The 72,089-nt window shown below is 34.5% G+C and overlaps 2 protein-coding genes across 2 annotated transcripts; one reads left to right on the top strand and one right to left on the bottom strand.

Moving 5' to 3' along the window:
- Positions 1–27,433: 27,433 nt before the first annotated feature.
- Positions 27,434–30,925, top strand: LOC108484199 (probable inactive receptor kinase At5g58300). The gene is made up of 3 exons (XM_017787900.2): positions 27,434–27,961; positions 28,451–29,745; positions 30,031–30,925. The coding sequence occupies exons 1-3, from the start codon at positions 27,900–27,902 to the stop codon at positions 30,657–30,659; spliced, it is 1,986 nt and encodes a 661-aa protein (XP_017643389.1). The 5' UTR covers positions 27,434–27,899; the 3' UTR covers positions 30,660–30,925.
- A 2,911-nt stretch (positions 30,926–33,836) lies between these two features.
- Positions 33,837–37,124, bottom strand: LOC108486568 (receptor-like protein kinase FERONIA). The gene has a single exon (XM_017790688.2). It carries the CDS (start codon positions 36,693–36,695, stop codon positions 34,026–34,028), a length of 2,670 nt encoding a protein of 889 aa, XP_017646177.1. The 5' UTR covers positions 36,696–37,124; the 3' UTR covers positions 33,837–34,025.
- Between the last annotated feature and the right edge of the window lie 34,965 nt (positions 37,125–72,089).

Genomic DNA, 72,089 nt, shown 5'->3' with positions numbered 1-72,089 from the left:
TGCTTGGCCAGCATGACGAGTCAGGGAAAAAGGAGAAGGCAATTTATTATCTTAGTAAGAAATTCACTGACTGTGAGATGAGATATTCACCGATTGAAAAGTTGTGCTGTGCACTGATTTGGACAACTCAGAGATTAAGACAGTACATGCTATACCATACCACTTGGCTTATCTCAAAGCTTGATCCATTGAAATACATGATGGAGTCAACGGCTCTGAATGAAAGGATGGCGAGATGGCAAATTTTGCTTTCAGAGTTTGATATAGTCTACATAAGTCAGAAGGCTATAAAAGGAAGTGCGGTAGCAGATTTCTTGGCCAGTAGGGCTTTAGAGGATTATGAGCCATTGAACTTTGATTTTCCAAATGAAGAGTTGATGTGTATAGCAACGACTGAAGACTCTTATTGGAAGCTCAATTTTGATGGGGCTTCTAATGCAGTCGAAAATGGAATTGGGGCAGTCTTGGTATCCCTGAATGGCGATTATTACCCTTTCACGTGCAATTTGGACTTTGATTGCACAAACAATATGGCTGAGTATGAAGCATGCATTATGGGACTTCAAGCAGCTATAGAGCGAGGTATAAAAACTTTAAAAGTATATGGAGATTCTGCATTGGTAATTTATCAGCTTAGAGGTGAATGGGAGACAAGGGACCCTAAATTGATTAATTATCGAAAGGTGGTTTTGGGGTTACTTGAGGAGTTTAATGACATCACCTTCAATTATCTCCCACGAGATGAAAATCAAATGGCAGATGCTTTAGCTACCTTGGCCTCAATGATTAAGGCGAATAAAGAAGAAGAGATAAGACCAATTCAAATGAGTGTCTACGAGGCTCCCGCTCATTGTTGCAACATTGAAAAGGAAGAAAAGGATGATAACCCTTGGTACCAGGATATATTACGATATGTGAGGGATCGTAAATACCCTGAACAGACCAATGAAAATGACAAACAAACTTTAAGAAGGTTAACTTGCGACTATGTTTTGGACGGGGATATCCTGTACAAGAGAAGGAAAGACCAAGTACTTTTGAGATGTGTCGATGCTGTAGAAGCTAAGCTAATTTTAGAAGAAGTTCATGAAGGTGTATGTGGGACGCATGAAAATGGGTTTACAATGGCAAGACAAATCATGAGGTTTGGTTATTATTGGGCCACCATGGAAGGGGACTGTATCAACTATACCAAGAAATGCCATAAGTGTCAGATTTATGGAGACAAAATTCATGTACCACCTTCACCTTTACATGTTATGACTTCTTCATGGCCCTTCTCTATGTGGGGCATGGATGTTATTGGACCAATATCCCCGAAACCTTCGAATGGACATCAGTTTATCTTCGTGGTAATTGACTACTTTACAAAATAGGTAGAGGCTGCCTCTTATGCTAATGTTACTAAATCAGCAGTGAGTCGATTCTTAAAGAAAGAGATCATTTTTCAGTATGGAATGCCCGAGAAGATCATATCCGATAATGCATTGAACTTGAACAACAAAATGATAGCGGAGGTTTGCGACCAATTCAAATCAAGCATCATAATTCTTCCCCTTATCGTCCAAAAATGAATGGGGCAGTGGAGGCTGCCAATAAGAACATTAGGAAAATAGTGGGGAAGATGATTGAGACCTATAGAGATTGGCATGAGAAGTTACCTTTTGCACTTCTGGCCTATCGAACATCTATTAGAACCTCTACTGGGGCAACCCCATTCTTGTTAGTTTATGGGATGGAAGCAGTGTTACCTATTGAAGTAGAAATACCTTCTCTTCGAGTTTTGACAGAGATAAGGTTAGATGAAGCTGAATGGGTTCAGTCCCGATATGATCAGTTGAACTTGATTGAAGAAAAGAGGCTAAGAGCCATTCGACATGGTCAAATGTATCAGAAGCGAATGATGAGAGCTTACAATAAGAAAGTTCGACCCAGAGAGTTCCACGAGGGAGACCTTGTACTAAAAAAGATTCTTCCCATTCAAAAGGACTTTAAGGGGAAATGGATGCCGAATTGGGAGGGACCGTATGTTGTGAAGAAAGCTTTCTCTGGCGGTGCATTGATCTTAACAAAAATGGATGGGAAAAGTTTACCCAACCCAGTGAAGTCAGACTCAGTGAAAAAATACTTTGTTTAAAGGAGAAGAGAATCCAAGGTGAAAACCCGCAAAGGGCGCCTTGAGATTTTAAAAAAAATGATGGAGAGGCCAAGGTGAAACCCACAAAGGGCACCTTGTGACCAAAGAGGTTTTGAGTTGAAAACCCGAAAGGGCAGCTCAAATATTGAAGGGCATACGGTGATCTTGCTATATTAAATACAACAAGAATGCTGCAAACTGGGGCATCGTCAGAGTACTTTGGATTTTTAAAACACATGTTGAACTTGAGAAAGATTTCATGGAGCTAGTGTATAGGTGCTCAAGCGGCGATATTTAGAGCATCTAACTTTTATCCTGTTTGCTATCTTTAGATTCTATTTCTTCTCAAAGATATGCTATCAGATTTATTTCCTTTGTATTTTTTGACAATTCATTCAAATCCAATTATTCTTAAAGATTTATTTATTTTTTATTATTCTTTAAGTATGTTGCATTGAAATAATGATAGATGAACTAAAATATGTTCACAAATGAAGTTTGGCGTATTACTCTGGAAATTTCTAGATAATACAAGAAACTAAAACAGGACAATTGTTCGAGAAATTCACGTAAGTAAAGGACGAAGGAACTTGAGGAATTTCTTTCTTCCAGTCTAAAAGGAAAATGAACAAAACCAACGATTCAGTTTTAAGGAAAGATTGTTTTACAGACATCCTCAGTGGATCATAGCATTGGAGGAAGGGTACAGGCCTACAGGCTGAACAAGAATAATGCTTTAAAAAGACAAGTGAAGGAATAAGTGGTGACGTCTAGGATAGGGGTCATGTTCACAACATTCTGCATCATCACATGTTTAAATAGGAACGTTCAACTCACTTCGATCATAGCATCCTAATTATCAGGCATAATCATTCTACAGGTTATCAAAGATGGCGTGCCTTAATACCCTAAATAGTAGGGTAATAGGCCGCAGCATAACAGATCTGGCTGAAGCAGATCCAAGATGATTTGGCATTCTTGTGTTTACAAGGAACAAATCAAGGACATAGCAGATTTGACTCTCAGATGTTCTCAAACAAATCCAAGATGATTTAGTATCCTTGTGTTTACAAGGAACAAATCGAAACCATAGCTGATTTGGCTTTCACGTGTTTACGTTAAAGCAAGTCTAAGATGATTTGGCATCTCTGTATTGTCAGAGAACAAATCGAAGTTTGGCGTCTCCATATTCAACGGAGGGCAGACACATAGCAGATCTGGCCTTCAGATGTTTATACTGAAGCAAGATCCAAGATGGTTTGGCATCCTTGTGCTTACAAGGAACAAATCGAAGACATAGCTGATTTGGCTTTCGCGTGTTTACATTGAAGCAAGTCTAAGATGATTTGGCATCTCTATATTGTTAGAGAACAAATCGAAGTTTGGCGTCTCCATATTCGACGGAGGGCAGACACATAGCATATCTGGCCTTCAGATGTTTATGCTGAAGCAGATCCAAGATGATTTGGCATTCTTATGTTTACAAGGAACAAATCGAGAACATAGCAGATTTGACTCTCAGATGTTCTCAAACAGATCCAAGATGATTTGGTATCCTTGTGTTTACTAGGAACAAATTGAAACCATAGTTGATTTGGCTTTCACGTGTTTACGTTGAAGCAAGTCTAAGATGATTTGGCATCTCTGTATTGTTAGAGAACAAATCAAAGTTTGGCGTCTACATATTCGATGAAGGGCAGACACATAGCAAATATAACCTTCAGATGATTATACTGAAGTAAATCCAGGATGATTTGGCATCTCTGTATGGTCAGGGAACAAATCAAAAAAGTAGATTCGGTATTTCTGTGTTCGATGGAGAGTAGATCGAAGATATCAACATGATAGTCCTGAGTTTGCAAACGAGCAGATTAAGGACCATGATCTGATAAGGCCAGACAAATTTGGTCTTTCTATGAGTCTTTGCTCGATTCCTATTACACAGCAATAAGCAAAGAGGGGCAGCTGTAGTAGCCCAAATTTGACCGGGCTGAAAATAAAATAAAAGAATTGGATAAATAAATATTTATTTATTTAAAAGGGGTCCATTACAGTCCAGTTACAAAAAACCCAAATTAATTGACCCATTTAACCAAAACCCAGCACCCGGTTACAACCCAATTAGCCTAAACCTTTAGCCCAAAATCTATTAACCCGGTTACAACCCAATTAGCTTAAACCTTTGGCCCAAAATCTATTAATCCGTTACACCCAAACCCAAACAAGACCCAACTAAATGAGGCCCAATGCCTAAACAGAATCTGGAAACCCTAGGGTTTCCAGAAGCTTCGCGACGCAAACCGCGCCTTTTCAACTTCGGTCGTTCCATCTGCCCCTATCGACGCCATGATTCCTGGCCTCGAATCTGGCCGTAGTTGAAGCCGAATGAAAGCAGATCAGTGCCAGCACCGATGCCATCAGGGCCTGATCATCCTGATTCGTTGATTTCCTCGCGAGACATCTGCAAAATGAAAAAACCACAACAGAAAACAGGGGTAAAATATAGAAAGAAATCAAAAGATTTCTTTCCCAGATTGTAAATCACTTACAAAGGGGTTATAAAAACCCATCTTTTTCTGATTTGTAATACACGATTTTCCAGAGAGAAATATACACACAGATTCAACAGAGCACAGTATTACTAACTTACAGTACCAGTAGCTACTCGAGTGCAAAGGTGAATATTTTTAATATATATTACAAATAGTAAAAAGGGAAAGGGATTACCTGGTTTTCGTTGAAAAGGGTGAAGGTTTTTTGACCCTCCGACCACCGTGGCGCGTGAGCGCTTGAGGAGACCCCTGGACGGAGGTTCAACAGCATCGGGATCGGCCCTCGAGTCCTCTTTCAGAGGATTTCGTTTATTTTTTTTATAACCGAATGTTAAAATGATTTTTAGGTGAAAATTTTGACTTATATAGCCCCTGTAATACGACGCCGTTTGGCTTAATTCAATAAGCACTTAAACGGCGTCGTTTCAACGGAGGATTCGCGCGTTGACCCGATTACCCGGGGAGGATCCGCGCGTTTTTGCAAAATGGATTAATTATCCAATCGGTTCTCTCAACTTTTAATTTCTCATAATTTTATTTTAATTATTTTTTTTAATTTAACCTCAGTATTCTAATTTTAATTCAATTTAGTCCCAACAGATTTTCGAGGTATATTCAGAAAACGAAGTCGTTTTTAGGATTAGGGTTTAATTACCCAAGAAGTCCCTCGACTTTCAATGAATGTTTTAATCAGATCCAAATATTTTTATTATTTTACAAATTAACCCTGATTTCTTAATTAAATCCAATTTAGTCCTTTTGTTTTAAATACCTTATATATTACTTTTTAAACATCAATCATAAAATATTATTTTATCATCTAATATATTTTATGTATATATTATTTATTTTTTTATATTATATATTTATTTACTATATTTTATATTATTATATATTCTAAATATTATACTATTCATATTATATATTTTATTATATACTACTAATTATATTATGTTATTATATGTTTTTATTTATAAATATTATGAGTTTTCCTATATGTATTAACCATTTTACTATGTTTTAGTATGAAAATACCTATTAAATTATTATTATATATTCTTTACATTATATCAAATATTTTATTACGCATATTATTATTGCTATATGCTATATTATTATATATTTTTATTTATAGATCATATTATACATTATATTTTATCATAGTTCCTATATTACCTTACAAAATATATATTATTACTTATTAATACATTCTTCATTTATTTTAAAAATATATAGTAATATCTAGTACATTATTTTTCTTATATACTAAGTTATTATGCTTTAAATATAATCTTTACTTATGCATTCTTCGTTTTAAAAGGGGTTCACTTTATCATTTTTATATTATTTTAAATAGCCATTTTATATTTTTACGTTTAATAGCTTATTTTCAGACTCACTTTTATTTGATATTGTATAATATGTTAAATTTTATACATCATTTTGTTCTTGCTTTTATATTCACATAAAATTAGTTAATTATGATAAATTAGATATGTTTGCATGAAATGTTGTTATGTATGTGTTATACATTTATACTATTTAATTCACTATATTCAATGTTATAATTTGTATGTAATAATGTTATCCATGACCATGCATTAAAATATTAGATAATTTAAATCCTTGTCCATCACTTATACTATGCTTGCATGAAATGATAAAACATGTATATAGTAGCTAGGTTATTATAAGTTCTTATAATATGTAAACATATCATTTTTTTAAAACTGACAGTCATGTTCTATTTAATTAAAAAGAAACTTTTAAAAAGGGGTGCAAGGCAATGTTTTGAATATTTAGAAATTCGAGAAAAAGTGCCCTAACATGCTGGGTTGTAATTTCTCTTTTGTCTAAATTATCTAAAATATCCTTTTAAATAAGTTTTATAAATCACAAGATGATTTTAGTTACGAAAGATTAAAGATATCATGTCCAATCATGCTAGATGTGATGTTTACACTCTTTTAAGAACGAATAAATCTTGATTCTTTTCTCAAACTATCACAGTTTTAAAGAAATATCTTTTTTTTAATTTCTTTCAAAATTTCTGACATTAATATAAAATTAATCAATTTGGTACCAATTTTGGGCGTTACGAGGGTGCTAATCCTTCCTCGTACGAAACCTACTCCCGAACCTATTTTCTCATAATTTCGTAGACCAAAATGATTTATAAAGGTGATCCAATCACACCTAAAAAGGTTGGTGGCGACTCCCATTTTTATTTTTCAAAAAGTCGATCCCCATTTTTCAAACCCTTTAAAAAATGGTTTCGACATTGCGGATAACTAAGATTGTTAGTTATGGATAGTTAGGGTTTCTTGCGTGCAATTAAAGTTTTGTTAAGTTGCAGAATGACTTTACTCCATAGTCAAGTATTCTTTGACAGAAGCTAGGTCAAATCTAGCATTGTCGTTTCGCAAATTAATATTTTTCATTTTGAGATCAATCCTGCTTTATTGGCCTAGATATCAATGAATTTATAGTTCTACAGTATTGAAATGATGGATCTAGTAATGTTTCTCTGCCTGTTTGAATAGTTATGCATCACTATTGTCTATGGGGGGGGTGTCAAATGTGAGTATAAAACTACTGTTAGGTTCCATTTGCTTTGGGAGGTGAATCCAAATCATGGTTAGAAATGTTTCCGCCAGATACTATAATGACATGGGACTTAAAGCATATTTCAACCAGTTTATTAAATAATAATATATGATAATAATTAATATATTATATACTACTCTACTATTTTAGTATGTGATATAGTATTATATAATGAAACAATATATTGTATAAGTATTAATGTAATAACTATTATTATATTATAAATTATAATAAAAGAGATATTGTCAATGGTTATGTGTAATTTGATATATTAAAATACATGTTTATAATTATAATCAGAATACATAAAATATTATTAAAAATAATATCTTAACAAAATATTAATTTTAAATTAGATTTGAATAGTTTTACAAATTGTATTTGAGTATTGGGTTTAATTTCTTTTTAATTTGGATTTGATATTCAGGTTATAATTAATTTAGTTTGAGTTTAGGTAATAATAAGTATATTATTTAGGTTTGGGCTTAGTATAATATTGCAACCTCCCTAACTCAGCCTAGACATTACGATCAGATTTTGAAGGCTACATAAGCCATTGGGATAGGCTAGTAAAATTACCAAAGTTATTAAAACATTTGCTTAGCTTGGAAGAAAACTTAGCGTTTTATCTCATTTTCATTGAAAGATACCATTTTCCAAAAAACTGATGGATTTTGATGTTTATTTTGCAAAAGTTGATTTTCAATTTATTTACTATTCAAAACTTGTTTATAATAAAAAGTGATGATCGACAGAATTTTGATTAAAAACCAAATCTCATGCATCAGAAATTTAGTTTCCAAGTTTCAAAAGTCTAAACAACTATAATGCCATGCAAGCCAAAATTAACCCAAAGTTTACGTCCAGTGCCACAGTTCATGTAAAATAATACAGTACCCAAATAACAGAAATTATAAATATTATCTTTAAAGTACTTTTGTTGGAAAAAAATATCTGAAACAAGCCCTCCGAATGCCGAGTTTGTGTCTTAACCTTGTGGGTTATCTGTAAAGAAGGAAACTAAGGCAGTGAGCTTAAGAAGCTTAGTGTGAATCTAAACACAAGAAAAATCAGTGTAAAACAATAGACTTGACATACAAAACAATAGTTCTTAGAACAATACATACAAAACAATAGTTCTTAGAACAATAGCAATACAGAATTTGACAGTTTATTTGAGTATGCTTATGAATGTCAATGCAATTCAAGTACATCAGAAAAAAATTCCTACCCATCATCCACTACACACCACAGTAAGAGTTCCCCAGAACTCATCCATCCCTACACACCGCATTGTGGATAAACCACCAGTAATTGTAGATAAGCTACCAATAGAATAGTGGGTAAACCATAGTAAATTTTAGATAAAAAGATTGCAAATAAACTATCAGTAAGTTGTGGATAAACCACTAGTGTTTGGTAATTTAGAACTATCAGTACTTCCTCATTTCATATCATCCCAATCCCCATGCTATGCAATATGGCATGCTAGTAACAATACAATGTAAAAATAGTAGTCATGCTTATCATGCAATCAGTTTAACAGTAGTAGTAGGCAAGCTGAACATGCAATCAGTAATATAGAAGTAGTGACAACAGTAATAGATCATCAAGTATACCATAACAGTAGGCATGTATCATATCACACATCATACATATAACAGTAACAATTCAATCAATCAGATCACATATTCCAAAATATAAATAATATCAGGGTCTCAATTGAGTGCACAAAAACTCTAAAAAAATAATTCGGGAACTATAGAAGGACTAAACTGAACATATCACAAATTTATGGGTCACATGGCCGTGTGGCTAGGCCATTTGACAACCTGATGTCGTGTGGAAAGGGTACACGGTTGTCTGTCCAGACCATGTAACAACCTGATGCCGTATCTGCAACATACAAATTCCCAACAATAAGGGCAGGACCATGTGGCTAGTCCTATAACAGGTTGTGGTCGTGTACTTCAAAAAAGTGTCCTAAAATAACAAATGCACATGGTTGTGTGGTCCACTCATGTAACTCACATGCTCATGTGGGAGACCGTGTGGCCCTAAAAATATACACGATTTGCCACTGATCCACTTGGTAAAGAACACACACCTTTCACCATGAGTCCAATCGACACCTTTCATGATCAATTCTGATTTGATTCACCTAGATCCGATCCTTCAATGGATAATACACACGAATTAACAGTTGGTATCAAATAATTTCGTAAGATCTGAAAAAGATTGATTAATCAAACCGAAAGATTAACATCAGATATTTGTACAATGAAAATAACAAATCTAACTATTGAAATAAATTGCACTAACCAATCCTTTGACAAAGATAAAGTAAGCTATTGGCGAAAGATCTAAACACCAACATAATCCGATTGTTTAAGGTATGACTCAGGAAAAAGAAGGAAAGTTGACAGTTTAATGATGGTGGAGGATGTGGTGGTGTGGTGGCAAAGAAAACAAAGGGAAAACAGAAGAATCTTGATAGAAGAAAAGGAAGAGGGGCAGCACAAAACAATTAGGGAAGGAAGAGGGTTGATTAACAAATAAATATGTTATATACCTAGGTCTAATTTAAAGGGCGACAATTTGGGTTTAAACCGAAAATTTAATAAAATGAGAGAAAATGGGTTGAACTTGGGACTCTAGGGTGAAACCATTATCACTTAACCATTAGACTAATAATTCATTCTTATCTAATTTAGACACTTAACCGAAAATATATTGGGGTGTGACAAATATATTTGAGTTTTTGAATAAATATTTTAGGATGAGTTTTGAAATAAAAATTTATTCAATTGTCAAAATAATATAATCTTGAACAATAAAATATTTTTCCTTTAATTGATATAATATCATAAAATAATACATTTTACATACAATAAGCATTTCAATTATTTTTATAAAATAACTTTATTAAACATACGTATATAATTTATGTTTTTGCAAACAAATTTGAATGTCATTTTCATCATATAAAAGTAAAATAAATAATTACATTCAAAATTAAAATATTTATAACTTATCAAATTCAAAATTATCTGAACTCGTCGAAGCCCACCTGGCTTGATCCCAGCCCAAATCCAAAAAGGCTCGAGCCCGCGAAAATCAAATCCCATAATAGATATGATTACGAGAAAAGCCCAAGCCTAAGAAATCCCGAGCCTCAGTAGATTTCAGCCCAAAGAATCTAAGACTAAGTAAACTAAATCAAAGCCCACTCGAGCTAGCCGATTTGCCAATTCTAGTTATTGTATCCTTTACCGATTTGGAATATCCATATAAGTTTGTAGTTTCTGGAAGCTATAACAAAATACCAAAATCTCTACATATTTGAGAATTCCTTTAGGTATTTTTGGTATACATTATAGATTTTTTTATTCAATATAAGTTTGTGAAAGCTATAACAGTATGCCATCATCTCTCTCGATTACCAAATCTCTTATACTAAATAACACAATTCCTCGTGTATAACCATATCACAGAACAAGATAACAAATGATTTCCAATGATACCAAGATTACTAACCAAATTCCATATTTTAAAACCAATTCATCATCTTCTTCTTATTCCCTTAGGTGCATGAATCTTCACAAAAACAAAAAAATATCAACCCGAGTTTTAACTTATTCTATGTGGTCAACTACTCTCTTCTTTTTATTATTTTTTTATTCTAGACCCTACAAAAATTTCCTCCTCCATTTTCAAAATAGGAGTTGCTTGCAGTTTTATGCATATTTTGTTACTCGTTACAACATCATTTATAACTTAGATATTTTTGTATCACGTAAGGGGTTTTTGTGTATTGTTTAGCGATTTGGTTATTCTATATAAATTTTTGGTTTGTGGAAGCTATAACAAAAGACCATGATCTCTACATATTTGAGAATTCCTTTAGGTATTTTTGGTATACGTTATTGATTTTGTTATTCAATATATTTTAATTTTGAATTTTGATGCCAAATAACACATTTATGAATTCAATAGAAATTGGACAAGTAAGGAAATTTCTTGTTGAGTTACATACTTAAAAACGAATAAACCTTAGTTCCAAGAAATCACATCTTCTACCAAGATATTCACTAAGGAAGTAGAAATGCTTTTGAAAGACACTATTTAGGAACAAATGGAACGTTTTCGACTTAAGGAATAGTTATAAATAGAAAATTCTAACTTAATGGATATAGATAAATTGATTCTAAATTGCATCCAATAGTATTTAAACCTATACCAAAGGTTTAGAAGACCTCTGTCCTATCCATTAGACAATGGACACTTTTCATTACGATTTTTTGACATTTTGACAAGCTGACAATGACTCATCTTTGTGGACGTCAACCACTCCATTAAGAGGGGGAGATAGCTTCATATGCAATATTACAAAGTCAAAAGTCATCCATTTCAAAAAAAAAAAGATTATATATAACTGCACAATGCCAAAAGTTTACAGTCTTTTCAAAGATAATGCGCCATACCACAAGACAACAAAGGTTGCCAAAAGAAAAGAAAAGCGAAAAAAAATTACGTAAGATGATCGAGACTGGTAAAAATTGGCATAAGAAACTACCACCTACTCTCTATGCTTACGCTGGGGCAAACACCTTCAATTCCAGTTGTTTCAAAGGTTCCAACCATCATCCTTGGAATGGGTGCATTGTTTGGCTTTCCTGAGCAGTCTGATGTGCCATCAATAGCTGCAATGGTTAGCTCCAAGTGGTGGCCATTGATTTCCAGCTATGGCGCATCAGGCTGTACACAGTCTCTGAAGCTTAAAACGATAGATTCTTTCTTCAAAACCAGTTTCTGACAAAGTGGATGACGGTATCATGAAGGAAGCTCTCTTAGACTTCTATACAAGTTTAGAGAAGAGGAAACCTGATCAAATCATTATTTTCAGGGATGGGGTTAGCGAGTCTCAATTCAATCAAGTTTTTATCAAGTTATTGAGGCTTGTAAGTTCCTTGATGAGAAGTGGAACCCTAAAGATTGTGGTTATTGTTGTACAAAAAACCATCATACCAAGTTTTTTCAGCAGGGATCTCCTGACAATGTGCTACATGGTACTGTCATTGACAACAAAGTATGCCATCCGAAGAACAATGATTTTTACCTTGGTACCCATGCTGGAATGATCGGAATCACGAGGCAGACCCACTATCATGTTCTCTTAGACCAGGCTGGGTTTTCGGCTGATGATCTGCAAGAGTTTGCTCATTCTCTATCCTATATGTATCAAAGGAGCACCACAGCCATATTTGTTGTGGCTCCTATTTGCTACGCTCATTTGGCAGCTTCACAGTTGGGGGCAATTTATGAAGATTAGGGATGCTTCAGAAACATCATCGAGTCATGGTGGGATGTATGCTCCGGGAGTAATCTCTGTACCTCAGCTTTCCAGGTTGAAGGATAAACTCAGCAACTTTATTCTTGTCTGCTGAGAATCATTGAACCATCTTTTTGTAGGGTTTGACAAACAACAGCCAGGAATGTTGCTGGGGCAATCCCTTTCTCATGGGTTTATGAATCAAGATTTTTCCTTCAAGCTTTGATGGAGTCAAGAATTGAATACCTCTAGTAAACTTAACTTGAAAGTATTCATCCTAAGCAAATGTACCAAGAATGGATGACACAGACTTATGACAAAGAAGGTTCGTCCAAAAGAATTTCATAAAGGAAACCTTGTGCTGAAAGAGGTCCTTCCCATGCAAAAAGATGCCAAATTAGGAAGGGCCATATGTTGCGAAGAGGGATTTCTCTAGAAGTGCACTAATTTTGACAAGAAATGGATAGGAAGAATTTATCTGATCCAGTGAATTTGGACTCGGTCAAGGAGTACTTTGTTTGAAGGAAAAGGGAAGCCAAGGTGAAAACCCACAAAGGGCACTTTGGGACTTCTATTTCAAAAAAAAAGGAAAAAATAAAAGAAAAAAATAAAAAGAAAAAAGAGAAAAAAGAAAAAAGAAAAAATGGAGAGGCCAAAGTGAAAACCCGCAAAGGGCGCCTTGAGACCAAAGGGGTTTTGAGTTCAAAACCCGAAAGGGCAGCTCAAATTTGGAAAGTCATGCAGTGACCTTGCTATACCGGATTCAACGAGAAGTGAAGTATGTTACATATCGAGGCATCAACGAATTACTTCGGATCTTTTAAACACATGTTAAACTCAAGAAAGTCTTCATGGAGCTGGTGTACAGACGCTCAAGCGGCATTATCTAGGGCATCTGATTTCTGCCCTATTTACTATCTTTGGATACTTTTTCTTCGCAAAGATATGTTCTCAGGTTAATCTTTTTGTATTCCTTCCAATAATTTGTCCAAATCTAATGATCCTCAGGATCAATTTATTTGTCTCCCATTATTCATAAAGCATGTAGCATTGAAATAATGATAGATGAACTAAAATATCTTCACAAACGAAGTTTTGCATATTACTCTGGAAATTTCTAGATAATACAAGAAACTAAAACAAGACAACTGTTTAAGGAATTCTCATATGTATGGGTTGGAGATACTCGAGAGATTTTCTTCTTCAGTCCAAAAGGTGGTTAGACATTTTTAAGCAATATTGATCTTAAGAAAGGATCATTTCATAAACATCTTCAGTGGGTCGTAACATTCGGGGAATGGTACGGTAGACCAAATTGATGGAGAAGATTCGAGGCATACGAGTAGAGTATGATTGATATGTTGAGAAGAACGAGGTGGAAAGCTCGATAGATGAATGAGTGATGACATCCGAAATAGGAGTTATTTTCATAAACATTTTGCATCATAATATGTCTAATTAGGAGCACTTGACTCATTTCAATCATGGCATCTTAATTATTTGGCATAAGCATAAATTCCAGAAAATCAATTCTACAGATGGATTCCCCAGTGGACAATGTAGCAAGATTGATTGAAAATTACAAAATTCAGCGCCTTAATCCCCTAAGCAGTAGGGTAACAGGTTAAAGATGCGCCTTAACCCCCTAAGCAGTAGGGTAACAGGTTAAAGTATAGCAGATCTAACCTTCAGGTGTTTACACTGAAGCAGATCCAAGATGATTTGGCATCTCTATATTGTCAGAGAGCAGATCGAAGATAATAGATTTGGCATCTCTGTATTGGCAAGGAGCAGATCAAAGACATAACTGATTTGGCTTTCACGTGTTTATGTTGAAGCAAACCCAAGATGATTTGGCGTCTCTGTATTGTCAGAGAGCAAATTGAAGATAACAGATTTGGTATCTCTGTATTGGCAGAGAGCATATCAAAGACAGTAGATTTGGCATCTCTGTATTGGCAGGGAGCAGATCGAGGACATAGCTGATTTGGCTTTCACGTGTTTACGTTGAAGCAAATCTAAGTGATTTGGCGTCTCTGTATTGGCAGGGAGCAGATCAAAGACATAGTTGATTTGGCTTTCACGTGTTTACGTTGAAGCAAATCTAAGATGATTTGGCGTCTCTATATTGGCAGGGAACAGATCGAAGACATAGCTGATTTGGCTTTCACGTGTTTACGTTGAAGCAAATCTAAGATTATTTGGCGTCTCTGTATTGGCAGGGAGCAGATCGAGGACATAGCTGATTTGGTTTTCACGTGTTTACATTAAAGCAAATCTAAGATGATTTGGCGTCTCTGTATTGGCAGGGAGCAGATCGAAGACATAGTTGATTTGGCTTTCACGTGTTTACATTGAAGCAAATCTAAGATGATTTGGCGTCTCTGTATTGTCAGAGAGTAGATCGAAGATAACAGATCTAGCATCTCCATTTCGACGGAGAGCAGATACATAGCAGATCTAACCTTCAGATGATTTTACTGAAGCAGATCCAAAATGATTTGGCATCCTTGTGTTCACAAGGAGCAAATCGAAGACACAGCAGATTTGGCTTTCACGCGTTTATGCTGAAGCAGATCTAAGATGATTTGGCATCTCTGTATTGTTAGAAAAAAAATCGAAGAAGCAGATTTGGCATCTCTGTGTTCGACGAAGAGCAGATCGAAGATATCAACATACAGTTTTGAGTTTGCAATGAGCAGATTGAGGACCATGATCCGATAAGACAGGGTAAATTTGGTCTTTCTATGAGTCTTTGCTCGATTCCTATTACACAACAATGAGCAAAGAGGGGCAGCTGTAATAGCCCAAATTTAGCTGGGCTTTAAAAGGGCAAAACAGATAAATGGATAAATAAATATTTATTTTGAAGTCCAAGTTCAGTCCAAAATTACAAATATAATTTGGCCAGATTGGAATGGCCCATTACTTGAAAAGATTTAAGGTCCATCTACAAGCTTGACTCATATGGAAATATAATTTCAATATGCAATCTTAGATATGATACAATCTTAGATATGATATGCAATCTTAGAAGATATGATTTTGTAATCTTAGAGATTTAATTTGTAGATACCTTTTAATCTTAACCGTTGATGTAATTGATCTGTACCGTTGGATTTGAGGAGGTTCAACTATAAATAGAGGCCTCTCCCTTCATTGTAAATCACTTGAGTTTTGGGAAGCAATAAGAATTCTTGAGAGCATTCACTCAAATTTCTCTCCCTCTTGCGTTGTTACTCTCTGTGGTTTGTTCTTATTTTATTCTTCGCCTATCTTAGTTTTTCAACCTTTTTTTTATTTTAATTTCTTCATTTTTCAAATATGTATATTTATTCCTATCTTTTATACATTTGATTATGTATTTTATATATTATAATATTTAACTTTTATATAGTTTATTTTCAAATATATATTTTCTATGCATGTATATATATTATATTATCATTTCATGTATTTTGAACTATTGCATTATATTTTTATAATTTGTAAATGTTCTATTTATTCATTTTTTAGTGTATGTCATTTATCTTATTTGTGCATAGTTTCATTTTTTATATGCTATGTTTAATTATTTCTTTTATGTGCTATTTTATGATATATATTGTTGTATAATTTTTGCATGTATTATGTTTTTTCTTTTAGTTTACTCATGTTTTTATTTGTTTATTATCTTATATTTACCCTAGTATGATTTTTTTCATTAAACGTATGTTCATGTTATTTAGTTTTGTCTTAATGATATAATTTATGTTTGTATGGAAATGTTAGAATATTTTGTACATCTATGCTTCATGATGCATTAATATGTCATCCTAAAATGTTATTTAAAATAATATTCCAAGGTTTTTTTTAAAAAAAATAAAATAAAAGGCAATGCTTGATGTTTGGAAACTTCGAGAAAGGTAGTGCCCTAACTTACTGGGTTGCGACTTTTCTCGTTGAATTCGAATAGTCAAGCACCCTTCTAAGTGTTTTTGAGTTTTCAAAACTTAAACAATTATTTCAAGATTTCAAAACATAGTGTCCTAACTTACTGGATATGGCGTTTTGTTGTTTTGAGATAGAAATTTTCAAAAGACGAGCTTAGTTTCGAAGGTTTTAAAATGTTGCATCCTAACTTACTAGATGTAATGTTTTGACTCGTTTGAAATAAGTGAGCCTTAATTTTCAAAATTGAGACATTCTAATTAAAAGAGGTTTGCATCTTAAAACTTTCAAATTTTCGACATTAAAGACACTTGATAATCAATTAGGTACCAATTTTTGGGCGTTACGAGGGTGCTAACCCTTCCTCGTACGTAACCGACTCCCGAATCGGTTTTCTCGACTTTTGTAGACCAAAATTAATGTTTTAAAACAAAGCATTTTATAAGGTGATCCAATCACACCTAAAAAGATTGGTGGCAAGTCCCATTTTCATTTTTCTTAAAGTCGATTCCCATTTTCCAAAACTCGATTTAAAAATGGTCACGACAATTTTTAAAACTTTAAGGAAGTATTCAGTTCCAAACGATTCCAAATTTTGTCTTATTTCGAAGCTTAAGGGAAAAGAACTTACCTAATTTTCGTTTCTAGAAAAAGAAGAATAATGGTTTTCCTTTACAGTTTGGATTTTGGTTTTTGGTTTTCTTTAATTGTTCCTTATCTTTTCTTGGAACTGGTGCATGTATTGGTGTCTTACACATATACTAGAGTTATTGTACATGAATGTTTGTCTCATTACATTTAAAGGATCAATTGCTATTTTTCCTCAAAATTTTTTTTTAAAATAATATAAAAATATTTGTTTTCATTAAACCATTTATATATACCTGATTTGTCACAATTCGTTGTGGCAAATTAGGTTCTTTTTAACACTCAATGAGCTTGTTTTTAAGTAATTTAGTATCATTTTAGTTAGTTTTTTGTTTTAGTACTTTGTTAGTTAAATTTTAAAAAATGAGCAATTTTATGTGTTTTATTACCTTTTAGGCCAACCCAAGCCTAAAAGAAGACTAACAAATTGCTTAAGTGTGCAAGACATTATTTTCGTCGAAGGAGTCAGTGGGTTGTCTTCAATGTCATTACATCCAACGAAGATGTCACGACAACCAACTTTGAAGCAAAATAGGAGCATCAACGTGTCAAATGCTAAATCTGGTGCCCTAAATATAGTATTTCCATCTAAGTACACTTGTAATTTTTCGAACATATTGGTTAATAAAATTATTTGATGGATTATATTAATACTTTGTATGTTGTCCTTGCATGGTTTTTGCATGCAAAGAAAAATGAAAGCAAATGTTGCTTATTAGTTGTCTAATGTTTGAACTGATACTAAGCGTTATTATGTGGTCAGATCATAATACGAAAAGACAACTTGTATTAGTAGACGAACCTAAACATGTCCTTAGTTTAATCGAAAATGAGCAAAATGATTAAAAGACTAATATGTCATCTATCAAGTTCATATTAGAGATGTTTTATGTTGGGCACAAGAGCAAATGGCTCCCAGAATATAAAGATATAAATATGACTAACTAGACTGATAGTACATTAAATAGGACCCAAGAGGAATAGATCTTAAATTTGTTTATGGATGTGTGAAATTCATAGTGTGGCATACCTAAATCCTGAGCAGATAACAAGCTATGTATTATGACTTGTTCACATTGATGCAAGTAAAAGCCTTAATCGAATAAATAAAGAACTGAAAGATGGTGCGTTGAGTGCACAACTTATGCAGTTTGTAGAGTCATTTACAATAGTGGAATTCATAGCCTAAAACACGGGTAAATGATATCCTCTCATTGGCATTACATGGCTAATGAAAAGTAAACGTGACCATGGGTCATTCATCTTTATGATTAATGACTTGTCTACTATTTGATAGTAATTGACTTTTCATGAAGGAAAATTTAATGATTACCATGAGATAAAATAGGATCATATTGGGAGAACGGATATTTTCCCAAAGAGATCAAGGATATCCTATGAGGGTAACACACTTATGACAATTTTATTGGACGAGCACTAATTGAGTTGTTTTCATAAAGGTATGTCTTGAGAAGAGCTCAATCATGATACTATAGTGGAATAACTTCGTGACTAAATGAGATTATAATTAATAAACAAAAAGTTGGAACTTAAATATAAATCATTTGAGCCTCAATTGCATATATCCAATCGGTCCCTTCGCTAGTCGTTGAAACTAGAAATGAATTGTATTTTGAATCAAAATGATCGAAATGAATAGAAATAGAGAAATGAAAAACATTCAGAAATGATTATCGTTTTTTTCAAAATGGAGAAATAGAATAATTTGGAAATGAATGTGATTTTCTCAAAATGGAAATGAAAATGAGAAATGATTCATTTGCAAATGTAGATGAATTAGTTAAAAATGACCGGAAGAATGAGTTTATGTTTTTTAGCTATTTTAAATCCTAAAAATGAAAATAAATCATTCGATCATAATGAACATTAAATATATTTTTTCAAAAATTTTACTAGGGGTAAAATCGATATAATTTTACTGGGGTAAAATTGGGATGAGAAAACTATTTTATTTAATATAAATCTTAAAGTTCATTTTTGTGACATAGAAAAGCATAATCAGGTTGGGTCAAATTACAAAGTACTGGGTTGAAAAGTCTAGAAAGTACTCGTAATTAGACCCAATGTGAGAGAAGCCCAATATAACATCCCTACCCTAACCCATCTCCATCGCCGGATTAGGGTTACAAAGCATTATGACATTTAACAAAGTCAATTATAATATAAAAAATCCAAAATTAAATTGAATAAAATCAAATAATCATAATCAATCATTATTCATAGCATATATACAATACATGCTTTAAATCGAGCTTATATAACCTTAAAATCAATGTGAAAATAAATAAGGACTAATTTAAAACAAAACAAAAAAAATGTGGAAATAACTGAAAATAGGGGTCATAAGGCTGTGAGGCTAGGCCGTGTGACAAAGCCCAGACCGTGTAGCTCAAAGATATGATCGTGTGGCCAAACCATATAACAACCTGAGTTCGTGTAACAAAGGTTCACATGGCCGTGTTGACAGGTCGTGTAACAACCTGATGCTGTATGGGAAATCCTGCACCAAAAATCAAATATGTCACACATGGCCATGTGGAGTGACCATGTATGGCACATGCTGTGTGAAAGCCCGTGTGCTAGGCCATGTGCACCCAAAATAACTTCAAAAAAAAAGTCATTTTCTCAACCATTCCTTAGGATCCAAGCCCATTTCTAACCATTTTTACCTATTCAAAACATATTTAAACATGCCAAAATATACCAATTCACATACAACCTATGTGTTTAACCAATATGCCACATTGGCACCACGATTCAATGTGAAATATAAACCATTCATGTCATTCACTCAAACAGCAACAATTACCATAACATATACTTACCTAAACACATAATAAGCTAATCAAAACTTAACCAAATTCACCTCATTATCATATATCAAATAGTTGCTAACATTTAATACATCTAAGTTTCATATTATCTCATTCACAACCAAAATACCAAAATATGATTTTTAGCTTACACATAAACATTCTATATAAATGCCACAAGTAATCCAACTACATAACTTCAAAAATCTACCGAATCAAGTGACAGTAGGTGTGAGCTCCTTGTTGGTCTAATCGACACGTCCTGAAGGTCCACAATCTATAGGAAAATAAGAATACGGATAAGTATATCAAATACTTAGTAAGCTCATACAATTTAATTATCACTTACCTCAAGTCCTATCATGTAAAAAATTCAAATTGAGATACAAATTAACCTATCAAAATTCAATCCGCATCATTAATACAGGCAACATGCTTAAGCTGAATTATATGAAAATCCATAATTATTTTCAATTCCAAGTAAATCAACTATAATCGCATAATCAAATCACATAAGTTCTTTAATTAATTTCACAGATAAGTTTCCAAGACTTTAATAGCAAACCTTCCCGATGAAATTTCGTAAAAATACCTCAATATACAGATGGAAACAATAGTCTTTGATTACCCAATAGGGTCAACCTACACAAATAATTGCCGGGCCAAGGCTTAAGATTAAGTATTCTCCAGTCCACAACACATGCGGGAGCTAGGAACCTGGGCAAGAACGCAAACCGGGTTACGAGCATTTACTAATCCATCGAGATATACTTGAGATAAATTATAAATCAAGTCCAACAACAATAATTATCAACAATCTTAGTATAACAAGTTAACATAAATGAGTAACATCATAGTGTATAAGCTTACCCGACAAGCAGTTTAGCTAACAGGGACTATTCAACAGTTTTCCATTTTTCGTCGAAGTCAACAACTTAATCTATATAATAGTTAAGATTCAAAATATCAATATCAATTTCATAATAATACTCAAATTCATATTTATAATCTTTTAATTTCATTTTACTCAATTTCCCTAAACTTTTACATTTTATTCAGTTTAGTCTCTAAAATCAAACTTATCATAACTTCCAAATTTAGACTTCCAAATTTAAACCAATTTCAAATACATTTAAATACAACCACCTATTATCAATTTTAAATATGACTCCTATTTTCAGTCAAATTTCAAAAATAATCTTTCAGTTAAACTCTGCTTACTTGTTTCAATCAAACACTGATTAGTTTAGATTATTTTATTATTATTTGACCTATGAATTTAGCCTATAAATAGGCTCTTTTACAACATTATAAAAATACACACATTAGAGATTAGAACTCATAACACATTTAGAGAATTTTGTGTTTACATTTTGAGGGTTCTTTGTTTTTGGGTTTTCGGGGTTTAGTCTTTATCTCCATCTTTTGTACTCTTCGTTCTTTTGCCATTATAGTAAAATTATCTTTGCCCGTGGTTTTTATCCTCTTTGGAGGGGTTTTTCCATGTTAAATTTGTGTGTTTAATTTCTCAATTTATTCTGCTATTTTTCTTATTCGTTGCTTAATCGGGTCGATCCTAACAAGTGGTATCAGAGCTAGTTCAATTTTCATAGATCAGCTTATGCAGAGATGGAAACAACAAGTTTTGAAATTGAGAAGTTTGATGGTGAGACAAATTTCAATTTGTGGCAAGTTCGGATGATGGCAATTCTAGTTTAATCCAGTTTGAAAAAGGTTGTTGCTGGTAAAAAGCCTGAGAATCTAAATAAAACAGAATGGGAAAAGCTTGATGAAAAGGGTTTGTCTGTAATCCAGTTGTGCCTCGCGAATACGGTATTGCAGGAGGTATTGATGGAGAAGACCTCATCTGCCTTGTGGAAAAGGTTAGAAACTCTTTATGCAACTAAGTCTCTGGCTAACCGTTTAGTGTTAAAACAACGTCTATTTACGTTTCGCATGAACAAAGGTGAGCTTCTTAGAGATCACATCAGTCAATTCATTACTCTTTTAAATGATTTAAATAATGTTGAGGTTCATATTGATGATGAAGATCAAGCAATGTCATTATTGTGCTCTTTACCTCCTTCATACAAGTCTTTCAGAGAGACCCTGATTTATGGCAGAGACAAACTCTCATTTGAAGATGTGGAGGGTCATTTTTTGAGTAGAGACAAACTCGACAATGAGCTTCATTTGGATAGCAAGACAAATAGGCAAGATTCTATTTTGGTAGCATCAAAGAAACGAGACAAAAGGTGTCGCTATTGTAAAAAGTTAGGTCACGTCAAAGCAGATTGTTATAAATTGCGAAATAAAAGAGCTGCTGAAAGTAACAAGGAAGATGTAGCTGGTGCTAATTTGGCCGATGAAAATGGTGATGATTTCTTGTTAGTGTCAACAAGCGATAACTCTAAGCTCACGTCCGAGTGGATCCTAGATTTAAGATGTTCTTTCCACATGTGTCCTAATAGAGAATGGTTCTCCACATACAGTTCGGTTGAAGGTGGAGTTGTGCACATGGGAAACGATTCATCTAGTAAGGTAATTGGCATTGGTACTGCTAAAATTAAGATGCACGATGGGATGATTAGGACACTCTCAGATGTCAGGTATGTACCTGATTTACGAAAGAATCTCATCTCTTTGAGTATTTTAGACTTGAAAGGATGCAGAATTAACATCGAGTCAAGCAGCATTAAAGTATCTCGTTAAGCTCTCGTTTTGTTGAAAGGTAAAAGAACCAGCAGTCATTATATTCTGGAAGGTTCTATAGTGGCCGGTGAAATCGGGCGTCCCTCGTCCATTACAAAGTTGAATTCAACTCGTTTGGAGCAGAAGCAACTTAGTCATAAGAGTGAAAAAGGTATGACCGTTTCGTTAAAGAGAGATTCTCTTTTGGAAACAGATTTTGAAAAGTTAGGGCACTGTGTTCGTGAAAATCAGACCCGATTTAGTTTTGATTTGACAGTGTACAAGTCGAAGGCTAGAAATCTTCCAGTTTCTAAGCACAAATTCGACTCAGTTAATTCCCTGCATAGTTTAAGATAGGCTTGTGGCGGGCTTTGGCAAAGATGGCATTGTGGAAATATGAGTCAAGGTGGAGATTTGTTAAATATGACTCCTATTTTCAGTCAAATTTGAAAAATAATCTTTCAGTTAAACTCTGTTTACTTGTTTCAATCAAACACTGATTAGTTTAGATTATTTTATTATTATTTGACTTATGAATTTAGCCTATAAATAGGCTCTTTTACAACCTTAGAAAAATACACCCATTAGAGATTAGAACTCATAACACATTTAAAGAATTTTGTGTTTACGTTTTGAGGGTTCTTTGTTTTCGGGTTTTTGGGGTTTAGTCTTTATCTCCATCTTTTATACTCTTCGTTCTTTTTCCATTATAGTAAAATTATTTTGCCTGTGATTTTTTATCCTCTTTAGAGGGGTTTTTCCATGTTAAATTTATGTATTCAATTTCTCAATTTATTCCACTATTTTTCTTGTTCGTTGCTTAATCGGGTCGATCCTAACAATCAAAAATCATGAATCTTTCATATCAATTTCAAGATATTAACAATTTAGTCTTTATGTTTAAAATTAACAAAAATCACTTTATAAGATAATCCTTAAACATTTTATAGCTTCCAAATCTAATATTTTCTATAAAGAACATCTAAGATTCATTAAGGTCAAGTTTTAAAATCTTTAACAGTTTTGAAAACAAAGATACAGGTTAGTTGGACCTAATTGAAACGATCTCAAAAACATAAAAATTACAAGAAACGGGGTTGAAATCACTTACTAATTTAGGGATTTAAGGATCAACATGACCAAGGGTTTTCTTCCTTCTTACACTCAGCCTTTCATAAGAAAAAAATGAAGAGCATGTTTGTTTTCTTTTTAATTTTAACTTATATATTATGATTAACTTATTAATTAATCATAATTAGTTTAATAAATCATTAATTCATTAACATTAATCTTAATTAACACTTTTGGAGGATGATAGTCGGTTATCACCACGGTTTGACTAGTTACCAATGGTCTAATTACTCATTTGGTCCTCCAATTAATTAAAATTTCATTGTGTTTAACTTCTACTACTTTTACAATTTAGTCATTGTACCCAAATTAACCATCCAATCACTAAAATTTCCAGACCAAACTTTAATTCACCTATATAGTAACTCCATAAATATTTAATAAAAATATTTACGGGCTTGGTTTACAGAAACAAGGTCCTAATACCTCATTTTTCAAAACAACTTAACTTTAAGGACGGACCACTTGTACTTAACTAATTATCCAATTAAAGGAAATTATCAAATCAAAATTCTCTATATCATAATATATGACTCATAAATATTAAATAATAATATTTACAAACTCACTCGTTAGAATGGTGGTCCCGAAACCATTGTTTCCGACACCACTGGAAAATGGGTTGTTACACCAAAAAACCCATCATGGATATGAGGGGGCAACAATCCTAGTAGGGATATTAAGAGATGTTGTCCACCATACTCCTACTCTACGTAGGAAGTTGTTTTTCTGGTTGAAATAAACTTTTACAATTTAATAGGGGTTTTACTTTCTCTCCTTATAAATGATGGCACCAATAAAGTTATTAACATAACTTTAAGATATTGTTATCCTATCAAAAAATGGAGAGAATTTATTGTCAAATATTAAATATATTTTTCTAGAATAACAATTCTGTCAGTTTCTATTTGAGGAGAGAGAATCTTCGTTTTCACCCTAAAAGAAAATAATTTTTTTCTAGTTTTGTGTTTTGATTCAATTGGATCGAACCCACACTTGAAGCAGTTCATGGTATGAGAATAGTAAAAAAGATCGTTTGGTTCAAAGTAAAAAAAAAATCAAGGATTCTTTTATCCGAAAAAATAAGTATGATTTCGGTTTAAGGTTTATTGCTATAAATATAACAAACCGAGTCAGTTTTCAAAATTTTAATTTTTCGCTGTGCAAGAAAACTATTTTCAACCCGAGTTTTTTTTCCCAATATCAATGTTGGGGCACCAGTCTTTCAATGTCGCAACATCCAACTTTGAAGCCAAGGAAGTTCAGTTCGATATTCAGTGTCGCAACACTGGTTCGACGAGGCTCAATTTACATCTGAGGGTGTTTTAGTCTGCATAGTCTTAATTAAATGTGATTAGTCATTTGTAATTAACCCAATTCGGTCATACAACACTATTATTATAAATAGCAAAGCTCAAGACTTGATTAGAGGCATTTTTCCCTTTGTTTAATTTCTTTCTGCTTAGATTAAAGTTGAAATTGGGTGAAATTGCTGCTTTACTTTGGTTGATGTTAATTTCAGTTTTTGTCTTTAGTTTGTTCATCAAATTTTATTATTTCTTTTGGTTTTGCTTGCAATCTACTTCAACTCAACATCTGTTTAATAGGTTTTTCGTTTCTGTACGGAGTCGACATCAAACATATCCAATTTCTCTTTTCTTTTTCTTTTATTTTAATATTTAGTTTAAATGTTTGAATTTAAATGAGGGAAATTCGCATCCATGATGAACTAAAACCTTATAGAGATTGACGAGCGGATGTGAGATTAATTAATATTTTAGGGTTTGCTTTATAGTTAGTTGGGTTGGGTTGAGTGTGATTAAACCCTAGAATTGACGACTCTAGTAAGTATTTTAGGTAGATGAGGTTGAAAGAGTAGTCTATCGAGCATCTCTCAATTTATCTCGATTTAAGTTGTGAGGTCAAAAAATAAATAGCTTCTGCCGACTAGTTAATTTAATTAGAGGTCGAAAGATAATAATTAGGTTAATTAGTTGATTCATTAAAACCCTAAATCCGAAGTTAATTTTGAACACTGAAGAGAGTTGATCTTCTCTTTATTTAATTTGAGCAAAATCCATTTGTTTGCTAGTTTTCTTATTTTTATGTTAATTTTTTTTTCATATTATTATCTTTTATTTTTCATACTATAAGATTATATTATTACTGTTTAGCCCACTTAGTTTAGAAATTATTAGTTAGTTTAATTCAACTTCCTTGGGTACGATCCTTGGAACACTTTTGTGTTCCATTGTAACTTCTATATTACAACCTAACCCAGATACTTGTGGACGCCCTTAATTTATATCTTTTTGTTGCAGTAGTTTAAGTCCTGACGTTCGCACGTTGGGACGATGGTCAATACCTATATCTAATTTAGTACTTATATTTAAGCAATTTACTTAGTTAATGTCACTTTTAACTAAGTTTCCAACTCGATTATGAAATTTTAAAAAATACTTTTCTTTTAAATTATAATTAACATTATTATGTTGACACTTTTATTTTTTATACTTTTATATCATCTTTAAATAAAAGGATTAAAATTAAAATCCAAAAATTTAACACGTGTTCAATTGTATTAAGATATAAAGTCATTACCAATCCACCTATATTCATTGTTAAATAAATTTTAAAGATAAAATATTTCTTTTACCCATATCGTGATTGAGACAAAATGTAATTATTATTATATTATTTAAATGTTAGATTGAGTTAGTGTCACGTGTTAACTTGAAAAATACTCAATCAATATAATTACTAAATAAATAAATAACAATAAATATTATTATAGGTATTTTTGTTTTCCATACCTTTATATAAAATCTATAAAATATAAATATACAAATGCTAAGATTTCAACTTAAAATATTAACTTAATATCTTATACATACACGCTATAGTAAGGTTCATACGGTAAAAGAAGGAAAGGTAAACTACCTCATTAATCACTTTAAATTAGGGTTTTTTATTTTGATTACTCAAATTTTTTGTCAATTTAATCATTACCATTAAAAAATATATTTAAAATAATCACTCATTGTTATGTCATTAACATATTGATTCGATAAAAGATATTCTTGTCGGTTCAAAAGTTTTTTTCAAAATTTTTCTTTTATGTATATATATTATAAATTATATATATAGATAATGTATATAATTACTACAAATAATTATTTCTTTAAATGCTACATTCTTTTTCAATTTAATGTTAAAAATAATGAAATTAATGAAGTACATATTAAAATCCTATAAATACGGTTTAAATATGATTAAACATGTATGTATATTAACTTAAAATAAAATACTATTTAAAAATAAAAATAAAAAACATTTTAAATTTAAATTAAGAAATTTTTATATAATACTGAACAACACTATAAATACTGTTTAAAATTTTAAATTTTTATTATAATTAATTTAAATTAAAATCTTTTGAAAATAAATACATTCACATTTATTTCTCATATCATTAAGTAAATTTATAACAAAAATAAAAGAAGTAGTTGAATCCAAAACCTTAATTTATAATTTATTTATTAATAAATATAAAGAATTTATTAACGGAGAAAAGTTGGTTAATGGGGAAGGATTAGTTAGAGAGTGTAGAAGAAAAGTTTGACTAGGAGTCCACCTACTCTTTTCAGTACTCAATGCAACGTCTTTATTTTTAGGAAGCAATTCTTAATTTTGGTCAAACAATTTTCAGATTCCGTCGGCTCCGACTTTCTTCCAGATCTGCACTGCATTTTCGAGCTTAAGCCCTACGCTATCCTCCAATAACACCTGCGCACTGCCTCTTAACTCCCTCTTTTTTTCGTGGAAGGAATGCAAATTCCAAAACCCAGATTGTCCAATTTAGCTGCTTAGCCTCTTGGCGCTTTGTAACCCCATTTTTGCTAAAGGTTTGTTTCACATATAATTTCTTCTTTCCTTTATATATTTTAGTTAAGTGGAAGGAAGAAAGCTCCTCTGCATTTCGGAACTTGGTTGTTTTAACTGCAATGTTCGTTCCTTGGGAGCTATAATTTTCAAGAATGTATGTCTCTAATGAATTCTACAATTGCTTCCGGGAAGGAAAAAAAAGCCATTGCATATTGTAAGTTCAACTCATCTCTTATTTTTTTTCCTTTTGAATATGTTTCTTTATTTAGCTTGTCTTAAATATTGTACCAACATTATGTTCTTCAGCTTCTGATTTTTGGGAAAATTCATAAATTTATCATATTATTCCATATTATATCTAATATTTAAATATTTTATTCGTATTGTGTCTGTTTCACAAACCAGAAAGCTTGACTTGATATATAACCTCTAATTAATCCAAAGTAAATATCTTGCCATTGCTTGTGCCCTGTTTGAGCTGAAAAAGGAACTTTGACTAAACCATGCTTTTATCTCCTTTATGATTTTTCATGTCTTTATTTTTATAGAGATTATTATCATTATAGTTATTAACTTGTTCTCATAGTTTCCATCCTCATTGTATGCTGGACAAATGTTGACTGCTTTTATATGATTGAGAAGAAAGTTTTTAAAATACCATCCTTTTAAAGATTTTCTAACTAAACCTGTTGATAAATGGCAGGGGAATGAAGACTGCTGAAATGAAGCTGGCATCCTACTTTGCTGCATTTGCTTGTCTGTTTCTTTGTTGCGGTTCAGGAACAGTTGCTGACTTAGACTTAGATGAGCAAGCCCTCCTGCAATTTTCTGCCACAGTTCCTCATGGCCGCAAAATTAATTGGAGTCCTGCTACCCCGGTATGCACTTCATGGGTTGGCATCAATTGCACCAAGGACGGCTCCCGTGTAATAGCCTTGCACCTTCCTGGTGTTGGACTGCACGGTCAAATTCCAGCCAACACACTCGGAAAGCTTGATGCTCTCATGATCCTCAGCCTTCGGTCGAACCGTCTCAGCGGGAACCTTCCATCTGATGTACTCTCCCTTCCCTCTCTTCGTTATGTATACCTTCAGCATAACAACTTTTCAGGTGACATCCCTTCCTCTCTCCCTCTCAGTCTGGATTTCCTTGATCTCTCCTTCAACTCCTTGACAGGCAGCATTCCAACCGCAATTCAGAATCTAACAAACCTGACTGGTTTAAACCTTCAGAATAACTCCCTTACAGGACCTATTCCCGATTTCAATCTTCCAAGGCTTAGGCTTTTGAATTTGAGCTACAACCATTTAAATGGATCAGTCCCATCTTCCTTCCAGAAGTTCCCTGCTTCTACTTTTGTAGGAAACCATTTATGTGGGCCTCCACTTAACCAATGTCTTACAATTAGCCCTTCACCATCACCTTCCCCAACTAACTTCCCTCCACCAACAGTACCAGAAAACCCAAGAAGAGATTCCCATAAGAAATTAAGTATAGGTGCTATAATTGCCATAGGAGTAACAGGTTCTGCACTGGTGTTTTTCTTGTTGCTTATACTAGTACTTAGCTGTTTAAAGAAAAAGCGCAATCAAGGTGGTGCTCTTACATCAAAAGTGAAAGGTGGAAGGAGCGAGAAACCTAAGAAGGATTTCGGGAGTGAGGTGCAAGAGGCTGAGAAGAACAAATTGGTTTTCTTTGAAGGCTGTTCTTACAATTTTGATCTTGAGGATTTGTTGAGAGCTTCGGCTGAAGTACTCGGCAAAGGGAGTTATGGTACGACCTATAAGGCGATTTTGGAGGAAGGAATAACAGTGGTTGTGAAGAGGTTGAAAGAAGTAGCTGCAGGGAAGAGAGAATTTGAACAACAAATGGAAATTGTTGGAAGGCTTGGTCAGCACCCAAATCTTGTGCCACTTCGTGCTTATTACTATTCAAAGGATGAGAAGTTGATGGTATATGACTTCATAGCTGCAGGAAGTTTTTCCTCATTACTGCATGGTAATTTTATCTAATCACCTTTTTTTTTTTTTTTTCATTTTATTTCCTGAATTGTATTAGAATCATGTTTGGAGATCAATTATTTATATGATGTTACTCAAGACTGAGGGGCGTGCTAGATATGGGTATATATGCCCACCACGGATATGTTTAACTTCTGGATGCATGTGGATGAACAGTCATATCCCTATACTTATATTTAGTTATGTGTCCAACATTTCAACGAAAATGAAGGGTCAGACTAACGTAGCTTTTCATGTTCCTTTGTTCATGATTTCAATACAGGAAGCAGGGAACGCGGGCGTCCTCTTCCAGGCTGGGATTCGAGGGTAAAGATCTCTTTGGGAGCAGCAAAAGGCATTGCCTACATCCATTCTTCTGGAGGTGGAAAATTTATCCATGGCAACATCAAGTCCTCCAATGTCCTCCTCACAGAAGACTTACATGGCTGCATTTCTGATTTTGGATTGACTCCTTTAATGACTTCTCCAAAGGTTCCGTCTAGAAGTGCAGGATACCGAGCTCCCGAGGTGATTGAATCTCGAAAGTTTACTCAAAAGTCTGATGTCTACAGTTTCGGTGTACTTCTCCTAGAGATGCTGACGGGCAAAGCAGCAACCCAATCATCAGGGCATGCAGACGTGGTCGACCTTCCAAGGTGGGTTCAGTCTGTTGTTAGAGAGGAATGGACTGCTGAAGTATTTGATGTAGAGCTGATGAAATATCAAAATATTGAAGAAGAGCTGGTGCAGATGCTCCAGATAGCAATGACTTGTGTGGCAAGGCTTCCGGACATGAGACCTTCAATGGAAGAAGTAACTCGGATGATTGAAGAAATTCGACCTTCTGTTTCTGAAAATCGACCCTCGTCAGAGGACAACAGGTCCAAGGGCTCAGATACTCAAACCCCATGATCACTGCAACTATGACATCGATGTTGTGATTTCAGACATAGGGAACACCAACAAGGATTCAAGTTTGAATGTTGTTAGATGCCCATCTTTGTATCATTTCCCGGAAATTCAAAGGCTTCCCTGTGAGAGTTAGGAAAGTTGTGGAAGAACAACAGGCTCAAATCTGTAGAAAATGTTAGGAAAATCAGATGAATAACCGCATCTCTTCTGTATTCAATACAAGTAAACATTAATTTTCACAAATTACAGCCAGCATGTTTTTCATACATCCGGAATTATGGCAAATGGTGTGAAACAAGTATACCATGTATATTCCAGGAAAAAGTACGAAGAATGCATCTAAGCTAAGACTCGGAGCTTAAGTGTTGTTAACCAGGTCAGCACCGGTAACATATTTAGTGACAAATGACATTAACTGGAACGGAGCACCAATCAGGGGAGCATCTATGAGTGGTACAGTATTATTTTCACTCTCAATAACCTGGGACTTGAAATCCCTTGCATCAGTATCATCCTAAGGAATTGCACAATTTCCCCCGAGTCAGCAGCTTCTAGAGAATCCAACTTCGATGGATTGAGGTAAGGAATCAGACATGTCAATGACAGTTGGATGTCCTGCTGCCATATTTTGTCGCTCAAGCTTAACATATAACTCATTCACCTGCCAAAAAGTTAGCTACATTCACACTGAAAAAACTGCCTTTGTATTTTTGTCTTGAAAAGAACAATAGTAGAATAAATAAAACCATAATGTGTTGCAGCACAAAAAGGCACCATCTCAACAAGCTCCGTATTCTCCATGATCAGTTTCTCAACAAGAATACTTGTTGCTTCAATCTGAGAGGTCAGGTCCTCAATACAATAAGCTTGCTACATTAGAGAAAACTTGTCAACTACATTGTTTCTAAATTGGGGATTAACTAGCAAAGTTTGCACTAAAAGTACTATGGAAGTTTTTATACTTGGAGTCAGATTGCATTTTATCTTTCCTATTGAAAAATAGATAAATTAGTCCCTATACATTAGATCAAAGAGCCAACTGGTCCTTTAATTAAAAGTCTCATTCATTTTGCTATTAAAAACTAGTTCTTATATACTAGCATGAGGTACATGCAATACGCAATATGTTACTGTTAAGTTATTCTGTTAACCACAACAATTTTTAGCAGTACAAATGGATAAAATTTTAACAAATATGATCAATTTGCTCTTTAATTTAATATACAGGGATTGGTTTACCCAATTCCGGAGTAAAAAGAGTAAAATACAATTTGACTTCTAATATAATAACTTCTACCTCTACGTCAATAGGAACGGGTTTGTCTACAACTTGATCCGGTTCAATACACAACTCTCTGATTTCCAACTTCTGATGAAAATCGTCCTTCAACTCATCATGTTCAACATTAACATAGGGGACCTCCTCTTCAGACTTGTGCACATCATGTTCGACGCTCTCTTCCACAGGAGCATTCATCATGCACCAGTTTCTAACAGATTCAAATAACCTGTCAAACAAATTGGACTAAGATGACATCTTAGCTTCTAATGTATCGGTCTGTGGCAAAAGATGGGTTGCCGAGATATTCTTCATTCTCCACATCCCTCTCCAGATAACGATATGGGGATACGAACCATATGCTGAATAGCTACCCGACCAACCTTGGTTGTAGTCATCCATCGCGTTTGCATAGCCATATCGATCATAAGAATATTCGTGCAAGTACTCCTGACTCCCATAATAGCCCTCATAGCTCCAATTTTCCGTAGAAGCTCCATTCGTCAAACTTGACTGCTCATCATATCCATATTGCTTACTTGGCCACCTATATCCATGAAACTTGTAAGAACACTCATATCTTTGTCTCCGATAATTATCATTGTAATCCCAGCTAGACATCGAAACCCCATTTGCATCAGGCTCGAATTGATCTTCTGGTCACCTATAACTATTATTGTACATTACTGAAGTGAAGAATGATTATCAGAAAAGAAGAAGAATATAAAGTAAAGTTAAGCGTTGTATCTATAATTTTAGAGATCACTAATTATCTCACTACAAGGCATGAAAATTATCACAAAACAATTCAACTACCAAACACAAAATCTCCCCGGCAATGGCGCCAACTTGATCGTGCCTCAGGGTACGTACATTGATAAAAAAAAGTGCAAACAAAGAATAACACATGCAATGTTCTACAAGTGTCGCAAGTTTAATTGTAATATTTTTAAGTGTGTGCAATGGAATACTTATGGAATATTATTAAATCGAACCCATAGGAGATTGATTGATAAAAATAAATTAACCGCAACAAGCATGCCAACTAGAAAGTCTAATTAATTAATGTCTAACACGCTATAGTATAACAAATCATAAATTAGAAAGATTGAACTACAATAATAGCTAAAGGGCTAAATTGTAAAAAATCCAAAATTGTACCAAAAATAATTAAAGACAAAATTAGTAGTTGATTAATATTTGTGTTAATAATTAATTGAATTGTATTGAATAATTTTCTAATTGGATTAATTTTCACCTCTCAGTTATAAATTACTCAATTACAATTTAGTATAATTAATCTCTCAATCTCACTTAGACTAAATAAGGACAACCAAATTTATACACGATAAAGTTTTTCGGTCTCAATTATCTATGTGTTTGCTTAGAGTTGTCAATTCTAAATTTTTATGTTTAATCAATTTAGTCCATATTATTTCAATCTAATCCCTAATCTTTAAATTAATTATTTAACAGCTATAGAAATTTAGTTCATTCCCTTATTTAAATAACAACACCCAATGGTTTTATATTCATTTAAATAATTAAATAATACAAAATTGAAAGTAATGCCGATGATGATGATTATTTATTATGTTCATCTTTTATTTATTCAAAGTCCTCATGTACAGATGGACTGCTTTTCCACTCATATGATTTTGACAGTTAATCCAAATGTTCTCGTCAATTTTAGAATTAAATAAAATATTTCAGCAAATCTATTTGTTCCACAAATAACGCCGAACCCAAGTAAGAAGCAAAACACTCGGATTACACCAAATCCCTCTCATCTCATCCACCACCGCACACCTATCATGATTATGTCATAATCTGCACATACATACATACATACATACATACATACATACATACATACATACATACATCTCAATAGCAAATACACAATACTTAGGGGGGGCTATCACTTAAATGCAAATGACGGTACAACCCATTATTTTTACACTCTTCATCAAATTCCAGCTACAAATTACTCACTGCGCTCAAAACATATCCAGTTAAAGTGGTAAATAGAAAAAAGAAAGTACTTATGTATAGTAACTAATTAAGTAAATGAATACAATGAAACCTCAACGCCCTTTCGGATTCATGATCTGTGAAAAAACAGCACTTGGTGTCAACCCATCAGAGTCTTCACTAGCTAGGCTGCGACCCCCGATGCTCATACTCATGCCGCTGCTCCTCGAATCTGTCACATTTATGTCAAAACCAGGGGATGCATTAGGATCCTTCTTGCCTTTACAGGTTACGTCGTAGGTCCCCTCCTCAACTTCCAATTCACTAATTCCCTTGCCGCTCTCTTCGGCGTTCTCCTGCAGCTGCAAAGCAAACTCCAGGTTCCATAGCACATCACCCATGGATGGTCTGTCGATTCCCTGATCAGCTACACACTTCATTGCAGTCTCAGCAAACTTTTTGAAGCATTCCGGCGCTATCTTCCCTTTCAGATACGGATCCATTATCTGATCAAGGATGCCTTTCTTGTGACAATGTGCAGCCCACTCTGCAAGGCTCACTTGCTCCTTTGGCAGCGTAGGATTCAATGCTGGACGGGCACAAAGGATTTCAAAAAGGACGACCCCAAATGAGTAAACATCGGACTTATCAGTTAGCTGTTGCCTTCTGAAATACTCAGGATCCAAATAGCCAAAGCTACCCTTCACAACAGTGCTTACATGAGTATTATCCAATGTGGGGCCAGTTTTCGACAATCCGAAATCGGAAACTTTCGCTACCCACTTTTCATCCAGAAGAATGTTGGTTGTCTTCACATCACGGTGAATGATAGTGTGTTTGGCACCAGTGTGAAGATAGTGTAAACCGCGAGCAGCACCAATGCATATTTCAAGCCTTTGCTTCCATGGAAGAGGCGGCTTTTGGGTTTTGTAGAGATGCTCACGCAACGTTCCATAAGCCATATAATCATAAACTAGGATCATTTCACAGTTCTCTTCACAGTAACCGATCAACGAAACAAGGTGGCGGTGGCGGAGTTTGGAAAGCATTTCTATCTCAGTCTGAAACTCATGCACACCTTGCTCAGATAGTGGGTTGCCACGCTTGATTGCAACTTTAGTTGCTGCGCCATCAATTTCTCCCTTGTAAACTTTTCCAAAACCTCCCACCCCAAGGACTAAAGCCTCGTCAAAGTTGTTTGTAGCAGCCTTGATCTCGGCAAATGAGAAATGGCGACAAAGGTTTGAAGGAAGGGAGGAAACATAGCTCCCTGTGGTATTTGTCTTTGCTGAACCTGCAGAGTGTGAATTTCCATACAACGAAAGAGGAAGCCATCCTGATGGACCATCACTCGTGCTAGGATCCTTTCCATGCCTACGACGGCGCGAAGCAGCAACAACACAGAAACCAATAACAAGAGCTAGAACCACTCCACCACTTACTCCACCAGCAATAATTGCCTTCTGGTTCTTCGAGTGACCTTGATGAGATGGCAAAGCCAATGATGGATTGACTACGTCCTGTTTTGGACCAGGGACAGGATTCGGCCCTGCAAGGTTGCTTTTCGGATCACTTATCTTGAATATCTCCACACCATTTAAGATTGCATCATAATATTGGGGCTTGCCACTCGTGTCTGGATGCAATGCAAGCCAAAGATCCTGCTGTGAATTCCCTCCAGGAACAATAACAACGTAATCCACATACACAGGAACATCAACTTGGTCACTTGCCAGGGCAATCACATCGACCCCTTGATCAGCTGTTTGATTGTTTAGGTACACATCAAACACTCTCTGATTAATCTTGGTGATGTTATCAGTAAACTCGCAGAAATGTAACCTGACCAAGTAGGAGAATCCAGAGTCAACACCGAACATCCAAGTTAAATTGTAATGATTGTTTATTTCAGCATTCGGCCCCATGGATCTAGCAGTGGCGTATACATCTTTTGGTGCAATATAAGTGGGCATGGTTCCATAATCGATAGTGACATTCGGATCAGCAGCCCCCGAAACACCATACGCAGCCCCAAACAGGTATGGCTGGTCATCATACCAAGATCTAAACAGACCTGTATCAGCCGAAGGTGAGATATCATTTCCACCGACATTCAGTCTGTAAATATTCTCGAGGGCAGTGCTATTATCGATGGTGAAGGGAATATTCTGTCCGACAATGGATATCCCATCGACATTACCATAAATATCAGGCATTGACAAAACCTCAATCCCATTGACAAACGCATAGGCATTAGAGGGAGTGGAAGGAGTAAATGTTAGGTTCAAATGGTCATCATCCACATTGATGGAATACTCCTTAACAACAAAAGCATAATTCAAAGCTTCACTGGTTTGAGCAGCACTGAAATTCTTAAGAAGAGTGTAGGAACCACAAGTGACCGAAAACAAAGCATTGGCTGCAATCTGCCCATCGTAGGAATTAGCATGGAAATACAACCTAAGGAATTTCCGACCAGGTACGACCGGGAAACTATAGGTGAAGTTGGAGCGAAAAACACGGGCTGCCATGTAAGGAACTTCGGGAACGGCAGGATCTTGCGTGGCAGCTTGGGACGCCACCGAATTCCCGCTTCCCACCAAGAACTTGGACCCAACATCGGGTGTCCATTTCCGATTATCATTATCGGTGGCCTCAGATTTCCCACCACAATTTAGAAGGATTTTTTCAGTTGGAACATAATCAGCAGCTAAGACAAGTTGAAACAACAAGGAGACTAGAATGATAATACACATAGAACAGAACGTATCAGCTGAATTCATGGTGGAGTCAAAATGGGGTTCACAACGCCAGATCCGGGACACATACAGGACTTTAAGCTTTCAAAATGGAATTATCAAATGAAACCCAGATTTCCTTAGCTAAAAGAAGATGAAGATTTCAGATCCAAAGGACCAACTATGAGTACCACGGATTAATCTAAATGAACGCAAGAACAAAAAAAAAAGGTATTGTGTAAAAGATGGGACTTTCAAGCCATTTACCTTAAGTAGCTGTCTAAGAGAAGTGAAGAGAGATATGAGTGACTGAGTCAAAAATGGAAGAAGACGCAATAACAGAAACTGAACGGCGGTTTTGTTTCTAGTTTAGTTTTGTGTCTGAAATGGAAACTCTGTCCAGTCGCACAACAATGAAGAACACACTAATGATTTTATTAATTCCCTTAGACTTAATAAATTTATAATGGATTGTAAATTGTTATTCAAGTGTTTGATTAAAAGAAATTAAATAAAATTGTAAAAATATTTTGTGTTTGGATAAACGAAACGATGATATAATAGCATAACAAAAAAGACTTAGCATAATTTTTTAGATAAATTATTATTATTATTATTATTATTAAATTTTAATAGAACTATTATTAAAAATAATTTAATTATATTCTAATATAATTATTATTAAATATAATTTAATATAAATATTTTTATATTAAATTAGATTAAAATATTTTATAATTTAAATTTTAAAGGATTAATATGAAAATTAAATTTTTATTATTTAATATTATATAAAATAGTTATTTTTAGTGATATTAAAAATAATTATTATGAAAAAATAATGATCATTTATTATTAAATGAATATTACGTTCAATCAAATAATATTTAATTAATAAAAGGAAAATGGTATTCCATTCTTTAACCAAACATGGTGTTATATTTAAGGTATTATTTAACGTTGGTTGTTAATAAATTATAAATTTAGTCACCTATATTCGTATAAAAATTAATATATAAATTAACGACTTTCGGCAGTTGACAGTATGACATCAAACAAATTTTTGTTAAATTGCACAGCTAGTCCCTACATTGAAGAAACAAATTAATCAGTTGGTCAAAAACATTAAAAGAAAAATGTTGAAGTTTAAAGGAGTGAAGGATTTCATTACTTCGAGCCTAACCTCAATCAAGCAATTAGCAAATTCTCCAACCTACACAAAAACATAATTTATTCAACTTGTTGTTTACCCTTAATTAATTACCTCTAAAATATTTCGTTAATACTCTTAACATTTACACATTTTATTAATTTATTTTTTATACTCATTTTTTAAAAAGAGTTAAATTTAGCTATTCAAATTGTTTTTTTAATAGAAATGCTAATTAAAATGTTAATTTTCTAAACATGACAACCTACATAGTAATTCATGTGTACTTCATTTTCTTTAAAAAAATATGAATATTTTTATTTTTTAAATATTTTATAAATTTTAAATTATTTCTTGACTTAATATATTATGTTAACATGAAATATACATATATTATCATACTGAGTTGTCACACCAACGTCACTAAAAGATATTATATTTTAATTAACATTTTCATTAAAAAGTGATTCGATATTTTTTAAAAAATAAATGACTAAATTTAATGTTAAAAATAAATTTACCATTATACTTCTAATTATTTGCATTTACTTTGCTAAGATTTTATTAAGATAGAAGACTATGTGATATCCATTTTGAAATTGTATAGAAGGAAATGAATATATGAATGTATTTATTTTCAAAAATATAAATATAAATATATATATATATTTTACTAGTGTTTTTAGCCAAAGTTAATGATAGTATTTTAAAAATTATATTTTATTTTTAAGCTATTGATATATATATATATATATATATATATATATAAAAGAGGAGTTCCAACCTATTTTTTTAATTTAATCATTCATTTTAACTTATAATCTATAATTGTTTTATATATATATATATATAATTATAGAAAGAGATAAAAATTTTATAATAAAAATTATAATTTTAAATTTTTATTTTTTAAAATTAAGTTGTTACTTTATTAGCACGTAAAACTAACTCAAGATGAGATTTTATTAGAGTAGCGATTAACCTTTTATTTTAGGTAAACTATAAAAATAGTAACTTATATTTAATTTTAGAGATGTCAATCAATGGTCATTATGGTTTAAAAGGATGTCAACAAGTGGTTGCAGTGAAAGTGACAACGAATATATTTTAAGGTTTTTAGTTATCTATTTATTGAGATACTGAATATTTTGGGTCACTTAATTTATTAAATTAGAATTACACTATTTTGGGTTACTTAATTGAATAAAATAGAATTAAAAACTAAAAAAAACATATCTTTGTTATATGGGGATAAGTTGGGTGATTCAAATCTATTTTATTAAATTTCTAAAAGGGGTAATAATATAATAATGATGAAAGTTATATATGATTCACTAACTTTATAATTTATGGAATTGTTTAGATTTGAAGGAATAAAACTTAACCATCACATCAATGATTAATTGATAATAAAATAATAATATTTGAGGATAAAATTGTTGTAAGTTGATATTGAAAGTCAAAGTTTCGAAGTTGGATATACAATATTGTATCAACAAAAACTGCTCGCTTTTTAATAGTAAGGAACAAGATCATATGTTGTTTTTAGAATCCACTCATTTTATGGATAAAAATTAACTTATATAATAAATATATTCTATAAAAAATTCTTCAGTTACTAGATAATCTAAAATCATACAACATATATTTTATAAATATATATATAATACAATTTTATTATCAAACTAGATTCACGTGTAATTTCAAAGCTTAACATATATTTGTTGATTGTAACATGTATTAAAATCTATTCTATTTTATTAGGTTTAGTTTAATATTGCTTTTGAAAAGTACTTTTGAGAAATAATTTTTTTTTTTTTACTAAAAGTATTTTTGAAAAACTCATAAGCATTTTGTTTATCAATGTTTTTATCTCAAAAGTGTTTTTTGTCCCAAAAGCGCTTCTTAAAGGCAATTCTAAACTGATCCTAAGTTTTTATTAAGCTGATGTCACCCTCAACTGAGTTACCTACTCAGTTAAAAAATTTACTGAAATGTCTTTCCATAATTAAAATAAGTTATATTATTCGTATAACACCTTTTACCCGACCCAAATCACTGGATTCGGATATTGGATGCTACAAACTTAAACACTTAGCAAAATTTTAGCACAGACGTAAAGCCATTTTAAAAACCTACTTTTTATTCCTTTATTTACGGTCTAAAATCAAAATATTAATAAAAGAGGATGTTTAATAATACATCAGATTTTCAAATACAACATAGGACGTTACAACTTAAAACTTTGTTAAAAACACTCTTTATGGCATAGAGTACTAAACACCATACTTCTATGGTGTACTCTGTATGCATAACATTGCAACTCAAACCGCTACATAGGCGTAATTTTGGCTTAGCCCCTCCTAGCGAAGCTTATCTTAAAGTGGGACCTGCAACATAAACAAACACTTGTAAGTTCAAACGAAATTAAAGAGTTTTAATCCAGATTATATTGGAGCATTTGTTGTTAAATTCCTCATCTTAAAGATTATGGATTTCCTTTCTGTCTTTGTGAATACCTTTTCGAATATTGGCATATACATGTATGCCAACCTTCACACTTGACCATCTTACATACAGAACTCACATTAGACAGAATTTGAATTTCATCACTCAACGGGGATCTCATATTCTTCTTGGAGAACGGTAACATTCCTTAGAAAGATATTTATACCATCTACTTTAACCGGACTCTCACACAAACAGATGTTGAAAACTTCTCTTAGATGATACACACAAATGTTACTTTCGGTGAATTCTTATAATAATTGGTCTTTTAAGATGAACTTCTTATGGATCCTACCTTTGACGGACTCTCATACTGGACTTGGTAACTTTTAGGTTACCAGTCAAGTCATGACTTAAACCAACCCAAATCACAACTTATTTTGATGAATGAACATTCTAAGTCATCCAGTGGAATTCCAAACAACCCTGCTACATATCATGAGAACGCCCAACTTGGTGAATGTAACACCCCGAACCCGAGCCTGTTGCCGGTGTCGGACACGAGGGGTTAACAAGCCAAACCCACTTATAGCACCGACCAATTTGACATTTCCAGGCAAGCTGGAAAACTGCGTCACTGTCGCCTTAAAAGGCATATATCGAGTTACAAAACTCGGAAACTGATTCCGTAAATTTTCCCTGAATTTAGACTCATATATACATCCCTGAATTTATTTCTAGAATTTTTGGTTGGGCCAATTGGTACAGTTTATTAGTTAAAGTCACCCATGTTACAGGGGTCGACTACACTGACCTTCGCGCGTTACAACTGGAATATCTCCCTGTACAAGGCTTCAATGCTGATGCCGTTTGTTTCTAATGAAACTAGACTCAAAAATGAATCTGTAAATATAAGGCATGACTTCTAATTCCTTCTGGATAATTTTTGGTAAATTTTCAAAGTCAAGACAGGAGATCCAGAAACCGTTCTGTCCCTGTCTCACGAGAACTTTAATATCTCTTAGTAAACTGATCATATGATCGTCTCGTTACTTTCATATGAAAATAGATCCATCAAGGTTCGTTTACATAATTTATTCACTATTTAATACCATTCCTACTATTTTTAGTGATTTTTCACATTCACGTCACTGCAGCTGGCAGCATCTGTTTTTAAGGTAGGCCTTACCTAAATTGTAGTCTCTATGAACCAACTATAGTCTTGTCATACATAGGTCCACTTATGATCATATTTAGCCATTCCAATGGCTGATCATGTGACTAACACCACCATTCCAATCCATAATCACATCATGAAACCATATATAATTACAAACCACAAATTCGAATGGTCTAATGCCATACTCCACCTTTACGAGCCATTTTCGCATGGCCGTACACATATACATCACAAAGATACTTGAAAACAACCAAGGGTAGTCCTATACATGCCATATCCAAAATTCAACTAAAGGAGTACCAAAAGGGCTTTGATAGTGTGGTTGACTTCAACTCGATGATCCCGAATCCGATCGCTAACGAGCAAAATCTATAAAACAGAGAGCCAAAGCAACGGGTAAGCATTTTTATGCTTAGTAAGTCTCAAGTAATGAAATCGGCTTTGACTAAAGCATTACATTCACATAGCCAAATGAATCACTTTATTAATACACATTCACATAATCGTACCTACTTCACACTTCATCAATATATACATTCACAAGATATCAACCCATTTCAAGAGCTGAAAATTCGTTAGTCGATTGAACGAATATTATTTCAAACGTATCGACTTTTCCATTGCACATGTAAACATACCTTATCCTTTGGGCTTTTCGAGCGTACTAATTGGATTTATTACAGCAACCAACGCTCACCTTCAACCCAAGCTTTTTGAATACAACCGGATATAACCACACGCACGAATGCCCTCGGGTCTTAGCCGGATATAACGACTTGCACAAATGCCTTGGGTATTAGCCGGATATAACAACTTGCACAAATGCCTTCGGTATTAGCCCGGATATAGTCACTAGCACAATTGCCTTGGTCTTAACCGGATATAATTACTAGCATAAATGTCTTCGGACTTAGCCTGGTATCATTCAATTGCTCATGCACACATAAATCAATAATCATTACACATCCATATTTCATTTTCGTTACAAAGGCTCGAACACAAACATATCACTAGCATAATTGCCTTCGGGACTTAGCCCGGGTACCATTCAAATACTCATACACACATATATCAATAATCATTACACATCCATATTTCATTTTCAGTTACTAAGGCTCAAACACAAACATATCACTAGCATAATTGCCTTGGGACTTAGCCCGGTACCATTCAAATACTCATACACACATATGTCAATAATCATTACACATCCATATTTCATTTCACATAATTCAAGTAGGGTCATTACTCGAAGACTTACCTCGGATGTTGTCGAACGGCTTCAACGGCTATTCGATCACTTTTTCCTTTCCTTTATCCAATTGTGGCCCTCTAAGCTCTTGAGCTAATTCAAACAATTTCAACTTATTAAAGTCTCACTTGCTAGCCTTGGCGAATACACATATCATTGACCCAACATCACATAACTAAGCACTTTAGTCAATTTTCTTTAATTTCGCACACATTCGGCCTTAGCTCACATCAAGGTAGCCGATTACCTAATTCAAGAATAGGCATCATTATGCTTGCCTCTAACCGAATGCATGCACAACAATTCCCCTATTGTGGCTGAATATGCATGTCCATGTTAGCCAATTTTATACTTCAAAACCGAAACATCATCACATATAAACATATATCAAAACACAAATTTTACCTATCATGCAACAAGCAAAAATCGCACTTATGAGCATACCATGGCCGAATACATCACACACCATCCCCTTTCAATTTTCGGTCATGGTTAAACATAGAACTCCATGTCTTACTCAAGAATGCTAAGAGAAAATTCAAGAGTAGTCAATCCATCATTACATGCATCATCAACAAGCTTCATATTTAGCATGCAATGGCTTTAACACAATATCAACCTCATACATACCTTAATCTTGATGCAAGTATAGCCAAATCTCCTTCTAGATCTCTTCTAAACCAAAAATGGAGCAAAATCCTCCCTTTTCCCTTAGTATTTTCAGCCAAAGAATTGAGAATGGATGAACAAATTTTCTCCTTTCTTTTCCTCTACTCACGGCAACAAGGGGCATCCATCCATTTTTTTGTCAACCTTTTCTTTAATGCTAACACATTATTTAATTGCTCCCAACATGCCTCACTAACCCAACATGTTGGAAACATGTTTTCCTTTGCCCATCACATCCATCTTGGCCGCCACTATAGAATAATTTGGGCAATTTTGACATGCAAGTCCACCTTTGTGTCAACATGCACAAATAAGCCATTACAAATTAGCCTATCATTTTTTACCATGTTTCACCTTGATCCCTATTTAATAATTTCGCATACATTTGGTAAAATTAGAGAATGAAACTTCCACATATTCATGCACACACATAGTAAGTATAAAATATAACAATTAATTATTTTTATGCCTCGGTTTTGTGGTCCCGAAACCACATTCCGACTAGGGTCGTTTTAGGGCTGTCACAGTGAACAACTTAAACTCTAGAAAATCTGTATACTTGTCATGAAAACTACTTAGATTTGGTGGATACCATATAATTCAAATAACTTCCTTACGCAACGTAGACAACTCAATTCTGACGAACACTTAAACCACTCATAATTACGAATACGCCAAATTTCCTATACTGACAGACTACTATGGTGGATTGATCATTCAAAAACACTGTTGGGAACTCTTTCAGGAAATGCCTTAAGTCATATTTAAATGTAACACCCCTAATTCGTATCTATCGTCAAAACAGGGTTACGGAGCATTACCTGAGTTTTCAATTCAAATGGATAGAAAATTTAAACATTTCATAACATATCATTAAACATATTAAAACCAATTCAAAACATACAAATTGTCCCTTAAACGAGCCCTCGAGGCCCAAAATACACATTAGAAATAGGTTGAGACTAAATCAGAAACTCAGAGAAATTTTTAGAAAACATTGAAATTTTTCAATGCTGCAGGGATCACATAGCCATTTGACTCACACGGTCAAGAGACATGCCCGTGTCTCAGGTCGTGTGGACATTCGAAGTAAGGACACACGGCCATGTCCCAGCCCCTATCCGTGCCTGTGTAACTCACTAACTTGGGTCACACAGCCAAGCCACACGCCCGTGTGCCAAGCCATGTAACAGCCTAACTTACAACCCTTTGAAAGCTACAACGGACACATGGCCGTGTCATCTGGCTGTGTGTCACCCACGACTGAGACACACGCCCGTGTCTCTACCCATATGGACGAAAATAGGCCATTTTACAAGCCATTTTTCTTACCCAAATTGAAATATACCTACAACCACAAATGCACATATACACAAGCTATAATAAGACACCAAAACTATGCATACTAGCTTTATATAAATGGTATAATCATATACAACCAATATGCTCTTAGGCACCTTAATTGACAATATATAAACATGTATAACTATATACTCAATTTGGTCAATTAATCAACTAACTTATAAGCATATTGTATCAATACATACCATGTAGATTACTTACCAAAACACAACCATTTGGTACTAAAATTGCCATTCTATAACTAGCATCATTTGACCAAATAGTTCATACTTACTTAAATATCAATCTACCATAAATTTATTCTATCACAAAACACATATACCAAATATACATTTAGCTATCATATTACCTTTCATCATTCAACCACAAATCAAGCCACACATCAACCATATTAAGACAATTTATATACATACCAAAATATACAAAAACACAAGCCAAATAATATGGCCATTAACCCAACAAAACATATAGGCCAACATTAGCCAAAATAACCTATACATGCCATTATAACCAAAATTTAACCAACCCAAAGTACCGAAAGAGTCAATGAATAGTGTGATATAGCTCCGACAAGCTTCCAATCTGAACGAGCTTTTGACTCACTATAAAACACGGAAAATAACACAGAGTAAGCATTTAAGCTTAATAAGTTCGTAACTGAGAATTTAACTTACCATTTAATCAAGTAATAGGTAAGTAACAAAGCATATCCCAATACATTTTGGCCAAATGCCTAAGCACATATTCACCAACCATGTTAGCCATGTAAACACATATATACAAGTCAATAATCATGGATGAACACAACAATTTATCAAATTCCATTTACAAGTAACATCCATTTCATATATCTATATATCATGTAACATTATTTCTATGTATTTCATGTATATACCTGTAATAGTTCTATAACACCCCTTACCCGTACCCGAGACCGGGTCCAGGTATGAGGCGTTACCAGGCATGTACTTGAACATTTTCAGGAAATACAGGTTATAAAATTTCGTTCCAATTTAAAACCAATCCAATAACATCTTGGTGTCTCTATTATGGGCTATAAGGCTCAAAACATACATTGAAAGTGGTCTGAGACTAAACCGAGGACCTAAGAAAGTTTTAAGAAAAATTCTAAGTTAGTGTCTCACACGCCCGTGTGGAGACATAGCACACGCCCTGTGCTTTGGGACACGCCCGTGTCCCCTACCCATGTGGAATTAATTGAATTTATTTTCTACTTCGAGCCTACAGGGGTTTTCACACTGCCAAGCACACACCCGTGTCTCTGGCCCATGTCTTCACATGGCCTTGACACGCCCGTGTGGTCGCTCGTGTCTAAAAACTCGAGCATTTTGTTTATGACATCAGCATGCATTTAGGGGTACACGGCCAAGACACACGCCATGTGTTAAGCCGTGTCCTCTACACGGTTGAGACACACTACCCTGTCTCTACCCGTATGTTTACTACGATGCATTCTGACTTAAAATTTTAGGTGCAGGGGACATACGATTATGCCACACGCCCATGGGGTGGTCTGTATGTCACACACGGTCTAGACACACGCCCGTGTGTCTACCGTATGGACCATGTTAGGTTATTTTCCAAGCCTTTGGTCACCCTCTAACATATGTTCTTACTTATAGGTTTCCATAACTTATAGCCAGGCCTAATTATACGCTTACGTGACCTCGATAAACCTCATTGCATGCAAACCTCATTTCATCGGTCTTACACATGCTAGGATTATTTCTCTTGTATCAAGAATTTCTATGCCTTATAACACATTCAAGATTGGCTCATTATTGTAACTCATTGCCAATTATGGTCTATCCATCCCATGTGATTCGGTCATGTTGCATGTGTATCTACTTGTGATACGCCATGTTCATTCATCTCAATAACATTAGAACACAAATATGCACAACTATGTAGGTCATACCTTATAACAAAATGAGCCAAATCCTATGGCCATATGCATGTGGACATGTACACCTTACAAGCCTTCATATTGGCTAATTAAATGACATATATTACAAAATTAACAAAAGTCTTATACATGCCATTGAACAAAATAAGAGTATCTATATACCAAAGCTAGACAAGATGATAGTGTGTTGACTCTCCAATCGTCTTCCAATCTTCGTGAGTCCACGAGCTCTGTAAGATAAGGAAAATAGAGGGGTAAGCATTTACATGCTTAGTAAGCCCGAATAACTGGAAAATAAACTTACCTATTTGTTTAGCATGTAACCATGTTAGGCAAATAAACCAACAAGTATGGAATGGTTTCCTTATCACATGCACTCCATCAACAAGTTAGTCACATAACATCACACCATGTAACTTATCTAAGATGAGCTCATCATTCAACGTTTTCTTTTTTTTGTATCACATATTAATCCTGTTGAGTTACTCAGAAAATCTCGATGGATTATCCATTTACCGTCAAGCCATAAGAGCTATCATCTCTTGTATGCACTCCCGCGAACCTCACATCTTAGGCAGGATTACCAGTCCAAGTTAAATCCCTCGTAATGTAAACTCATAAGGTGATGTCGGGATTACCAGTCCAGCTAAATCCCTTATAGAGACAAACACCCTCAATGAGCTCAGATCTGAATTACCAGTCCAGGCTAAATTCAGACCCTAATCGGATTACACGTCCGGGCTAAATCCACAATGCACACATATTCTTCGGGAGGCTCAATCACTCAAGGAACATTCGTCCGGGCTAGATCCTTTTGATATTTGAGATCAACGGATTACTCGTCCGGGCTAAATCCTTTTTGCAACACATGCAAGATCTCAAGTCACATGTAAATCATGGTTTACCCATCAGACTTCCTTTTTAACCTCAACCGGGACATTTATCATAATGTCATTATTAATAACACATTCCATGGACTTTCATGCCATCATCAAATACAATATTCATACATACATAAAACATGCAATTAGATATATTATGGGTTTACTTTAAGTTATTCGAACTTACCTGGTATTCGTCTCAGTTTCGCGTTTCGGTTATTCCCGAACCTTTCGTTTTCCTCGATCGACCTCCAGAATTTGTTCTCGGGGTCTATAACAATAAAAATGAATCATTAATACCTCACATTATTCCTTTTTGAGCCTAAATTTCACCCCCAGACAAAATGATCGTTTTGCCCCTAACCTTTCACATTTTTACAATTTAGTCCCTAGGCTCGTATAATGAAATGCATGCAATTTCCACCTTACCCAAGCCTAGCCAAATGTTTTTCTCTTTTATGGCAGCCCAATCTTTCCATTATTTCACATTTCTACGACATATTTTACACCTTTTGCAAAAAGGTCCTTTTAGGGGTTTTCCATGAAAATCACCTAAGAAAAGATGTTTAACACACATCCAACTTTCATATTCCTCTATAAAACATCAAAGAATAAATATGTCACACATGGGTCATTTTGCAAACATGAACCCTAACTCAAAATATAGGTAGAAATGGAGAGAGTAAGCCACCGGGATTGCAAAAATACAAAGAACATTAAAAACGGGGCTTGGGAGCACTTATTTTTGAGCTTGAAAATGTTGAAAACCCTAGCTATGGAGGGCTTGAGAATTTCAAGTGGATGAGGGAGAAGAATGGCTAATTTTTGCCTTCATTTTCCCATTTTATTTCATTAATTAGCCAAATTACTAAAATGCCCTTAAGCCCTTTCATTAAAATTTTATCCATACATGCCCATTTTTGTCCAAAAACTTAGAAATTAGGCAAATTGCTCTTGAAGACCTTCTAATTAATAATCTACAGCAATTTCATACAAATTGCTTCTAGAATCCAAGTTTTTCCATTTATTCAATTTGGTCCTTATTTACCAATTGGACACCTTACTCATAGAATTTCCTCATGAAACTTTAACACATGCATATTTTCGTATTCTAGACCTCATAATAATCAAAAAATCAATATTTCAACGTTGAATTTATGGTCCCGAAACCATTATTCCGACTAGGCCCTATTTTGGGATGTTACAAGTTCGTATCGAACTCATATAATTTCATAACAGAACATTGTCCGTTGAATCGTTTAGAATACCGTTGGATACCTGGGATAGCTCACACATAATATGCTAGCTCATATAACTGTAATCCGTCAATTCATGTACATGTATGCTCATACGAGCTGTAAATTGGTATGCTCATTTGAGCTGAAGATCGGTATGCTCTCACGAGCTATGAATCGGTATGCTCTTACAAGCTATAAATCGGTATGCTCTCACAAGCTATAAATTGGTAACCCTAATGACATGTCATTTGTATCCTATGGATTCTTAGGGTTCAAATGGGACTCGGTAATCGTCATACGTCGTTGGATATGCACTCGGTAATTATATATAACAAACCATAACATTTATATACTTAAATTAAAAACATATAAACACAATTTAATTACATGAACTTACCTCGATGAGTCTACGTAGATACGGAGGCAATTAATCCGAGACTTTCTCTTTGCCTTGATCTAACTTTGTATAAAGTCTAACTGGATCTATATGGATAAATTTAACTCAATTGAACAATTCATTCAGTTTAATCCAAAACATATTTTTGGTAAAATTACCATTTTACCCCTATACTTTTAATTTCTTTGCAATTTAGTCCCTAGGCTCGAAAAATGAAATTCATACAATTTTACCCCTACCCAAGCCTAGCTGATTTTCATATAACTTATATCAGCCCACATATTTCATAATTTTACAAATTATACCATGGATTTATCACATTTTCAATTTAACCCCTAATTGATAATTCTATAAAAAATCTTTTACAAAAGTTGTTTATCTAACAACAACCACCCATTTTCTATCATCAAACTTCAAAACTCATATACATGCATCAATGGTAAATCCTTAATAGTTTAAAGTTTCACAAATTAGTTCCCGGGCTAACTAGATTGAGCTACAACGATCCCAAAAACGTAGAAATCAATAAAAATGAGACAAAAATTCATACTAATGCAAGGTAAATTGTTTTGTTGAAACCTCAAGCTCCCATGGCTTCCTTTTTCAATTATTTTCGGTTGGAGATAAGAAAAAAAAGATGAAAGCTTCATTTTAGTTTTATTTAATTTATCTTCAATTACTTAATTACTTAATTATCCTTTAAAAACTTCACAAATTACACAAATGCCAAGCCATGTACATCCACTATCAACTCTAATGGTCTAGTTACCATATAAGGACTTCCACTTTAAAGTTCTATAGCTATTTAATACCTTTAGCTATTAGAACTCAACTTTTACACTTTACGCTATTTAGTTCTTTTTTATCAAATTGAACATGTAAACAGTAAAATTTCTTAATGCAATTTTTATATGGTACTTCTATCATATTTTAGGAAATAGAATAATAATAAAATAAAATTTTCAACTTCAGATTTATGGTCCCGAAACCATTATTCTGATTTTATTAAAAACTGGTTGTTGCAATAAATTTTGCCACAAGACTAACCAAACAGTGATACTTCAAACTTATCAAATCTTTATCATAACATCCACTAACGAAGAAGCCTCAAAGCTTACCCAAATTACGCCACGTAGACAATTGACCAAATTTTTCCACAAGGGCATTACAAATTACGCTACAGAGGCATAATAGATTATGCCATGAAGGCATCACATAATAAGCCATAAAGGCTTTACAAAGAATTACGTGTTTACTGTCTCGATGAACTATCTCAGAAGGTGTTATGGGTTTCTCCCTCATGGTCCTATACATATCTTTATGTCGTGATCTGTCAGTCTAGTTTACATCTCACCGAAGGCAACACCATGAATATTCTCCTTGTCATACGATGTCATGGGTCTCTACCACATGGTCTTATTATTATCTTTATGTCATGATATGTCAGTCCAGTTAGCAATGTACCTACCCTATCAGAGGCATCACGAATAGTTGTATTACTTATTTAACACAAAATACAATTACCTAGATTCGTTCACACTCCTAACGAATTCATATTCTCTCATACCTGATTTCACATGCATACATACCACACATCATCTTATTCATGCAGCAACTTATATATCTCATTTGTAATTATGCAAAACCTTTATGATAATTCACACACATACACTCACCAACTATCTAATAAGACATCAACGCATGACTTACCATTATAAACTTACATGCATGAGTCAGGATAAAGACTCACCTGAAACTCGACTTCACTGTAGCTTAGAGTTCAAAATCTGATCGTCCTTCCTGAACCAGCAATAGTAATTGCTTAAAAGAACATGAGATTACCATTAAACCCCCATTTACAAAAAGTCTACCAACATATCAATTACGTACAACCCCCATGCGGGCTTCCTATTCACTCTCTACTATATTTATGACTTATAACATTCTTAATCTTTTGAATTCATAACATGTAGAGCTATCAAACTTATTAGGAGGTTGAAATATCCATCGATTACCTCCAAAATCTTAACTTCCAGTTTAATGAAGAAGAAAATAATATTTTAGGTTTAAGAAGAACCAGAGTATGGAATAGAAGGATGAAAAACCATTTGGATGTTCCATTCATACCATATATATAATCATTTCCCCTTAATGAATCTTGACAAATGTCGATTATATATAGAAATTATCCTTTAAATGCCCAAACAAATCCAGGAAAATATGAAAGAGAATCCAATGTAGATGCTATTTGACCAATCAATCCATTCAATTGACTCTTAGCTAATCACATTACAAAACCCAGCTTGCACAACATTCGAGCAAATCGGGCGTATCATACCTTTGGTGATAACTCTCATACATGTTCTTGAAGACGATTTAAGTCTTCTATAGTTTCCTGATACAATTGATAGGCTCTAAATATAAAAAAACTATGGAGCATATCCCTTCATAGGCGTACACTTTCATGGGCGCACTCTTTCTTTTCCAAAAAACATCTTGAGATGAAAACCTTAGATTCTACATGAGCAGATACATTATGCGCCAAAATTTAACTTGCTTAAATTCTGAAAATTGGTGAACTATACTACAATAGCACGCCTAAACAGGTAACCTTCCTATCTATTCGCTTTCTACTCGGATCTACCAAATTTGAGGTGTGACAATTTGAGGGTGATTAAGTATTTTTATTTAAAACTACCAATAAAAATATGTATATGGTGGGATTTAAACCCAAACCAATTCTATTAGTAAAACATTTAATTTACCACTCAACTAAAGTTTTATTTTGATATTTTTATGCATTTCAATATTTTTATGCATGCTTTATTACCGCCATCAATTGTATATCTATATTAATGTATTTGATTGAGTTAGTGTCACAAGTTAACTCGATACTCACTCAAGATTGATGACAACACCATGATGAACAATTCTATTTTTTTCTCATTTTAACATCGTACATATTTCATGTGTTATTATCAATTAGTTTCAAACTATACATTTGATTATTTATTGTATGTTATTTTTAAGCACATTTTTATGTTTTAAATTTTTGGTTTCCACATGCATACGCATGTGATAGGATTTCTAGTATTAATAATGTTGTCGATTAAGATGGTGTCTCAAATTAACTCGAAACCAACTTAGAATTGATGACAATACTATAATAAATAATTATATTCATTTAGTATTCTTGATATGATGTATTCATGTGTTTAAATCTCATTTTACTTACAATTTAATCTAATTGTTTATTTTAATATTGTACATATTTCATGTGTTATTAGCATTAATAATTAGTTTCAAACCATATATTTCATTATTTATTGTATGCTATTTTTAAACACACATATGTGTTATAAATACGTGGTTTCCAAATGCATATGCCTGTGATAAGATCTAGTGTAACACCCCATACCCAACTTGATCGTCGGGTCTGATTTATAAGGTGCCACATTCGTTGCCGAAGCAACTAAGAACATTTTATAATCTAATTCACTTCATTAACAATTAAATTGCGAGCAAAATTAAGTATATAAATGTTATATATTCATTTTCGGGTCTTATACAAGCTTACAAAAACTATAATGCTAAACCAAGATTGAATTAAGACTAAATTGTAACAATTACAAAGTTTCAAGCTGACGTCGCGACGTCAGGGGGTTCTTCGTGACGTCAAGGGGTTCCTAAATCAAAAGTGCATAAAGACATAGTATTGTATCAAAATTGACTCAACCTAGGTACATGCCATTATTAACACAAAATATGACTTATACAAACTTTGCAGTCAAGGAAACATTACTACACAAACTATCGAGAATCTACTTTACCTACGCATGAAGAAAACAAACCATACACTAAGCAATTATGCTCAATGGTATTTCTATAATTCAAATGAAAACATTACAATTTTATATCAATTGCATACATCTAATTCAAATAGTATTATCAATCGATTCTTACATAATTCAAGCTAATCTTCAATTTCATATCAATATATATAAACCCCAAAGTGTACTAATTATAACAAATAAATCAACTATGAATCATTTTAATAATAAGCTAGATAATCATACCATACCAATATCATTAATTTTGTTTTTCCTATTCAATTTAACACATTCAATCAAATCCTCATTTCAATTCCGAATCGAATAGATCATTTCTTGTCTTACCATATCAGCATTTAGGCTCGTTAACCAATTCACATTATATTTCGCATGCTATTGATAATAAAATCTCGTTAATAAATACCTAAATTACAATTTTATAACATTTAATTGTTTCCAATATGTTAATCAAACAATTCAAAATTTATATTCCCTATTAACATGACTTGGACTCCAACAGATACACAGATCCCAACCAATACACCAATTTGGCAGCCAGTGCCTCATCAGAACGTCTGAAGTAAATAGATTATGTCCAACGCTCATCGGTATAATCAAAATAAAAGTTGTGCTCTACACTTATCAGAATTTCTAAAGGAGAATACACTAAGCATTCATCAACATATAGCCAAAGTAAACCGTACTCTATCTATCCTATGGCATGCCAACTATATCTGACTTTGCCCCGAATAGTTGATACGGTAACCAGGGGCGAAGCTAGAAAATTTTTTTAGGGGGGGCCGGATGAAATTTTAATTTTTTATTGTTTATATTTCTATAATTTGTAAAGGATTAAATTGAATTTTTATAATTTTAGGGGGGCCAAAGTGCAATTTTACCTTTTCTAATTTAAAATTTTTAAAAAATTTCAAGAGCCTAAAATGAAATTTTCCATTTTAGGGGGGGCCGGGGCCCATGCCAGCCCCCCCTGCTACGCCCCTGAGGGTAACCAACAATCCAATTTCATTATATAGCTTGATTTGCATTTCATCATTTTCAATTCATAATCCGATTTATTGTTTTATCACATAACATAACATATTTCAACCCAATTCAAAGCCAAATTCATATTTTCATCAAGTTACACTATTTTCTATTCTATTCAATTTAGCCTTTTATTCCGATAACCAATTTCAATCATAACAATTCAATTCAAATAATAAATTTCAACTTACCTCAATATCATACTATGCAAAACAATATAAATTTGTAACAATTACAGTGATTCGAATTTAGAAATACAAATTAAAGATTTGAGTTACTCATCATTGGCTTTCACATTTCCTTTCCTTCTTGACGACTCTGCATCGTCTTTAGCTATGAATAATAATCCAACAGTACACAATATGAAATTCCATAATAATTTACATTCAATTTAAAAGTCACAATAATTTGAAATTTATTCAATTTAGTCCCTAAACTCGGGACAAGCATAACTTTTGATCTAGACCTTTGAATTAAATATGATTTTACATATATTTATTAGGGACCTTCTACTTTCTATTACCACCAAAATTTCATAACAAAATTTTATTTTATTTAGTTTGGTCCCTAATATACGAAACTAACAATTAGACATTACAATTAAGTCATTTTCTTAAACTAAGCTTAATTTCTATAAATTTAACACCTAAAACAATCAATTCTCAACAATGAAAACTTTCTAAAACTTTAAAAGTTTCAAAAATAGATACTGGGGTAGCTAAATCAAGCTCCCATGACCCCGAATCTGTAAAAATTATAAGAAAAACACTTAATTGCTTTACCTAATTGTTGGCCGATTGTTTTAAGCTCCCACAAGGGAGTTTCCTTCTTCAAGCATGCAGAATTGGTGGAAGAAGATGATGAATTCATCTTTCTTTCCACTAAATTTGACTTTTATAGTTTAATTAGTTAATTTAGTCCTAATTAATTAATTAATTAATTAATTTAAATCATGGTTTAACTTACTTTAATCATAATTAATTAGTCCTAATGCTAATTACCATCATCATCCATTATCCATTATCAAAAAATTGTTTATTTATTATTTTTGACCTTTGGTTAATTCCAATTTAGATCCCTAAATTTTTAGCCAATTAAAAACCTATAGTGATTATGCTTTTACAATTTAGTCTCTGGGCCTCAATTAAACACAATTTCGGGTAAATTACTTAACCGAATTTCAATTCATTTATACATTAACTCTGTAAATATCCCAATTTATATTTACGGACTTAGTTTAGAAAAACGAGGTCCAAAAACTACATTTTTTGACACCACTGGTACAATTCTCCCTATTGAGAAATTTTGCCCTCGAAATTTACCTGGAAAGAGGTGGGGATAATGGAATGTCATTGTTTCTTTCAGTTCCCAAGTCACTTTTTTTTTGCACTATGGTGTAACACCCCTTACCCGTATCTAAGGCTGGAACAGGTACGAGGCATTACCAGACTTAACCATACACATAGACGAAAATCAGACCATAAAATTTCATTTAATTCAAAACTTTTCGAACACATGCATAGACTCATATTTAAAGACATACAACGTTGCATAAATGAGCACTTACACATCCATAATCATGCAATAACATGTCATTCACTTTAAACATATTTGCTTACCATCCTGTATATAATATACATTCTTTCACTAACTAGAACTAGACATGCTAAATCTTACTCTCATTTTATACCATCATAATGTAGTTACCAATTTGTCCATTAAACATCCATATTCAAGGAAACATTACTCATTTCCATTTAATTGATGATCCACTGGCCTGCATTTAACTTACCTGATGTATTACCAATCATGCATAACAAACAAAGCTAACTATATCATCACATCAAAACATAGGACATGGCATGATTAATTAAACTTACAAACCATAATGGGTAAGGACCACATCTCATGATCATATACGATAACTCAATGCAGACCGATACGTATGGTCAAAGTCATAATAATAATACATATCACAAACCAACTTCCTATACATGCCACTCACTTGATAGTTCTAATATTTGAATTAATTCTCCCAAAAATGATAGCTTAATAGTGTGATTTTGCCTCCGACGATCTCCAACCCCGAGTCAACCTGCCAAAACTGAAGAAGTAGAGAGGAGGGGTAAGCTTTATGCTTAGTAAGTCCATATAAAGTTAATAAGCAATTACCCACATTTTTTTTAAAAGTAAAACATCATAATCGTACAATTTACTCTTGTTCAGGTTAAGCTGTTTTACCGAGTTACAGTTACTAATTCATTTATATCTGGAGCTACGAGACTCAAAATTAAGTTTTGTTAATTTTTGTTGTAACTAGACTCATATAAATTTCTCCAAAATTTTTTTATAATTTTTGGTTAAGCCAATTAGTACAGTTTATTCATTAAAGTTTCCCCTGTTTTGCTGTCCAATAGTTCTGACCTCTCTTCACTAAAAATTATTTTTCTCATACTACAGAATTCTGATAATTCTCTAATCTATCTTTCTAGAGAATAGACTCATTAAGGATTTTAATAATATAAATTACAACCCATAATTATTTTTCTACCATTTTTAATGATTTTCTCAAATCGGAACAGGGGATTACGAATTCATTCAGACTTTGTCTCACAACAATTTAAATATCTCATGATATAAATTTTGATTGCATATACCGTTTCTTCTATGTGAAACTGGACTCATTGGGATTTAACCTCATATTTTATTCAGTCCTTAATTCAATTTACACAATTTATGGTGAATTTCCTAAATTGCACCACTGTAGTAACCCAAAATTGCCAAGGCTAAATTTACTCATTCATTACTATTATTTACCAAATCCATACAATATCATTTCATTCATAATGGTAAGAACACATAATGATATTGCTCTAGAATAACGTATTTTTATGTATTAATCATGTGCTTATTCTGAGCTAGATCCTACTAATTTGAGCTATTTATGTCTTTTTATCTTTTAGGGACTGATTTGGAGGCAAAAGCAAAATTAAGGGATAAAAGTGCGAATTTAGAGACACAATGGGCTGACATGCGACACAGGACAAAGATTGTGCCAAAAGTGCGAGCATGAAAGACACAAGGACTAAAAACGCAAAAAGAAGAGATTTTATTTTATAAGACTCCATTTTATTTATATTAGGATAATTATTAGGATTATTTAATTTTAGGATTTTGTTTTAATTATCTTTATTTATCTTTAATTAAATGTATTTATCTTTTTAGAATTTAAGTTCAATTAGACTATCTTCCTAGCATTATAAATAGGGGGTGAAGTGACTCTATTTGTGTTCATCTTTTTCTGTGAACACTCTCCCCTTGAAAGTCTAGGCTTTTGTTTCTTCATATTTTCTTTCAATAAAATTCCCTTTTCCATTTTTATATTTATTTTCTTTTCCACCATTATCATGAGCCACTAAAACCTATCTAGCCGAAAGTTGTCAATATTCCCCTAAAAGGGTTCTTGAGGCCTAGAATCCGTACTTAGCCTTATCGCCAAGTATTCATCGTTTCTCTGCACTACGGGTTGACGCTTCCGTCCATGGCCCTTAAGAAGTAAGCTTTTCAGCATATGCAAAGGCGATCGCTTTGTATGTTTTGGAAGGATTACATAGTTAGTTCGTTAACTTACTGCGTCAGAGGTTGGCGAGCCAAAAAGACAAAATGGCGTAAGATTCGCCATTAAGAAGTGTTGATCTAGTATAGATTACTGGCTAGAGTTAGGTTCCCTAAAAATCATAAGTCTAATCTTTGGAGCTGGTGGTCGTAGGCGTCCTCTTCCACTATAACTGGCTTACTTGAGTTGAGAAGGGTCATTTAAAAGCCAAGGATCGAACCCAAGACGGAATGAGACAACTGGAGGCTGGAATCTACCAATAAAAATTTCTTTTCCTTTAACTCTCTTTATTATTTTTATTATTTTCATAATCACAATTTCAGTCAACTTTAGATTCTATTTTTCATTCTTTTCCAAATCAAATCTTTGATTCTATTATTTTTATTTTTTTCTGCCACGTAGGTTTTCTTGGGCACGATTTTGCCCAGGATTTCAAGAAACAAGCATTCGTATAATCTGATCCCTGAGGATTCGACCCTACTTTCCCTTTATTGTTCTTTTTCATTATTTTACAGGGAATAGGATATTTTTGGTGCTCTCAATGACGCATCAAATTTTGGCGCCGTTGCCAGGGATCGGTAACGTACTAATCTTGTTTTTTGTTTCTTATGACCAGATCTGCTCCAGGAACTCTTGCATTTGATTCAAAGATTGAAAAGACTGCGAGAGCTAATCGCAAGGAAACAAAGCTAAGAAAAAAGCAGTCAGCGGTGGTTGGGACTCAAAGTAATCCAGTGCCAAAAAATCAGAATCGACGACGAAGCAGAGTCTAGGGTTAACGAAAACCCTACTCAAACTTTTGAAGGTGAAAAAGTAGAAGTCGATTCCTCAGAAGAAGTTTTTGACACTAGGGTTGACGAAAACCCTGATTTAGCACCTTAACCTATGGCTCAGACAATTCGGCAACTAGCCAAAGCGTCGACAGAACAACCGCCACTATGCATCGCGTATCCTACTATGGATATTGATTTTGAATTAAAGTCAGGCTTGATCCAGCTACTGCCAACTTTTCGAGGGTTATAGAACGAAAATCCTCATAAGCATTTGAAAGAAATCCATATGGTTTACCTTAGTATGAAACCTCAATGGGTAACTGAGGATCAAATTAAACTGCGCGCTTTCCCTTTTTCCTTAGCAGATTCTGCTAGGGAATGGTTATTTTATTTACCTTTTAGATCTGTAATGACTTGGGCTGATCTGTCTTGTTTATTTCTCAACAGGTTTTTTCCAGCGTCCCGTGCAACCGAGTTAAGAAGAGAAATCGTGGGCGTAAGGCAAAAAGACGCAGAGACTCTGTATGACTATTGGGAGCGATTTAAGAAGTTGTGTGCAAGTTGCCCACAACACGGTATAATAGAACAGTCTTTGCTCCAGTACTTTTATGAAGGCCTGAAACCCATGGAGATGAATATGGTAGATGCCGCGAGTGGAGGAGCGTTGGTCAAAATGACTCCACAACAAGCAAAAGTCTTAATCTCCACGATGGCTGGAAATTCTCAGTAATTCTGAGCCAACCTTGAACCCCCTAGAAGGGTTCACCAGCTAAGTAATTCGACCTTAGAAGATAATGTTGATAGAATTGCTAATATTCTGAATTCTCTTGCTGCAGAAAAAGTAAAGACAGCCCGAGTATGCGGAATATGTGCTACCCCTGAACATACAACTAATGCATGTCCCAGTTTGAATGATGATACTATGGCTCATTTAGATGCTGCAGAAAATTTTCCTGGGCCACCACAAAAGCGATACGACCCTTACGTAAATACCTATAACCTAGGATGGAGGGACCACCCTAACTTAAGTTATGGGGCCAACCCACGATATAACCAACCATACCAGAACCGAGTTCCACAACATCCACGAGATTAAGGTAATTCTTTAGAAAATTTGGTCAATAAATTAGTAGCTAACATGCTTGATTTTCAACAGAAAATCGAAGCGTCTATAAGAGAATTGACCACGTCAATTGAGAAGATGAACTCTCAAGGGAAGCTACCATCGGAAACAGAACCAAACCCAAGGCAAAATGCAAATGCAGTAACGTTGAGAAGTGGAAAGGTGCTGGAACCAATTGTTGGCAGAAATCTTGGCCAAGAAAGTGCCCAGGAAAAACTCGAAAACGATGAACAGGTCCCAGCGAAACCCCCACTGTCGAAAATCCAACCTCCATTCCCAAAACGATTAAATCAGTGTCGAAAAGTAAGGAAGACAAGGAGATCCTCGAAACATTTAGGAATGCCGAGATCAATTTACCACTGTTAGATACCATCAGACAGATTCCACGGTATGCCAAGTTCCTCAAAGAGCTTTGTACTAACAAACGAAAATTAACAGGTAATGAAAAGGTAAGTGTGGGCGAGAATGTATCTGCAGTGTTACAGTGGAAAATGCCAACGAAATGTAAAGATAGGGGCATGTTTGCAATACCTTGTAAAATAGGTCATTTAGCAATTAAGAAGGCTATGTGTGATTTAGGGGCCTCCATAAATGTTATGCCTTATTCTATTTATAAATCACTTAACGCGGGTTTTTTAACAAAGACAGGTGTTATCATTCAGTTGGCAGACAGGTCCATTATGCATCCCGAAGGAGTTCTCGAAGACGTATTAGTCAAAGTCAATGGGCTTATCTTCCCTACAGATTTTTATGTGATAAAAATGGAGGAGGATAATGCTCCTGGGTCTTTAGACATCTTGTTGGGGCGACCTTTCCTTAGTACTGCGAATACTAAGATTGACGTACGAAGCCGGAACCCTCACGATGGAGTTTGACGGGGAGATCGTGAAGTTTACCGTTTATGGCACTATTAGTCACCCAAGTGAAGTCTTGGATGTAAACCGTGTCAACATAATTGACTCATCACTAGAAAAAACTTTTGAGTCATCTTATGGAGATAAATCTAAGATGATGTTTGATGATTTTGAATCTGTTAATAAATTATTGGCTCCTATGGAAACTAACTTCTACCTTCTGTTGTGCAGGTACCAGATCTGAAATTAAAACCACTTCCCGAGCATCTCAAATACACATTTTTAGAGAATGATGAGACCATTGCCGAATTAAAAGGGATCAACCCCTTGGAGGAAAATATGAAACCAATGAAAGAGGCGCAAGGACGATTAAACCCAAATATGGTGGATGTGATAAAAAAGGAGAAATATTACACCCATTTCATGTCTATTTTTGTCCAGCAATTAACCAATGGTCTAATTACCATTTAAGGACCCTCAATTTAAAATTTCATAACAATTGGACACCTCTAGTATGTAGAACTCAACTTTTTCACTTTTTACAATTTAGTGCTTTTGACTAAATTAAGTGCCCGAACGTCAAAATTTTCAAGCAAAATTTTTACGAAATTATTCCGTGAAATCGTAGACCATAAAAATATAATAAAAATAAAATTTTCATCGTCGAATTTGTGGTCTCCAAACCACTGTTCCGACTAGGCCCAAAATTAGGGTGTTACATATGGCTTCGCCATAAAACTTTTATAAGTGGTGTGTGATTATATCTTAGCTCTTTTAGTTCTCGAGTTAATATATCTGCCAATTATTCTTCATATGACAGATCAACCTAAACTTCAACTGTCTGTATCGGTATAACATGAGATAGATCAAAATGATATCTTCAAAGCATGGATACATTTAATAAATCATGGATCTTTTGCAATTCCCATAGTAAAGTTAGACAATAAACATTAGACAATAAGCAAGAGTTCTAACTCTTTCAATATCTCATATAACTTGATAAATCTAGGACTCAACTTTCCTTTGTGACCAAAACGCAAAATATTTTTCCACAGAGAGATTTTCAAAAATACCCTATCACCCACAACATGTTTGATATCTTTTTGCTTCAAATCAACATAGGATTTCTATCTATCTGGAGCTACTTTTAGTTGTTGCTTGATAAACTTTACTACATTTTTCACTTCCTAAATCAACTCTAGCCTTATTACCTTCCTTTCACTCAATTCTAACCAACATAAGGGTGTTCTACACCATTGACCATATAAAGCTTCATATGGAGCCATCTGAATGCTTGATTGGAATACACAAATTCAAATAATAGTAAATAGCATTCCCAACGAAATTTGAGATCAATAATGCAAGCTCTTAGCATATCTTCTAGAACCTGAATAACTTGCTCTGATTGGCCATTCAATTAAGGATGGAAGGTTATGCTAAAATTTAACCTTGTAAGCAATGATTCCTACAACTGCTTATAAAATCTCGAGGTAAAACGTGGGCCATAACCTGAGCTAATAGACACAGGTACACCATGGAGTCTAACTATCTCACGAATATACTTCAACTAGCTTCAGAAGTGACTAGGCAGTTTTTACAACTAAAAAGTGGACAGACTTTGTTAGTCGATCCATAATCACCCAGATTGCATTTCTTTTACTTAGTGATGTCAAAACACCAACTACGAAATCCATGGTAATTTGTTCCCATTTCCATTCTGGAATAAAGATAGGCTGAAGTAATCTAGTAGGAACTTGATGCTTGGCTTTTACCCATTGGTAGGTCAAGCACTTAGCGATATACTCCACAATCTATCTTTTTATTTTGGGCCACAGTATGATTCTAGCAAGTTACGATAAATTTTTTCACTATCGGGTTTCATAGTAAAAGGACTTTCATGAGCCTCGTACAAAATCATTCTTTTCAAATCAACATTATCAAGGGTATAGAGTCGATTGCGAAATCAGAGGCAATCATTTATATCAATGTTGAAACTCTTGATATCACCTTACTGAACAAGCTTCATTTTCTCTACTAACTTAACATCGACTGGCTGTGCTTTCCTAATTTGATCAAACAATACGGGCTTAACTTTTAATTTAGCCAATATGCTACCATCATCACATATACTAAGCTGAGGAAACATCACTATCAATTCAATCGTTGATTTCTGCTGAAACTATCGACAACAACATTCTCTTTCCTCAGATAGCAATCAATTACATGACTTGTTGCTAATTGCTGTGGTAGTTTAGGTATATTTCGACACTTAATAGTAGGTTCACCTTTTTTGGAAAGTTCCCATTATGATATCCCAGAATCATCAATAGGAAGACACTCATCTATTTCAGTCTTATATTTCAATTGCGGCAGGCAACACATTAAACAACCAGGGTTTCGTGGTAACAAGGAATACTGGACCCTTACATGACACATAGTTAGTGATTTTTATTTGAACTTCGGTTAGCCGATGTTCAATGCTGGGAACACCTACAGGGGAATGACATCAAGTTCCAGAGGTTGGAAATCGACAGGTGATTTTGGTTGTTTTGACAACTATACAAGAAGGGATGATTTACTCCCTACGATGTCTACTGATAAGGGGACCTGCAACCCTAGAGATGTTGGTGGGGTTGAGAATGAAGAGGGCACAAAATTTGAGGCTGATCCAATCTGGGAGCTCAGTGTCGATGGTTCAAAATTGCATTATTTTCTAAATCAGAGCTAGTTCCAACTGAACCAGAAGGTGGAGGCTCAAACGGTGAAGGTCTGGACGAAGATGCTGAAGAAGATCCAGGGTTCAGGGCGTACTCACCTCCAGCCCACATGCATAGTAGAATATACATTGGAGTTTGCAGAACTACCACACAGAAGATCGGGCCATGCAAGTTCTTTGTTAGAAGTGGGAAAGAAGTTTTCCTCTAAAGATGGTTGTTATTGTAGTCATATTGATTGAGGGATGGTATGGCCATTGGTGTCGGTTGTTGTGTAGGTGTAGACGATAGACCCACCTTAATAGCTCTGGCTTGGTCTCCTCAATTGTAGTTGCCTGCCCCTCGCCTTTTCACCTAGCATATATGATTTGCCATGGACTTTAAACCATGGCATGTACTCCAGATAGCAAGCTAACTCAAGTGCGGCAATGGCCTTGCGAGTAGGTAAAACTTGTACTTATTATTCCAAATGTTGATATATTACACGTGGAATGTAAGCCAATTCTAATTTATTCTCCCCCGCAAGTCGATATGATGTAGATCTTTGATGTCTTGTAGTGTTGGTGGAATCAATTGCCTGAACCCGAATTGTCACAACACTCTATCTGACTCGTGCATCTTCATGGTAATGTACACTACCAATGGCACCTTCACATGCCAGATGTTGGGATTGACCAATGGTAACGTACACTCTATCTAATGAATTTTACCTTGTAACGAGTGTGAATGTATAAAGGTAATCCGCTTGAGAACGTAAAAATGGAAGTCAGTACCGTGCCCATGATTGTAATAGTTGTATGCAATCACCAATTTTGATTTTTTTGTAGTGCCGTCACCCAACACATATCTCGATACAAGGTCGCCAACACGGTTGACCCCTAACTGAGTTTGCCTACTTCTTTAAAGTCGACGAGTTTTAGAAGCCACCTTAAATTACCTATTGGGCATTAGGAGACCCCCAATAATCATAAGGATGTACACTCGAGCGTATTGTTCTTTTTGGACTTTAATCAAATCCTCATCGAGCCCACCAAAATTTCTTTTTAACCAATTCATATCTATCCGGACTCCATAAATCGTTTTTGAAACCCTCCCCAAAAGTTGCTCACATACATCTCTCCAATCGGCTAACTGAACTACCCTAGTCACTACCCATCCATCCATCGGTAACCCAATTTGTAACTGCACGTCTTCTAAAGTGATAGTACACTTACCGTATAGAAGATGAGATGTGTGTGTCTCGGGTCTCCAGCTTTCCACCAACACACTTACAAGTATGGGGTCCAATTTACACCCTCGACCAATAAGGGCCACGTGCAAATATCCGACATCTCTTAAGTAAGGTTCGATTAAAGGTGATGGAGGAGCAGGTAGATTACGAATATACGTCTCCAAAATTTGATCTTCCACATATATATTAAGAAAAACATATAAAATATTAAATTCCAATATAACAAGAAAATATTTAAATTAAATTATATTAAATATAATGCAAAAAAATTCTTACCATTTTCAATTGATCGACAAAAATGTGTTTGTCATCCAAACGGATTAGACATTATGCCACTGTTAATTTCGGAAAACACAAAATAAATTGTAATAGAAAAATATTTTATGAAAATATTAAGACAATTTTAATAATAAAAAAAGGGAGTTGAGAGAGAAATGAAGAGTGAATTGAGAGAAATTTGAGATTGTGAGAGAGAGTTGATTTTGAATTGAATAAAAAAATAAAATGGGGGGTGGTATATAGAAAAGAAAAGATGACTCTTGGGGGGTGGGGCAGCCATTGGGAAAAATAATTGTTGGGGGGAAAACACTTTCAATTGAAAGCATTTTCAACTTATGTGGCGAAAACACTCCCAGGTGGAAGCGTTTTCCTGCAAATATGCTGAAAACACTTCCAGCTAGAAGGGTTTTCGTAATATCGATCTAGTCTTGTAATTTTTTGAAAATATGGCCTAATCTGGTAATTGTTTTTAATTTTCAACATTTTTAGGTTATTTACTCAACAATTAGTATATATTATAAAAGAAGATACATAAGCAAAAATAGAAACTTAGATTATAGGTTAGTTTTTAAGTTCCAAAATATTTTTTTAATTATACTTAAAGTGGATCCCATTTTTAAATTAAATTTTCAACATGGTTTTCTTGTAATTAATAATAAGAAATTTTAAATAATTAATTTCCATATTTAATCTCTAATATAATGCTTAAATGAAATTACATAATTATTTTAATCTTTAGAGTTTTAAGAATTTTTTAACATTAATCTCATTTAGGTTCTTATCATATTTGCTCTTTTTGATATAATGTCTAGAATTACCTATAGCACCTAGACTTGTTCATGGGTCGAGCTACCCACCCAGAGTCGAGGGATCGCTCGAAATTTGGGAGAGTTTCTCAAAAATATTAGGCCCAAAGAATACGCCCATATTTCGAGTTGAGTTAGGCTTGAGCAAGCATGAAGTCACATCCTCATGGAATAACAATGCTAATGCCAATATTTTACATATGAATGAATAGAAGCATTTTTATAAATATAATAAATTATATTTATTTAAATATTAATAAAGTCACATACATTATTTAAATAACTTATCAAAAATCATATTATATATGTAACACCCCGTACCTGAGTCCGTTACCGGAATCGGACACAAGGTGCACACAGACTTAACTATTTTCACAGTCCATTTAGAAATTTCCAGACTAGCTGGTCACTGCATCACTGTCGCCTTAAAAATCATATCTTGAGTTTCAAAGCTCGAAAATTTGTTTTGTAATTTTTCCCTGAAACTAGACTCATATGTCCATCTACAGATTTTTTTCTAGAATTTTTGGTCAAGCCAATTAGTACAGTTTATTAGTTAAAGTCTCCCCTATTCCAGGGTTGGACTACACTGACCTTCGTGTGTTACGAATTGAATATCTCCTTGTACAGGGCTTTAATACTGATTTCGTTTGTTTCTATAGAAACTAAACTCAGAGAGGAATCTATACATATATGGAATGACTCCTAATTATCTCTGGTTAATTTACAATGAATTTCCAAAGTCGGAACAGGGGATCCAGAAACTGTTCTGGCCCTGTTTCACGATAACTTAAATATCTCTTAACATATAACTCATATGACCGTTTCGTTTCTTCCATATGAAAGTAAATTCATCAAAGTTCATTTACATAATTTATTCACTATTTAATACCATTCCTACTATTTTTAGTGATTTTTCACATCCACATCACTGCTGCTGTCAGCATCTGCCTTTAAGGTAGGCTTTACCTATTTCATGATTTCCATGATTCAATTGGCCCTTTTTGCATACATAGCACAAAGTGTGATCATGATTAACCATTCCAATGGCTAATCGTTTCAAAACAATTCCATACCTCATAATGATCAACATACAAACGATTATGGTACTATGCTAAAAGCATATATAAGCCATTTTCGCATGGCTATCCAAGTTTACACAAAACCGAAAGGTACATGACCTTCAACAAAAGGGTAGTCCTATACATGCCATTTCAAAGTTCAACCAAAATTGTACCAAAATGGGGCTTTGATAGTGTGGGAGACTTCGACTTCCAAAATCCCGAGTCCGATGGTGACGAGCCAAAATCTATAAACAAAGAAAAGAGAAAGCGGAATAAGCAATTTATGCTTAGTAAGTTTGAGCAAGAAATTCAGCACAACAAAAGCATAGCATTCATAAAGCTAACAGATAATTTCATATGCACAAATTCTCAATATCTTACTCATTTCACATTCCAACCCCTATGTTCATACATAAGGGATCATCTTAGCCAAATACCGGAAACTCGTTACTCGACTGAGCGAATGTTATTGAAGGAATCAACTAATTCAAGCACATACGAACATACCTCATTGCTGGAATTTTTCAAGCATATTAACTGAAAATTTTACAGCAAGATCGCTCATTCTCGAATCACGTACCTTCAGAATTTAACCGGATATAACGACTCGCTCAAATGCCTTCGGGACGAAGCCCGGTTATAGTGACTCGCACGAATGCCTTCGGGACTTAACCCGGGTTTAGTAACTTGCACAAATGCCTTCGGGCTTAGCCCGGATTTATTAACTCGCACGAATGCCTTCGGATCCTAGTCCGGATATAGTCACTTAGCACAAAGCCTTCGGGACTTAGCCCGGACATCATTCGAATAACCGAGCACAATTATCAATAAATTATGACACATTCGTATTTCATTTTCATTAGCAAAACTCAAACACAAGGCACTTTTCACACTTGCAATTTCGGCTCAATAGCCACACACAAAGAGCATGATTTTAATTTGCTTTAAACATGATCTAATCAATTCAGAATTTAAGCTCTATTACTCAAGAACTTACCTCGGCCGTGGTCGAACGATTTCGACGGCTATTCGACTACTTTTTCCTTCCCTTTATCGGATTTAGCTCCTCTTTGCTCTTGAGCTTAATTTAACAAATAAATTGGTTTAATCATTTGAGCATCGAAAGAGGAATTCAAGGTACTTAGCCCACATATACATTAGACATTAGAGTCACATGTGCACGAAATCACGAATCGAATTCAACACATTAGTTAGTACTCTCCTTAGCCAAATTTTCCAAGCCAAGAATAGGCATCAATATGCTTGCCTCTAACCGAATGCATGCACACCAACTCCCCTCATGTGGCCGAATATGCATGTCCATGTTGAGGCCAATTATACACTTAATGCCACACAAAAAACAGCATACATTTTACTAACTAACGCATTACATATTGTAGCTCAATACACATCTCTCATTCACTTCATAACCGAAACATCATCACAAGCAAATATACACCTTGAAATAGCATATATGTCATACCAATACATCATGTGCAAACATATATTCATATATATATGTTAGAGCCGAATCTCAAGTTGATGGTAACTAAACATGAACATAAATCCAAAACACAAATCTTACTTTCCATGCAATGAGCATAACTCATACTTATGGATGTACCATGGCGAATACATCACAACACCATAATTTTTTGTCATGATTAAACAAAGAACTTAATGTCTTACTCAAAATACTAAAAGAAAGTCCAAGAGCCATCAATCCACCATCACATATATCATTAGCAAGCTTCATATTTAACATGCAATGGCATTAACAGAAAATCCACCTTGGGCAAATACCATCCCCATGATATAACAAAGGTTTGAACCATGGGCTAACAAGAGCATCAAGCTATCAACTAAAAACATGCATGAATCTCATGGCACAACCTCAAACATACCTTAATCTTGATGCAAGTATAGCCAAACCTCTTCTTAATCCTCTTCCAAACCAAGCATGAAGCAAAATTCCTCCCTTCCCTTCTAGTATTTTCGGTCAAGAGAGAATGAAAAATGGATGAACAAATTTTTTCTTTTCTCTTCCTCAATACACAACAATGGGGCATGCATGAGACCATTTTTTTCTTTTTCCATTTCTTTATTACCCATGCTCATTAATTTATTTTTTCACCCATGATTCACCAACAAAACATGTCTATGACATGTTTTGCCCATATTCTTTGTCATGGCCGGCCATCACTTGTAAAAAGAGGGTATTTGACATGCAAGGCCATTGTTTTGCATGCATGCTTTAATTAGTCATCACACATTCCCCCATCATACTTTCAAAGTTTTCTACTAGGTCCTTTCTAGTGAAATTCACATTTATAACTCTAAATTAAAGCATCAAAAATGTCACACATGAGTTAACACATATTATAGGCATCAAAATAAATATCAAATTATTTTTATGCCTCGGTTTTTGTGGTCCCGAAACCACATTCCGACTAGGGTCGTTTTAAGGCTGTCACAACTCTCCCCCACTTAAGAAATTTTCATCCCCGAAAATCTTACCGGTAAATAGATTTGGGTATCACTCTTTCATAGAGTTCTCGGGTTCCCAAGTAGCTTCTTCTATTCCGTGTTTGAGCCATAATACTTTCACTAGCGGAACCCTTTTGTTTCGCAACTCTTTTACTTCACGAGCTAGGATACGAATCGGTTCTTCTTCATAACTCATATTGGCTTGAATTTCAACCTCTGATGGACTAATTACGTGCGATGGATCAGATTTATAGCGTCGAAGCATTGAAACATGGAAGACGTTGTGAATCTTTTCGAGTTCAGGGGGCAAAATCAAACGATACATAATCGGGCCAACTCGTTCAGAGATTTTGTACGGCCCAATGAATCTCGGCTCAACTTGCCCTTACTACGAATCTGAGTATCTTTTCCGTATGAAACTTTAAGAAACACTTTATCTCCACCGACACTCAATGTCCTTTCGTTTCAAATCCGCGTCACGATTTCGACGATCTGTGGGCGCCTTCGGACTTTCACGAATTACCTTTACCTTCATTCAGCATCTTTAATCAAATCCACTCAAAATTTTGTTTTCACCGAGCTCGGTCCAAAACAATGGTGTACGGCATTTACGCCCGTACAAAGCCTCGTAAGCGCCATCTTAATACTTGATTGAAAACTATTGTTGTGCGAATTCAATCAAAGGTAGATACCGTTCCATGAACCACCGAATTCGAGGATGCAACATCTCAACATATCCTCAAGTATCGAATTATCCACTCGGATTGACCATCGGTTTGAGGGTGAAAGGCGGTCTGAAATGCAACTTGGTACCCAAAGCTTCTTGCAATTTCTTCCAAAATCGCGAGGTAAACCTCGGATCTCTATCCCACACAATGTAAATCGGTACCCGTGTAATCTCACAATCGAGAAACGTACAATTCAGCTAGTTTATCCAATGAAAATCCGTATGCAGGGGATAAAGTGAGCCGACTTAGTCGGTCTATCAACAACAACCCAAATCGCATCCTTCTTACTTGCGACAATGGCGGTCCGGACACAAAGTCCATTGTGACTCGATCCCATTTCCACTCGGGTATCGTAATCGGTGAAGTAATCCACGAAGGCACTTGATGTTCCGCTTTCACTTGTTGACATATTAAACATCTCAAACAAAGTCGAAGATGTCTCGTTTCATACCATGCCACCAAAACCGACGTTTCAAATCGTTGTACATCTTCGTACTCCGGGTGGATTGCCATTCGGCTACAATGGGCTTCGTTCGAATTATCAAAATAAGTTCAATTCTTTGGAACACACAGACGGCTTCGAACCTCAAACAATCGTCATCATCAATTTGAAACTCGATTCCTTGTTCGTAACACACTCGGCCGTTTTGCAACCAACTCATCGTCGACTTTTCGAGCTTCACGAATTTGATGAGTCAATAATGGTTTGGCCTTTAATTCAGCTACTAACACATTGTCGGGTAGAATAGACAAGTGTACATTCATTGCTCGTAAAGCAAACAGTGATTTCCGGCTCAAGGCGTCCGCAACCACATTAGCCTTTCCCGGGTGATAATTAATGACAAGCTCATAATCTTTTAACAACTCGAGCCAACGTCTTTGTCGCAGATTTAAGTCTCTTTGAGTCATCAAATATTTGAGACTTTTGTGATCCGAATACACATGGCACTTCTCACCAAATAAGTAATGTCGCCATATCTTTAAGGCGAATACGATGGCAGCCAATTCGAGATCATGGGTCGGATAATTTTTCTCATGTGGCTTTAATTGTCTCGACGCATAGGCCACAACTCGACCTTCTTGCATCAATACGCAACCTAACCCAAGTAGGGAGGCGTCACTATAGATGACAAACTCTTTGCCAGATTCGGGCTGTACTAGTACTGGAGCTTCCGTCAAATGAGTTTTCAATTGGTCGAAACTTTTCTGACACTTTTCCGTCCATTCAAACTTGACATCTTTCTGAAGCAGTTTCGTCATGGGTGTGGCTATCATCGAGAATCCTTTTATAAACCGTCGGTAGTAAAGCAAGTCCCAAAAAGCTCCGAACCTCGTAATATTTCTCGAGGCTTCCAGTTAAGTATGGCTGAAATTTTACTCGGTCGACTCGAATACCGATCTGAGATACCACATGGCCCAAGAAGCTAACCTCGCTAACCGTAACTCACACTTGCTGAACTTAGCATATAGTCGCTTATCCTGTAAAATTTGCAACACTAATCTCGGTGCTCGCATGTTCGGTCTCATCTCTTGAATAGACCAAGATGTCGTCAATGAACACAACTACGAACCGATCCAAATACGGTCTCAAGATCCGATTCATCAAATCCATAAATCTGCGGGGGCATTAGTGAGCCCAACGGCATCACTAAGAACTCATAGTGACCATATCTCGCTCAAGGCGGTTTGGGTATATCCGAATCTCGGATTCGAATCGATAATAGCCCAATCTCAAATCTATTTTTGAGAACATTGAGGCTCCCTTCAGTTGATCGAACAAATCATCGATACGTGATAACGGATATTTGTTATTTATTGTCACTTTATTAAGCTGACGATAGTCGATGCACAACCTCATGGTTCCGTCCTTCTTTTTCACAAACAACACTGGTGCACCCCAAGGTGAAAAACTCGGGCGAGCAAAACCTCTATCCACCAACTCTTGCAACTGAGCTTTCAACTCCTTTAATTCCGTTGGTGCCATATAATACGGAGCTATCGAAATCGGTGTGGTCCCAGGTACAAGCTCAATACCAAACTCTATCTCCGAACAGTGGCAAACCCAGTAATTCTTGGGAAAAACATCCGGTATTCACAAACCACCGCAGCAGATTCGGGTTTTATTTCTAACTCCTTATCATCAAGTACATACGCAAGGTATGCTTCGCACCCCTTTCTTACATACTTCTGGGCCAACATTGATGATATTACAGCTGGCAACCCCTTTAAGTCCGTAGATTCAACTCGGATCATCTCGTTATTTGCGCACCTCAAATCAATAGTCTTGCTTTTGCAATTCACAACCGCATCATACACGGTCAACCAATCCAACCCAAGAATAACATCAAATTCATCGAACGGCAAAAGCATCAAGTCCGCCGGAAAA

The sequence above is a fragment of the Gossypium arboreum genome, chromosome 3 (assembly GCF_025698485.1).
Source record: "Gossypium arboreum isolate Shixiya-1 chromosome 3, ASM2569848v2, whole genome shotgun sequence".
Taxonomy (NCBI): domain Eukaryota; kingdom Viridiplantae; phylum Streptophyta; class Magnoliopsida; order Malvales; family Malvaceae; genus Gossypium; species Gossypium arboreum.
Note: the sequence above shows the minus strand (reverse complement) of the source record. Positions and strands in the feature narration are given on the sequence as shown.

Coding starts and splice junctions, on each gene's coding strand:
- LOC108486568 (XM_017790688.2), bottom strand. CDS start 36,695: ATGAATTCAGCTGATACGTTCTGTTCTATGTGTATTATCATTCTAGTC.
- LOC108484199 (XM_017787900.2), top strand. CDS start 27,900: ATGTATGTCTCTAATGAATTCTACAATTGCTTCCGGGAAGGAAAAAAA. Junction 27,962..28,450: donor AAAAAAAGCCATTGCATATT/GTAAGTTCAACT, acceptor GATAAATGGCAG/GGGAATGAAGACTGCTGAAA. Junction 29,746..30,030: donor TTTTTCCTCATTACTGCATG/GTAATTTTATCT, acceptor ATTTCAATACAG/GAAGCAGGGAACGCGGGCGT.